Source organism: Marmota monax, unplaced genomic scaffold, assembly GCF_021218885.2.
Source record: "Marmota monax isolate L192 unplaced genomic scaffold, Marmota_monax_Labrador192_F-V1.1 WCK01_AAM20220418_F8-fsc01011, whole genome shotgun sequence".
Taxonomy (NCBI): domain Eukaryota; kingdom Metazoa; phylum Chordata; class Mammalia; order Rodentia; family Sciuridae; genus Marmota; species Marmota monax.
Window position 1 is genome coordinate 1 of NW_026693795.1, and position 72,089 is coordinate 72,089.

General features: G+C 38.6%; 1 protein-coding gene, 1 long non-coding RNA gene and 1 pseudogene across 2 annotated transcripts; 1 reads left to right on the forward strand and 2 right to left on the reverse strand.

Moving 5' to 3' along the window:
* Positions 1–6,059: 6,059 nt before the first annotated feature.
* Positions 6,060–23,412, reverse strand: LOC124105103 (sulfotransferase 1C2-like; annotated as a pseudogene).
* On the forward strand, positions 22,129–38,302 carry LOC124105104 (uncharacterized). Its single transcript, XR_006855633.2, has 4 exons — positions 22,129–22,271; positions 22,522–22,660; positions 23,161–23,233; positions 38,091–38,302. It is a non-coding gene; the product is annotated as an uncharacterized LOC124105104 (long non-coding RNA).
* Positions 38,303–46,281: 7,979 nt separating this feature from the next.
* Positions 46,282–48,433, reverse strand: LOC124105102 (diphosphoinositol polyphosphate phosphohydrolase 2). Its single transcript, XM_046462172.2, has one exon. It carries the CDS (start codon positions 48,041–48,043, stop codon positions 47,501–47,503), a length of 543 nt encoding a protein of 180 aa, XP_046318128.1. The 5' UTR covers positions 48,044–48,433; the 3' UTR covers positions 46,282–47,500.
* Between the last annotated feature and the right edge of the window lie 23,656 nt (positions 48,434–72,089).

The window sequence follows — 72,089 nt, forward strand, 5'->3', positions numbered from 1 at the left end:
CCTGTTCTCTACTACCAAATGTGATTTTCTCTCTTTTCTAGAGCTAGCCGGTTATTTCCCCATCTGGGTCCCTAACTTTGGCCTCCTTGCTAAGCCCTTCTATCTGCTTCTCGCAGTGACCTTTCTGAACCACTCGACCCTTCTCTTCCCATTAACACTCCTTTCCAAAAGCTAAAGCAGGCCCTCTTGAAGTCCCCCACTTTGGACTTCCAGACTCAGAATAACCATTTTTTTTCTCTGTGTCTCCATAGCCCAGATTGTAGCCTTGGGGTTCCTGTCAGATCTTTGAAAATTCCCCCAAGTCAGTGGATTATCTCTCAAAACAGTTAGATGCAGTGATTCAAGGATGGCCCCCTTTTCCAAGGTGCTTGGAGCTGCAGCCCTTTTAGACTCAGAGGACAACAAATTAACTCTATATGAACATATTACTATCTTCTCCTCTCACAACCTAAAGGAACTAAACAGCCATCTCTCTGTCCTACCCCACCCTCACCAATTCAGACTCCAAAAATACATGCTTCCTTTGTAGACAATCCACTGATATCTTTCCAAGACTGTAAACCCATAACCCAGGCACCCTCCTACCACTCCTCTCAGATAACAACTCAGACCCCCTCCCCTCTCACTCATGCCTTGACTTCTAGATACCATGTTCTCTCCCTGTTCCCATAATTTAGACATTCCTTTACTCAATGTCCCTTCATGGTTTACTGATGGAAGTTCCTTCATAAATCTTCATCCTATTACAGGATATGCCACAATATCCAAAGATTAGATTATACAGTCAGGGGCCTTACCTCCCCATACCATCTGCCAATAGGCTGAATTAATAGCTTTAACCAATGAATTCAGTTTTGCTCAGAGACAGCGAGTAAACATATATACTGACTCCAAGTGTACCTTTCACATTCTTGACTCCCATACCTACTTAAGGCTGCAAAATGGATGGCTGTAGCAGTCATCCATTGCAAAGGACACCAAGCATCAACCAATCCCATAGCCAAAGGCAAAGCATTAGCTGATGCAGCAGCAAAGTAGGCTGCTGACAAGACCCTTCCCCCACTGGTCACCTCTGTTCTTACACGAAGCCTAAAGAAGCCCCCATCACACCCCTCCATACTCCTGTTTTCTCTTCCCTACTCCATCTATTCTGCCTCAGAATATAAAGTGTTTCTAACCTGGGACTCCCCTTAAAAATGGCTGGTTTCTAATAGATCACCAAAAAATTGTTCTCCTTCAGTCCCCAACAGAATCTATTTTTTTGGCTTTCAATTCCAAAGTACATTCAGGATATTTGCCCCCTTTAACCTACTTATGGCAGCAAAACTAGACCTAGTTATAAAATGAAATTATAAAATGTTATGGTAAGAAACCAATTCTGGGGGAAGGGGTCAGTTCCCCTCCTCTTCTCTCAGCCTTTCTTCAGGAAACCTAATTCACCATGGGTCCTTACATTTTGGATTGTAAATAACTGTCTCTATATCCCATACTGCCCCCAATCCCCAGGAAAGGTAGAACGCACAAATGCCCTCCTAAAACTGCACCTGAGCAAACTAATACTTAAAACTGAACTTACCTGGACCAAGCTTCTCCCTTGGATCTTCTTCATTTATGAATCCTTCCTGAAAACCCCTCATCTAAGCCCTTTCAAGCTCCTCTATGGCTGTCCCTTTGTGCTCCAGGGTTTTCCTCTTTCTTTGGCCCCTCCTATTCCTGATACTTGGGCAGCCTTACACCTAAGCAGATAGCATGCAGAACAATTCCTTCCTGAACCTATTGACTATTCAGAGACTCCATTAAAACTACAGCCAGGAGACCTGATGCGGAGAACAGACTCTCTTACTCCCCTTAACCCAAAATGGGCAGGTTCATATCAGGTAGTCCCGACACCACCTGCAGCAGCCAAACTGAAATCATTCCCACACTGGACACCCAATTCCAAGCTTAAAAAGGTAGCAGCTCACTCATCCCCCCTGAACAACGCACATCCCCAGCAGCCCTCCTTGTTGTATAAAATACTCTTGCTTTTTTCACAAGCCCCACTCCTATACACTTCCCCCAGATACTCGGAGACCTAAAGGACCGAGATTATGCCTTATAAACTTATGTCTCTTTATTACCCAACTTTTGCCAATTTATTATCCTTACTACCCGGGACATTGCTTGGTATCTATTCCCAGAGCCCCTGAATACTCCAGCTTAAATTTTCAAATCCATGCATCAACCATGGCTTAAAGGAGCTTATTGGGACTTCTCACATCCTCAGCTTTCCTTCTTCTCTTTCTGCCTCCTTTTTGTCTGGCCTTAATACCTCATTACATGCCTGCACTTATTAAAACCTCTGTTGACCTTCTGGTAAATTCCACTAACACATCCAGTTTCCCCTGCTGGATTTGTTTACCCCCATGAGCCCCAACTCTGTAGCCCAGCCAGTTCCTCTGACCACATGCACCGAGAAGACAGAACAGAATTCAGAGAATCAGCCATACGACACATTCCTTTTTGATATATGACTGCCAAATACTTTGCCTCACACATTGCTATCCCCAGGACAGGTCAGATGGGTACCCTTACTTAACCCCCTATTTCTCAGACTCTTCTCTGTGTCCCATGCACAGAAGAGGAAATCCCAGCAGCCTTCCTTTCTCTTTCTTTATGTAATCATACCTTTCCTTTCCCCAATCCCACTGCTGAACACAGTACCTAAAAGGGGCCCACAAGCAAACTTATAAGAGCTTTCATTCCCTGTGCTCTTTGGAGTTTACCTATAACCAAAAGCCAGTTCTTATTCTGCCAAGGTAGAGGTCCACTAACCAGTATGCCTCTAATAAACATAAAACCTAAGCCCTACAATGTAGAACACTGAATGCTCCTTCCTCTACCTGGACAAGTATTCTTAAACCTCCAAACACTAAATTTTAATTGAAAAGTCCCATCTTTTGAACACCAATATTGATCTCCAGCCTCTTGGGGCTGCATACATGGCCACCACCTTTGCCTTTTACCAGGGGTGGATATGGAACCTCAATAGCCTCCAACTAAAACAAGTAGTCTCCTATTACATTTCTGTTGCCTTGACTATCATCAGGGAACCTTCTTCCTATGTGAAAAAAAACCACATCTGTTTACCCACTAACTGTACAGAAACTCGCACCCCAGCCTTTCTCACACCAGTCCTCCTATATTTCACTGAGAAGGGACCCATCCCAATCCCAGTATACACCCTACCCAGACTGAAATGAGCTCTCCCTTTTGCTCCTCTCCTGATATTCGTGGGCATAACTACAGCCGTGGGCACAGGAGTGGCAGGAGTAGGAGTTTCCACCCATCAATTTTGCAGTACTATCTAAAGAAATGGCGGCTAGCCTCAGAGAAATCTCAACCCAACTATTTATGCTTCAGGACCAAAGAGATTTGTTGGCACCAACTGTCCTCCAAAACAGAGGATATCTAGATTTATTAACCACAGACAAAGGAGGTATCTGTTTCTTCCTACAAGAAACCTGCTGCTTTTACACTAACAAGTCTGGTAAGGAATGGCATTAAAATTAAGAGAACAGGCACCAAGTTGATCAGTACTCCTCCTCATGAACTATGAGATGGCTTTCTCCCCTGGCTATGTTCTCTTGGATAGCCCCTTTTGTCTTCCCAATTCTCTGTATAATGATTGACCTTGCTATTGGGCCCTCCCTGTTTCAGCTCTTCATCTCCTTGTCACACAGAACCATCAATGCCACCACTAATCACGTGATCCAGAACAGCCTTCTGCTGAGTAACAAGAGAACTGCTCAATATCAATGCCTACAGGAGTCTTCAATTAATGCCCTCTCTCAGCAGGAAGTACTGTAAGAGACATCACTGACCCTCTCCCTTCACCCCTCCCTTCACTTCTTTTTCATAAAATTTAAAAAAAGGATGGAATGTTAGATAGAACTTGACACAGGCAACACCATTTTGAAATACATCCCCCATCATAGAATAAGAGTCACCTCATTGTTATTCTGACTTAGCCTGACATTAAACCCCAGACAATATTCTATCATTGTACAAAAAAATCTCAAACAATAATTTATCATCACACAGAAAAAGGAAATTTCTGAGATTGGAATTCTGAAAACACCTAGTTCAACATGAAACAGTGATCACCTCAAAGAACACAGGTGATGACCCAAAGGACCCTTCCCTGACAACCCTCCTAGCAATGGCCCAACCACAAAACTTTCCACACTCCCTCCTGCCCTTATATCTACCCCAGGCTGCAAATGGAAGATAGGTCTCAGTCTCTACTGGGCCCCCATCTGCAGGTTTTTACTGAATAAATGTGTGTCAGTGTTGAACTGCTTCTCTTCTCTATTTCCTTCATTTGCTTTTATCCTTACAGGGAGATGGTTTCTATTTCCTGCCATTTTGATTTATTTCTGATGTGTAATTCAGACTTGGTTGTCATTTGATTTTTCTTCTAGTGTAGTGCATCTCTATGCTGGTTTTTATTTTTATTTTTAATTTTTGCTTCATGAAATATTTCATTGTGTATGCTTTGTAGTGCAGGCTTTCTTTCTTGTTATGAATTCTTATAGCTTCTGTTTATTATGGAAGGTTTTACCAGGTGAATCTCTGAATCAATTTGCATACAGAGGTGAATAAGACATAGAACCAAATAACAAAAAAAATATAATCCAGTGAAGATACAGATGATTTTTTAACATAACAAAGATGTTAATTTGAAACTTACATATGTTTAAAGCTATGTGTTTTTAACTGTATGAAATCAATATAAACAACTGTTTAAAAGTTGGGCCAATGGAAGATTCTTTTTTTTTTTTTTCCAGAGCGGGATATTTTACCATTGATATTATTTAGAATTGGCAGTGCATGGTGATTGTGTTAGTCAGCTTTCCATTACTGAAACAATTACCTGATATAATAATTTACTTTGATTCAAACTTTTGAAGTTTTAGTCCATGATTGGTTAAACATATTACTTTTAGGCTTCTGGTATGGAGGCAGCATGGTGAGAATGCATGGCAGAGATAAATTGCTCATCTCATGGCTAAGAAGTAAGACAGGAAGAAGAGCCTGGGTTCCCACTATCCTCCTTGAGGGCATATTTCCAATGACCTGGAGAAGTCCCACTAAGCTTTTCCTCTGGGGGTTCATCACCACACAATAGGGACACACTGGAATCCAAGTCTTTAACACATGGGACTTTGTGGGAAAGTTCAGGTCCAAACTTGAGCAATGATGAAAAGAAATCAGTATTTTATTTGGCTTAGTGCACCCTCTGATTCGGGTCTAAAAGAAAAGGGTCAAAGTTTGGAATTAGTAATTTGAAATGTGCCTTCCTTCCTGTAGTCTATGCTTTCATTCGCTCATGCAACAAGTTTGTATTGGCAAGTGCTGTATGCATTAGGCACTGGGAGTAAAATGGCGACTAAGATATGGAACCAAACCCCAAGGGATTTACAATGTAGTGGGATGTACAGATAAGCAATAGGGGAAAATATGGGAATTGAGTGCAAAGGACACCTAACTTGGTTAGGAAGTATTCCCCAGAATGTATGGCAGTGAAGCTGAGGCTCAGTTGTCTCCATGTTGAGCACCACACCTGGGCTGACATTGCTGACATCAGTCACTTCCCCTACTTTCTGCCTTCACCAGGATCTAACTTGGGCTCCCGAACACCACCCTCCTGCTGTTTCCTATGTGGCCTAGCACCTTGTCCCTCTTAATCATGTTTTAGACTTCTGACATTCACTCTCTGGCCTTTCCTTTCATTCTCTGCTTACAATCAGGGTGCTCAGAATATATTTTTTCAGGTCTGGCAGCACCAGGGTTGTATCCCTTCCCATTATTTCTCTTCCCATTGTGACCAGGAAGAACCTCCGGATTGAGCAGTGTTCCCCAGTGGTCAGATCAGACATCAGAATTTCATGTTGTTAGTATATATTTTATCTAATATTTGTGTATTTGTTCTCAAGATATTGTTATATTGCACCCTAGAAAATGGATACACTTCCCAAAAGAATGGGGATTATAAAAATCCTTGTAGTATTTAAGTCTTATATTTTACCTAGTTTATTAAGATGTCTTATTCTTAGTTTGGAAAAAATAGAGGAGAAAATAGGCATTAGGCATGATCCTTTTTGCAAAGCTGTGACATATTGTTCATAATTACAGAGATGGTTTGCACCACAATCATAAACATTTCCAATGTGCTTTCAGAGATTCATCTGGCTGTGGCTGAGGATTGAAGACAGCGTTTGTGTTCTTGTCTTCCAACTTTTTATTTACTACCTCCTCAGAGTTCCATGCAGAAGTTTATAGTGATTCCTTTCATCTTCTCCCTATATATTTCATCAAACTTTTCATTCTGGGCCACAGTGAAATGGTTTTTCCAATCCCCCACAGTTCCTAGAAGATGGAAACCAGATAGGAGTTGTCATTCTCTTATGGACAGACTGAGTGGACCCAAGTTAATCAGTGGGGCACCCACATTAGGCTTGGCCTGTCAGTAGCCTGACTCACCCAGTTATCCCTCAATGAACTCCATTCCATCTGCAGCTATCTGCTATGGGAAGCAGCCCTCTGAGGCTCAGTGCAGTAGGATGGGCTTCTAAATCTAATCATGACTGGTACCAGGAGCTGGTGACCCAGAATGACCCAGCCCACCTATGGTAGAGTCACACAGTGGCACTACACAGACATAAAAACAAATGCACTATGGAAATACACCACATGAAGAAATCTCAAGATGTTATGTTGACCAAAGGCCCCAGACATAAAAAAGTGTACTGCGTGATTCCATATGTATGACATCCAAGAACAAGTAAAATCAATCTACAGGATAGAGATTAGAATAGCAGTTGTCTCTGCAGGTACATATTGATAAAAACAGGATATGAGAGGGTCCCTTTTGGAGTTATGAAAATGATATCTTGATTGGGGTGCTGGTTGTATGGCTACATATATATCAAAGTATGTTAAACTGTATGCTTAAGATCTGAGCATTTTTGTATTTAGATTATATATCAACATAAAAGAATTTGAAAATAGTTAGAAGGAGATACTATTTTTCACTAAGCAGTGATTAAAATAATTTTATATTAGAAAATGTTCTTTGTTCTACCAATGTCTCTTCTGAAAAATTATGTAACAGAAAAGTATCAGGAAATAAGAACTATGCACAAAAATTTTCATTGTGACATTATTCATAAAGATGGAAACTGAAGGCAATGATAACTTCCCTATCACTAGAAAAACAGATGGGTGAATTACGAATGCTTATTATGCCACTTTGATATAACAGAGGACTCCTAAAATCAGTGAGGGGCTTGGATCTATATGCCTTGCCCTGAAGAGATGTTTCATATTCTGGTGGGCAAATTTGTATAGGATAACTACATATGGTATACATATCTCTGTGTTTGTATGAGAAAAAAGGAAGAGTGTGTATAGAAAGGTAGGTATGTAAGGGCCTAAAGAAGGGCTATTTGCAAAATCACCATCAGCTATTTGAAAAGAAATGGAATCATTTGATTTGTTTCAGAAGCATTGAGTACTCTTTTAGATTGGAAAGGGCAATGAAATAATTTCAGTTGCCTACCAAAAAATAAAAGGAAGAAGAAAAGACATTACAAAATAGTATGTGAACCATAGTTCCACTGTTGTGAAAAATAAAAGTCTATGCTTATAAAACAGAGAGCAGAAGAACTTTGGGGTGGTAGCATTTGGAGGAGATTTTCTTTAAAGAGATAATATTGAATTGATTTAACTTTCTATAATTTTAATGGATTATTTCTTACATAAAAGTGATGAAGTTTTTTTCCCTTGAAAAATATATGCTGGGCCAATTAGAATCCCTCTTTTAAGAATTAGAAGCAAAAAATACCAAGAGGAGGCAGTTCTCAGCAGTAGTTACAGTTGAAAATCATGATGTAGGGCAGGTTTGACATGGTCATGACCGAGGTCTGAGCAGATATTGAGACAGAAGAAACTATAATGTAAGTTAAAGTTACAATGGGCAAAGAGAGAGGAAATGGGTCATGACCGAAGATATGCATAATGTAGACAATAGCTGAGCCTTTTAAGTGGTGGATTCATAGAGCAAAGAGTTGTGACCTCCTGCTGCTTAGGTCCCAGATCATTAGGTAGGTCCAGGAGTCTCTGTGAATTCTTGATCAATAGTTGCTCCTGCCTTTATTCATTGACAAGGTTGCATTTCCTTTGCTATTCACAGAGCTTTGTCTACTACAACAGGTTCAAGTACCTAGCTTTTTTAGAACCAGGTATCATGAATAGTCAATACATTGCTTTGGAATTAGTGAAACCCAGTATCTTTTTGTCAATGTTACCAGGCAGGCTAAGCATTTGTGACAAGCCCCACAAACCTTTTCTCATGAAGGGGGAAATGGACTGGTCCAGGATAGATTTGGGAACTGTAGAACGATTTGTCATGGGATTTTCCTTCATTTTCTCAAATGATGTCTCTTGGACAATTTTATCTAGCACGGTTTCACCCAAGTTCTTTCCCATGAACTGTGCCACTTTCTGAATTTCATGTTTTGGGTCCTGTGTGAGGGTGACATAGGAATGGAATGGATGAGTTTCAGAAAGCCATGATTCTTTCTCAGAAGTACAGCCCTGCATAGCTTCAAGTTTCTCTGGCCCTGGGTCTAAGTGGTTCTTTACTCACCTTCTTTATGTCCTCATAGAAGAGGAAGAGAACCTGATATCTGTCTTTCTTCTGCCACCATCCTTTCACATGGTCAAACCAGGAGCCCCAACCCACTGTAACAGACACAAAGAGCAGTCTACATAGAAATGGCACAGAACCTTCTGAGGGTCAGGATTTTGTTGATTTGAAGTGTAAAGGGGACAAATTCTGCATCAGATACCTCCTAAGAGTCCTAATCTGTTTGATTTTGATGGTCATGTGGACTGGGACAGGCTTGGGGTTATTTGTCCAAACATGTTACCCAAAGTGTCTTCCTGTTGAGGATGCACAAACATGCGTACCCTCACTGAGACAGCAATCCCTTTGGAATGAGGGTGCCTTAACAGAACCTGTGACCCAGAATAAAGACTTTCTAATCAGGTGGAAGATATTTACTGAGGGCTGTGGGTCTATAGTGGAAAAGCAGCCAAGCTGCTCTACCTGGTCCCCATCCACGGCAGGACTTACCTAAAGAGGCACATAAACTTCTAGAGAATCAAATGTTATGTCTGATTCTCTTGAATCAGTCTCACTAGAATGGGAATACAGGTACATGAAGCATTTTCTTTTACCTTTTCCATCAATGAAGGTTTCAAAATATTCTTCCCAGGTTCCAGGGTCAGGTAGCACTTGATTCATCCTTTGGAAATGGTAGTAGGAAACCATACAGTCTTTGGCATTTCAAGCTACATAAAGGAACTTTATGGTAAGGAGACAGATGGATGAAAAATGGTATAGAAATGGATTTTCACAAAGTTCACCTGGGTTGAGTCTTCCTGAGGATATCTACACACACCTGTTTAGCACTTCGGAGCTGGCTGTGTGGCTTTGTAACCTCTCACCACTCTCCTTGTATCTTTGCCAATTATACTCTGTTTCCAACCTGGTCCTATTAAGTCTTTAATTAGCTAACCTGATCCCCACGGGTGGCAGGGAGCTAAATCCTCCTTTAGAAAGTATGACCTGTCGTGTGACTAAAAAATGCCACATGCATGTGGATGAGCCTTCTGACAAACTCATCTTGGTTTCCTAGTGAAACAGGATAGCTTCATGGTTAGGGTCTGGACTGTGGAACAAGAGTTACTATCTTCCTTCTGGCCTCTCCAACTTTATTATTTCTATCTCTAGTCACTTCAGCTCTGCCCCTACAAAGCATCCTTTTATGTGTCACTTTGACCTCAAATTCAAATCTTCCTCTTCCTAACTTTTCATTTAACCAACTTTTGTCTCATTATTATAAAATGAGTGAGGTAGGTAAATTCACATTGATTGTATCAGCCCCCAAAGTGGCCTCTCAACTATCCACCCAGGACCCATGAACAGTAATTTCGGTGCTGTGCTGATTTTCACCGTAAAACAGTGGTTCATAATCAGGGATGATATTTTCCACCAGAAGACATTTATCAATCACCAGAGACATTTTTAGTTGTGACGCTGGGACAGTGATGCTGGCTTCTAGTGAGTAAAGGTCGGGAATGCTGTACATCACTCTACCATACACAGGAGACAAAACTAAGATTTCATGTCATGCCAATCAGAATGGCAGCCATTATGAAGACAAACAACAATAAGTGTTGGTGAGGATGTGGGGAAAATGGTACACTCATACACTGCTGGTGGGACTGCAAACTGGTGCAGCCAATATGGAAAGCAATATGGAGATTCCTTGGAAAATTGGGAATGGAACCACCATTTGACCTAACTATTCCTCTCCTCAGTCTATACCCAAAGGATTTAAAAACAGCATATTACAGGGACACAGCCACATCAATATTTATAGCAGCACAACTCACAATAGCTAAATTGTGGAACCAACCTAGATGCCCTTCAGTAGATGAATGGATGAAAAAAAAAAATGTGGCACTTAGACACCATGGAATTTTCTCAGCAATAAAAGAGAATAAAATCATCGCATTTGCAGGTAAATGGATAGAGTTGGAGGAGATAATGTTAAATCCCCCCAAAACAAATGCTGAATGTTTTCTCTGATATAAGGAGGCTGACTCATAGTGGGGTAGGGAGGGGGAGCATAGGAGGAATAGACGAACTCTAGATAGGGCAGAGGGATGGGAGGGGAAGGGAGGGGGCACAGGGTTAGAAATGATGGTGGAATGTGATGGTCATCATTATCCAAAGTGCAGGTATGAAGACACAAATTGGTTTGAATATACTTTGTATACAACCAGAGATATGAAAAATTGTGCTCTGTATGTGTAATATGAATTGTAATGTGTTCTGCTTTATATATAAATTTTAAAAATTAATAAAAAAATACATAGGAGAGTCCTTCTGCTCCCACCCACATGAAAGAATTATCTGGCTCAAAATATCAGTAGTGCTATATTTATTCATATCAAACCATCTTTTATATTCTCTATTCTGATACTTGGACATTTTGGAACCTTTCTGTTTTTAGAGGGAGTATCCTTTCTAGGAGTGGCTCATTCCAAGGTCTAGTAAATATGCAGCCAACCAATCCAGAGCTCACTGTTCCACCTCCTCCTTTATGAAGCTCTCATACTCTGAACCACTATCCACCTGCCCACTCAACACAGGGCAGGTACCTGACAATTAGACACAGCCCTATGCCCCAGAGTCTGCTGAAATTGTTCAAACCACCCAACTCGAAGCCTGCCTCCTTGCGTCTCCTGTCCCCATCCTGCAGAAACTACAATAATGGCTCTTGTACATATTGTTATCTCATCTCTCTGCATCCCCTCTCCAAGTTCATGAATTTGATATTCATCTGTATTTATACTGCATATTAGCCTATTCTTGGGTTTTAAATTTCAATAACTGACATATATTTCTTTAATAGTTCTGTTTCTAATTATATCTTATACCTGTATTTTAATTTTGATTCAATCTTTCATTTCTTTGTACAACCTATTCTTCCTTCCTTCCTCCTTCCCTTTTTTCTTCTTTCTCTCTTTGTCTCTCTCTCTCTCTTTTTTTCTTTCCAGTGCTGTAAATGAAACGAGAACTTTGTATGCTAGGAAAACACCCTACTACTTCCCAGACCTCTTCTTTTATTTCTATAGGTGATAAATTGTTAAGTAACGTTCTTGAGGTCTAACTCTGCCGCTTGTTATCTGTCTATCTATCTATCATCTCTATCTCAATCTCAGTATCTTGGCTAATTCTGTATTTTGTAATGTGGGGTGGTGAGCTCAGGTGGGTATCTTGTGGGGCCTGGACAGAAACTGTATTCTTCCAGACCATGTATGTGCCTGCCAGGCCTCCTGTGAACACTGACAGTTATTATATGCTGATTTGACTTATTGTATTTTCTTAAACAGCATAAGGAAGGCCAGTTTGAATCTCAAAGTTTTGAGAGAGGAGGACAGTGGGAACACATTCTCAGGGGAGCTAAGAGCAGGCTCAAGACAGGCTCCCTGGGTTCTCCTTCATCTTCTCCACCCACCATTGAGGATTCAACCTTTCAGTATCCCAGTTATTCTCCTTATTCTTCTGGTTCCTTATATCCTTGGCTTTGGCCTTGTGCCTTTGCAGCCATCAAAATTTAAGTTGTTGGGTTATCCAGGTCATCAAATTTCCCCAGACAGATCCAGGCCTAATTTACTTCTCTGAGTTTTATTTCCCTCTTCATTTTTAGAACTTAGGGACTTTCCTTACTTTTAAACCCATCTCAGTTGTACATTTAAAAAGGAAATTCTGCTATGTCCTGCAGCATTCATTGGTGGTATACAAATGTTTTTGTATACAAAACATCATCCTGGAAACAGAAGTTCTCACTCCTTACCCAGATTTTCCAAAAGGAAGCCATTGTATTTGATGTGAGTGCCCCCACCTGCACCCCTGCCATCCTGAAATTGCCTTCTTAGTCATTCCCATCTATTTCCACTGCTGAGAAAACAGTGCCCCATATTCAATTTGTGCTCTTGACTCCCTTTGGTTACACAGTTCTCATCTTTTGTAGATCAGCAGGCATGTTTCACTGCCCTATGTTGTGACAGAAATCTAACAGGCACTGATGTAGATGATAAATAAAGTACCAGAATGAATAAAACAAGGAGCTCAGGCTGTGGCCAAGTGCCTACTCAAGAGCATTCATTGCTCCATCTGTTCATCAACTTTCCCTTTTGAAAAATCTGCAAGGCTTTTATTTTATTCCCCTTTCCCTCTCTCAATGGCCCAGCCTGTGGCCCCCTGTTCTCACTCTTCCTTTCACAGCAAGCCTTGCTCTTCAGAGCAGTGGATCCTCACGCCTCCCCATGTCTTATTCTCTCTAGAAATTCAGTACAGCTTCTGCCTTCACGTCGTGTTAAAACTGTTCACGGGAACATCCTTGTTGAAACTGTTCACTGAACATAGAATCTTGCATTTTCCCTTACTGTTGAGAAGCTGTCAACCCTTCAGAAGTAGAGGAGAGGTAAAGATATGGAGGAGGAAGTTCTGAACCGGGGTCTGGAGGCCTCACTCTGGGTGGGCTTCCTCTCCTCCTGCCACCAGGTGGCTGAACTGATCCTACCTTGCAGTTGTTTTCCCAGAAAGATGGTGGCAATAACTGAGTAGGAAGGTGAGTCCTTAGTATCCGTGGAGCAGGCATCGCATTGGCTTTTTCCACACCTTTAAAATAATTCAAGAGGACACATCTGTATGGTGTAAGCACTGTGTGGGGACTTATGTCTCAGGCTCTGTCCGGAATGTTTCATTATGCACTTATCTCTCTGTTTGTTTCTTGGCTTTCTTTGGGGATCTCACAGTCATATTACTGATATTACTTTCATTCTGAAGAATGACAACACGATGGCTATAAGGGAGCTTCAAGTTAAGCTACTTCATTACTTCAAAGACAAGGAGATGGACGACTGTATCCTGTTGAAATGGAGCCCATCAGGACCAGAGAGCAGGGCTGTCACCTTCCAGCCAGCTAGAGCCAACCCCATGTGACTGGCCTATGCCCATCACTTTTTCCAACTCTAAAACCATAGATATTTCCTGGCATGTAAGTCTTGATTTCTACTCTTTCATTTATACCATTATTGGGTACTTGCTGTATGCAATATTGTGTTGAACTGAGGTTTTGGGGAAAGGACAACAAATAAAGCAAACATCTTCTCTCTAAGGAGTTTCAACTCTAGTGTAGCAATCAGAGGCTCAGGTAAATTGCCAGTGGAGAGCCAAAGGAGTCAGTGCTGAAAATCAAAATTGCTCCAAAGATCTGGAGTGAATTGATGTGCTTAGGTAACACAGTTGAATTTGGACCTCTTGTATATGATGGGTGAAGATCCCTCTCCATGAAGGGTCAAGAATGCTGATTGCTGAGGGAGGCTATTTCTAAAATAAAGAAATAAGAAATGACATAAAATAACATGTTACTTTAAATGTGCAGCAGGGAGTTACACTTAGAAGTGGCTTCCACACAAACTCCCATTTTGCTGGCATGGTGTGAGGGCTGGCAGGGGATCAGGTCTCCTGTTGTAAGCCTGTAATCAAAGTGCCCTCAGCTGACTGAGGAGCTAAGCCCTCTTCTCTCAGTGCCTGTTTTTCAAGGATGGGCCTCATCGGGAAGGAAACTGTGGAGAAGATGCCTCCCTGTGCCTCTTGTCCTTTGTTCTGGGCACACCTGTAAACTATATTTTGCCTTCTAAAAGTGTGGTGCTGGGAGTGTTGTTCTGGATGCCAACTTCCCTCCATTGCTGTCAACCAGGCTCCTGGGCAATCTTTAAGTGTTATGGGAATGGCTGTTCTACTGGCCCTGAGGAGGAGGGAGTCTCTCTGCTAGGTCCCAGGAAAGAGAATGAGAACTGAGCCCTGGAACAGGGAGGGGCCAGGTCTGGAGCTGACATCCGTGTTATGGACAACTTGAAGCATGCAGACCTAGTACTTTCAAATCATGGCTGCTTTTGAGCCACTCCAATTGAGGAACAGTTCTTTTTGGAAGCTTGGCATGATCTCTCATCTCCACAGCTCTTCCACATTTTCTCCCCAAACTTTCACTTTAGCATTAGCATTAACACTAACATTCTGATCATCTCAATTTTATTTATGGGGATCTCCAATTAAGTTTTAAGAAACTGGTATCACAATTTCACATAACAACCATCTTAACCTTTTTGTGTGTGTGCCTTGGACTGAACCCAGGACTCGGGCATGCTAAGCACATGTTCTACCACTAAGCTATACTCCGAACCCCATCTATACCATTTCTAAGTATACATTTCAGTGACTTTAAGTATGTTTGCATTGGTGTATAATTATACATTTCCTGAACTTTTTTATTTTCCCAAACTGAATCTCTGTGCCCTTTAACACTAACTCCACAATTCTTCTCCAAGTCTCTGGCAATCACAATTCTGCTCTCTGTCTCTTTGTATTTGACTACTGTAAGTATTCATATAAGTGGGATCACAGTATGTGTCCTTTTTCGTTTGGCTTATTTCACTTAACACGTCTTCGGTGTTCTTCATGTTACAGCATACATCAGCATTGTGTTCCATTGCATGTATGTACTACGTTTTCTTTGTGCTTGCTTCTCTTGGCTATTGTGACTAGTGCTGCTGTAAACTCTGTCTGAGTCCCTGTTTTCAATTCTTTTGGATATCTGTCTAAAAGTGACATTGTGGATCATGTGGTTCCAACATTATTTTCTTTAAATAAGAGAGCATTCTAGTACCAAAAAGAAAGTTGGAAAGCCACTTTTAGAGGCCATTAAATTCATACTTCTCAGTAAGGATTCTCAAACTTGCCCTGCCTTTCCTCAGCTCCTCTCTGGTCTCCTGCTCAGACTCTGCCCCTGTGTTCACATGGGTCCCACTGCTGCAGGCCCCCTGTGTAGAGGACATGCGTCTTCTCTCTTGCTTGCATCTCTGTTGAGGCTATGGAACCCATTTTCATCTCACTTGCAGGGAGCAGGGGACACATGGAGTCAGTCATTTTTGGCCTTCATCCTCTGCACTGAGGTCCTAGCCCTGGGATTTGAGCCATATACCATGTGTCTTATGAGAGAAATAGTCCAGCTTGCATTGCGGAAATAGCCCCAGGGAGTACAAAGTTAAATAGCTAATAGTTAAATAATTCTTGCCTTCAAGGGGCTTGTGGTCTGGCAGAAGAGAGAGGCAATAGTCAACAAGGACAGTAACAGCTGATCATTCTGGTCCCCTCCAGGAGTGCAGTTTGGCCATGCTCCCCTCATTCTGCCCGTAGCACTCCACGCTAACCTCTGACTCACCCACTGACTGTGACATACATATTGTCTGCATTTTTCTCTTCCATGGAACCATAACTTATTGAGGGCCAGTGAATGCCAGATGTCTTATGAGCAGTCCAGGGCCTGTAGTGAGTGTTGAACTGAGTGGCTTACTCCTAGATTTCACCTATATGTTGTTCGCACACCCACATGCATGAACATTTCCTCAGTCTTTCCAAATGTATTCCTGTTAGACTCTGTGCTTTTGGTGTGAAATGTCTTTGTACCTGGGATTTGGTCAGAGGGTGGAAGGGACCTTAGGAAGGAGACTGACTAGCTCGTTCATTGCCCAGTGGTGCCCATCCACTCCAGAGGTTTTGACCCTTGACTCACATGTGTAAGTCGATGTCATCAGCTACCCTCCTCCTCTCAGGGGCACACCTCACCTCTATGGGCAAAGACTGTCTATCCTGAAATAAAACCACTGCATGGATGAGTCTCCACTGAGTATTCATCTGTCAGTGGCTGGGAAGAAAAGAAAACCTGAGACTGTTTGTTCCTCCTTGGACTCAGGGCACCTTGATTCATAAAGAACCATCTTGGCTTCCATATGACATGCCAAACTGGGTGATTGGTTACCATGCTTCTTAAAAATTCTGCAGCTGCTGGGATGACCTGAGGGAGGCTCTGTCTTGTTTTTTTCTGACTTAGTGATGGGACATTGTGCTCCCCACTGGCAAGAAACCTCATTAGAAATCTTGCTCAGGATTTTCTCTCTCTTTAATCTCCCCAATTGTCAGAGATTAAGCAATGGTGACTGAGGCAGGGTGTAGAAACAAGATCAAAAGTTGGGCTTGGTTGGTCCAAGGACCAGATGGCACCCTGGGGCAAGTGATTTATCCTGGAGAGGTAGCTGGCAATAATACTTTACAATGATACACCCGGACAGGCACTGTTTCAAGCTTTTTATATATATTAACTCAGTTAATCCTCACTACTAATTGAGGTAGGTGCTAAATTCTGTGGTTATTTTGTGGCTGAGTAAATTGTAGAGACAGGTTAAATAACTTGGTAAAAGTCATGGGATAAGTGACATAGCCAGAATTTGAACCCCAGTTGTCTAGATTTACCCTACTGTGGAGTCAGAATCAGAGACAAAGAAAAATGGAAGATCTTGATTGCACATGGAATGAATCCCAGTTAGGCAAACAGAGGTTAGCCTGTATAGGGGGTCAGCACCCCACAGATAATTAAGAGATGGAGAACATCAGGCATTGGATTGCAAAGCCAGTGTCACCTACATAGGAACTTAGATCCAGAAGGACCTCAAGGGTATCCTGGCTTGGAGATACACCTGGACAAGGTTACAAGCTCTTCTGCATATCAATCAGACCAGGAACTTCATTTCTTAAAGCATTTGGAAAGGTTTGTTAGAGCACCATCAACGGTTTTCTGAGAATTCCAGATTTCCATGCTAGAGCTGCATTGCTTCATTCTCATAGCTCTATTTATCTGTGTTCCCGAGTTTCTATTACATGGATCTCTGTAATGCTCAGCTTTGGGAAGCATCTCTCTCTCTCTGTGTGTGTGTGTGTGTGTGTGTGTGTGTGTATCTGTGAACTCTCTGGAGCTCACCAGAGGGACTCACCTGAGGGCTGGGGAGGCCGAGCCCACTCAATGAAAGGGTGGCGGTGTTGGATGATGGCTCGCTGACACTTCTCCACATCTGCATCCTGTTCAATCATGTCCACAATTTCCTGAATCCATGTTGTCCCTGAGGGTCAGAAGAGAAAGACAAGAAGCAGAAAACTATTAGATAATCTTCTTGAAGTTTCCTGAGGAAAAGGATGAAGGGACATGGAGATTGTTATTGGCTTCAAACTCCTCTGGGTCCAGGATCCTGTTTGCCATGAGAGATGGACGTCCATGTGGGACAGACTTTGGGTCTCTATTCTGAGTGGAGCAGCAAAGGAAAAGCTCACAATCACCCAAGAGCAGGGCATGGCTGAGCACAGTAGGTGGGGCCTCCAGCACTGCTATGCTGCGCCCCTTCCGGGAATCCAGGGATGCCAGCCATCCAAGCCTAAGCCCCCTCCTAGAACAGCAAGGAGCACGTCTTCCATCCTGGGGAATTCTGGCTGATGTGGAAATAGCCTTTCTGACTTAGCAGGGTGAGGTCTCTGCTGTTTCCCTGCCCCACAATCACCTGCTTTAGGGTAAGTACAAATGAGAAGATCGTCCGGCTTGGCCTCAAAGTTCTGGATCTGGCTCCAGTTGTCTACAGTGGTACTCTGCAGGGGGATCCCTGCCACCTCTTTCAGTTGTGATTGTTTTTTCAAATCTGAGGTGAGAGCCATAGTATCTTGTGATGGAGAGTCCTTATGGGAAAAGAAAAGAGCTTTCTTAAAAAAAAAAATGGTTTTAAAATACACATAACATGAAATTGAACATTTTAGCCATTTTTAATTATATAATTCAGTAGCATTAGTTACTTTCACATTGTTGTGCCCCCATAACTACTACCCACCTTTAGAACATTTTCTTTTTCTTAAATGGAAACACTGTACCCATTAATCACTAACTCCTCATTCCCCATTCTTCAGCCACTGAAAACCACCATTCTACATTCTGTTTCCACAAACACTAGATGTGTTAATTAACTAAAATCATACACTATTTGCCTTTTTGTGAGTGGTCTGTTTAACTTAGCTTAATAGCTTTATGATTAACCCATATTGTGGAATGTTACAGGACTTTCTTCCTTTTCGAAGCTGAATGACAGTCTTTGCTCATGTGCTGTATTTGTTCATCTATTACTTCATCCAGGGATGCTTGGATTGTTTTCTACCTTTTGATTATTGTGATTGATGCTGCTATGAAGTTGGGTATATAAATATCTCTTTGAGTTCCCACTGTTCATACTTTGGGGTAAATACATAGAAATGAAATTCCCAAAATTAAACATATAATGTTTAATTTTAGGAAAAACTTATTGCACCTTGTTCCATAGTGGTTATATCATTTCAAGTTCTTACTTGCAGTACACAGGGTCCAATTTCTCTATATTCTCACCAACTCATGATGTTTTCTGGGTGTATAAAATAGCTATCCTGATGAGGATGAGGTTTTATCTTATTGTGGTTTTGATTTGATGTTGAACTTATTCTCATGAGCTAATTGTTCACTTCTTTGTAGAAATGTCTTTTCAAAGTCTTTGCACATTTTTACATTTGTTGTTGGTTGTTTTGAAAGAAGTTGTATTGAAAACAAGGGTTTTAAATGCACAAAAGGAGGAAGACAGAAGTAGTGGGCCATGTTACTCTTGGGATTTCAGAAGATATTTATTAATACCACTATGAGTGAAATGATAATGGTCAAACCCAGCACTTATCAAACACTTTAATTTGTCATGTGTTAGGCTAAATGCCTGTATAAATTAGTTCTTAGTTCTTGCATAATATGAGTGACAGAACTTTAGAGATTAAAGGGTCCTTACAGAAAATGTAACAGCAAACGATTGTTGGAAGTTGAATAAAAGAAGCTGGTTCAGTGATCCCATAGAATGGGTGAGGGAACTGGCAGCCCAGCTTGGCCAAACCTAGCTTTCAGATTGCCTTTGCCTCTCACAGAGTCAAACCCCACAGCATGGTTTACATCACGAAATGAAAGACAATTGGACAGTTTATGTCTCTCAGTAGAAAACACATTACCTATGAAGTGGTCCTACCACATACATTGAACCCAAATCAGTAAGCAAATATTGGTTTAAAGGCAATTTATGTTAAAATATATCACAACAATGAAATGAAAATGTAGATCAATATATAAGACCAACAATCAATAAATGGAATTGCGTCAAATTAAAAAAACTTCTGCACAGCAAAAGAAACAATTAAGAACAAAAAGAGAGAAGAAAATCTTTCTAGCTATTCTTCAAATAGGAGTTTATTATGCAGAATATAGATAGAACTCAAAAAACACCAAACCCCAAAATCGAACAACCCAATCAATAGACAAAAATTAATTAAAAATTAATTTAAAAAATTAATTAAAAGACATTTTTTCAAATGAAGAAATGCAAATGGCCAAAAACTATATGAAAAAAAAATGTTCAATATCCTTAGCATTCATGGAAATGCAAATCAAAACTACAGTCCAATTAGAATGATAATCATCAAAAATATAAATAATAATACATGCTGTTGAGGTTGTGAGGAAAAAGGTATAGTCATATATTGTAGGCGGGACTGTGAATGAGTACATCCACTTTGGAAATCAGTATGGAGAATCCTCAAAAGGTTGGGAACAGACTCACTCTATGACCAAGCTGCTCTACTATTTGACTTTTATCCAAAATAATTAAGATCAGCATATTATAGAAATATATCCACACAAATGTTTATAGAAGCACAATTTACAAGCCAAGTTATGGAACCAGTCCAGGTACCTGTCAATAGATGAATGGATAAAGAAAATGTGATCTATCTATCTATCTATCTATCTATCCATCCATCCATCCATCTGTCTATTCACACACACACACATACATAAAAACAATTGAATTTTACTTAACCATAAATGAAAATGAATTATATCATTTGCTGGTAAATGGACAGAACTGGAGAACCTCTAGCTGAGGGAAATAAGCCAGACTCAGAAAGTCAAGGATCAAAAATTTTCTCTTACATGCAAAATCTAGAGAGAAATAAGCAACTAAAGAAGGGAGAATCTCATGAAAATAGAAGGGAGTACAGTGGAATAGAGGAAGGGAAATTAGGAAAGGGGAGTAACAACAGAATAAAATTGACCCAACTATGTCATGTGCACATATGAATGTATCAAAATGAATTTTACTTTTATGTATAATTATAATGCACCAATTAAAATAAATCAATTAAAAATGTAAACTACATGAAAGTCTACAGGACAATAATAAACTTACTTCAAATAAATGACAAGACATTTGAAAAAAAAATAAAGAGGAGTGAATATATTTTTTAAAACCACCTAAAAGGACATATTAAAGAAAAGACATGCACAGGAATGTTCACTTAGGTGATTAGACTTTGAAGAAGTCTAAAGAAGGGGGCAGAGGATGTAGCTCAGTGGTATAGCACTTGCCTAGTATGCAGGAGACCCCAGGTTTAACCTCCAGCACTGCACAAAAGAAAAAAAAGAGTAAAACAATAATAAAAAAGTAAACAAAAAAGAACTTTTAAAAAAGGAAGTGATTATCTTAAGTGTCAAGACAGTGGCCACTTCTAAAAAGTTAGAGGACAGAGCAAATGGGGGCTTCTTTTTAAGCTGGCAAGTTTTTATAATATACTGTCCTGGGTGCCAGATACAAGGATGTTTGCTTTATATTCATGTATTAAACTGTGCATTACTGTATTAGAATAGAAATCTAGATAATATCATGGGAAGGGACTGGCACATTCAGACAGAGAAGCAGGTGAAGGCTGTATTAGTCAGCTTGTGTTTTTATTGTAAACTACCTAAGTTAGGTTACTTATAAAGAGGTTTTCTTAGCTTACAGCTCTGGAGGCTGGAAGTCCAAACAACACTGGACAGGCCCTTGCAAGGGTCCACTCAGGTGTAACATACCATAGGGGAAGTATATGTGTATTTCCTGTGTGGTCTCTCTACCTCTCTGAAATTTGATTGTGGGGACTCCATCTTAAGGACCCTAAACTAATCTGATCACTTCCCAAAGGCCCTGCCTCTAAACACTATAGTAAGATAAAGTTTCCACCTTTTTAATATTATACGTAATAGTTTGGAGATCAAACTCCTGCATGAGTTGGGGGTGGAGGTGAGGGTTAGGGGACACACCACATTCAAACTTTATCAAAGGATCAAAGGAACAAGGAATCAAGGTATCTTCATGTTAAATAATTTCTAGAGCTTAGAGCTTTAGGGTGGGGAGTGTATAGAAATGAGCATGGATGATGTTACAAGGGCCTTTCAGGGTATGCTTTTATTCTAAGGGCAATAGGAGGTCACCAAATAGGGTGAAGCTGGAGACTGCCCAAGGTGACATGTTGCACTTTAGAAAGGTCACACTGGGTGGGGTACTGGAAGGATTGGAATGGAACCCAGTGGGAGAATTCTGCAGCAATTCAGGTGGAGTTGGTGATCATATCTTTGCTTAGTACTGTGGCAGAGGGGACAAGAAGAAGTAAGCAGACTTAAGAGATCTTAATGATTAATGTGAGGTGAAGGGGCGGTGGGGGGAAAGTCAAGCTTGTGAACAGATTTCTGATGGGGTTAGCTGGGGAGTCAGAGAATTTGTTGCGAATGGGAGCATTGGAGGGGAGCAGTTTTTGCATGGCTAGGTTCAATTTGAGGGGGAATCTGAGCTGCCTGTGGGTCCTCTATATCTGGAACCCTTAGGCAGGTGTGAAGGTGGGTCTAGAGCTCTGGCCTGGGGATGGAGATTTGAGAATCATTCAGTCAACACATTGTCTAACCCTGCTGGGAAAATCGTGAGTGAGGCAGGTGCTGAGGGCTGAGGTGTGGGAGGAGAGCGTGAGAGTCAAGAGGCACTTAGTTCTTAACTGCATTAGACTTATGAATTATGACTTTATATGATGAAATAGCCATATGCATTCAGTAGAAATATTACTTTGAATTTTGAATGTGAATCATTTCCCAGGATTACAGTATGTGGTAAAATCCTCTCATGATGCTGGACAATGGCAAAGAGCCGCAAGTCCCAGCCAACCCCATGATCACAAGAGGAATCAGCTGACACTCTACAGTGCGCTGTGTTGCTGAGCTAGGATGGTTTGGAGGTAGGTTTTATCAAAGCATTTTAATCTATTATATTTTCAATTTATGATAGACTTATCAAGATATAACCCCATCATAAGTCAGCATCTGTGTATGGAAGGGCACCTGGAGCTCAACAGGCCACAATATGCAGGGTGCTGACAAACATGGCTGTCTGAGGACTAGGGAAGTTAAAGATGGGGCTGTCTAATGTGCTGTCATCCCCATGGCCTTACTGTGTTGGAGGCAGTCACAGGGCGTGGTGGAACCTGACTGAAGCTCAGGAAAGGGGGTTCAACAGGAGTGTGGAGAAAGCTGAGTAGTGCTGGGGAGCAGAGGGCCATGCCATGGAAGGAATTTCCTGCCCTTTTCACCTTCCCTCAGATCCCTTGCTAGGCTGCAGAAGCACTGTCAGAGGAGAGAATATTTCAGGGAGAAAGTTTAGGGAGTAATTACCTAAATTTCTAGATCAAGCAGTTTGACTGGTATCTATCACACACACCTTTCATGCCATTGTTTTCAGTTTCCTTAGGACCTGGCTTGAGTTAACCTATTTGGTAACACCTACATGGCACAAGATGAAAAAATACAATGAGGTAAGTACAGCATTTCTTTTGAGCCATATTCTTACCTTCAAGCTCCAGTAGAGAGTCAGCAGCCTTAAGACCTGAGCAAGGGTCAGTAGGCACAGGAATTACATTCCAAGGGAAAGGGTGGTGTTCCCTGGCTATGGCAATCACAGAGGCTCAAATTACCTCTGTGCTGCAGCTGAATGACCTTCAGCAGGTAGAGGCACTTGGGGAGGCTCTCCTATTGGTGTGGTACATTACAGTCACTACTGAAAGAGTCTGGCTGTATAGGGAAAAAACTCTGTTGTCACCTGCCTGACAAAGAATCACCTTTGATTGTACAGTGCTCACTTAACTGTGGCCTTGACTACTCTGCAAATTTCAGCTTTCTTGAGCTGAAAACTCCAGGCTGTCTGGAGGAATGTCTGGCAGCAGCACACCCCTCCTTTTTTTCTATGACCTCCCAGTGACGGCACCTGTGGGCGCCCACAGTTCTGCAGCAGAAGCCAGCACTTCATGGCTCTGGCTCCTCCCTCCAGGATTCTCAGAGAGGCAGAGAATCCACAATGGGCAGGGCCTGGAGTGTAGCCAGGCTATGCTTCAGAGAAAACAGGCACATGGCTTCCAGGTCCTCTCCTTTCTGGTCAGGGTCTGTGTGTGCCTGAGCACCCAGCCCTTGTTAATCATTTAAACCAGCAGCCCAAAGTTGATTTATCTGACTCTCTCCTCCCGCTTCAGTGCTGATGCTGCCATGATGTACCGAATCAACAGATTACCAGCCACCTGGTTTTATCATCATTTCCTAACCTGAATCCCCTTCTTTTCCCTTTAGCTAAAGATAAAGGGGGCTTAAAACCTGTGTGAAGAGTGGGTTTACAGGGTGCTAGTCCATTATCTTCAGTTTTGCTAGCTTACCAAGTAAATCTTTTTCCTTGCCCCAACAATTTGTCCTCAATTCATTTGACCCTTTTATAAGTGGTGAGTAAATAGACTTGGGTTCATTAATGGGGGGAAATGAAAGAGCTCCAAATAAGTTCCTGCTCCTTTGGTGATTTCTTTAGCCCAAGGTTCACTTTCTGAATCTATGAAATGTAGGAAATGGGGCTAGGATTGTGGCTGGGCAATGGAGCGCTCGCCTAGCACGGGCGGGACCCGGGTAAGATCCTAAGCACCACATAAAAAATAAAGGCATTGTGTTGTGTCCATCTACACCTAAAAAAATGAAGGAAATGGTGATTGTCTCCAATTGTTGCTTTAAGCTTAAAAACAATAATGAAAACATCTTTCCTAGCCCATACTGCTTACAAATGTTGGTTCTCCTTTTCTTTCTCCTTGAACAGTATTCATCAACACCTATATGCAGAAAAGATACAGCAAAAATCTAGAGTTTAGATATACATTTATTTAACCTTGCCTTATCTTTTAAAAGGCATGCAGTTATGAAGACAGATTATATTTTTGGTGACGTAGGCTACCTGGAAAATCAAACTGGCCATGCATTAAATACTCACTGACTGCTACTCTTCTGTCAACTCCCAACCTTGTTCTGACCTAGTGATTTCTTTCTGGAATTTAAGTGTAACTGAGAGAAGGATTTAGGATTAAAAGAAAGATACACCAAGTCTCAAAGGTACACCGATTCTCACATCTGTGAGCCATTGAAATGCTGAGTGCACTCAGGAATAGTTGTAATTCTTGAACAACATGCCCTTGGCCCTCATCCTTGTAAAATGAGGGAAATTGTCAAGCACAAGAAAAACTTATGCAAAATTATGTGCTTGTTCCCTGGCTCCACCTCTAGTCCAGCCCCTAGCATAGGCCTCCTATAAATATTAATAACCCACTCCAATAGATTGCTTATTTCCCTCTGGATATAGCCTGCAGTCTCTCTTGGATGTGTATTCTTTGCTTTACCTCAAAGACATCTCTCTTGAGATTGCCTCCATTCTCCCTTGAATGTGTATCTATTTTCCTAAATAAACCTCTGTCTATAACTTTATTTGGCATGTGCTGAAATTCTTTTCCATTATGTATGCCACTGGTGCTGAGTCAGGTTCCCCCTTCCCTCTAGAAATCCTTGGACTCTTCCAGAGAATCTATTCTCCTCTGATGTAACTGTGCACCTAGCTGCCTGTCCTGCCAAAGTCTGACATCTTTGACCCTGTACTGACATCAGACATCTCTTTTCCTCTCCTTTTCCAAAGGGGATTTTCTGTGTTTAATTGCAATCTATTTTTTCTTCTACTCTCTTCCCAATTCCCTTATTCCAGTGCTGTCAACACTCAACCTCATTTGATTGACTCAAAAGTTCTTAGGGCTAACTCATGATCTTTCTCTGCAGTTCAAATACCTCGTGTCCAATTGTGTAGATGTCTGCAATTCCAGAGCCACTTGAATGCATGCCACCCCTGTCTTACCTCATTCCCTTGCCCCATTTCCTTTCAGGTCCTGGGGCTGCCATCTTTCACACCTGAAGCATTACCTTGGGTTCCTTGACCTATCTAACAATATCTTTTATCATCACATGTTTATTGAGGACAACTGTAAATAAGAAATAAACCATAAAAAGAACTCAAAATGCTTAACACCAATAAAACCCCACAAATAACCCAATCACTAAATAGACTAAGGAACGGAACACACACTACACAGAAGAAGAAATATAATCGATCAACAAATATATGAAAAAATATTCAACATCTCTAGCAATTACTGAAATGCAAACCAAAACTACATTGAGATTTCATCTCTCTCCAGTGAGAATGGCAATATCAAGGTTATAAGCATCAGTAAAGTTGATGAGGATGTGGGGGAAAAGGTAAACTCATACATTGCTGGTGGGGCTGCAAATTGGTGTAATTTGGGAAAGCAGTATGGAGATTCCTCAGAAAACTTTGAATGGAACCATCATTTGACCCAGCTACCCCACTCCTTGGTTTATACCCAAAGGACTTAAGATCAGAATACTACAGTGATGCAGCCACATCCATGTTTATAGCAGCTCAATTTCCAACAGCTAAACTATTGAACCAACCTAGATGGCCTTCAACAGGTGAATGAATAAAGAAACTGTGGTGTATATACAGAATAGAATATTCCTCTGTCTTAAAGAACAACAAAATTATGGCATTTGCAGATAAATGGATGGAGCTGGAGAATATTATTCTAAGCAAAATAAGCCAATCCCAAAGAACCAAAAGCCAAATATTTTCTCTGATATGTGGATGTTAATTCACAATAAGGGAGGAGGCTCTAGGGGAAAATAGAGCTACTTTGGATTAGACAGATAGAAATGAAAGGAGGGAGGGGGTATGGGTGTAGAAAAGAAAGTAGAATGAATTGGACATTATTACCCTATGTGCATATATGATTACATGACCAGTGCAAATGTGTATCATGTGCAACCAGGAAAATGAGAAGTTAAAACTCCATTTATGTATCATGTGTCAAAATGCATTCTACTGTAATGTATTACTAATTAAAACAAAATTTAAAAATAAAATAAACCCATAGTTTTTAAAATCCCAGAATTTATAGTTTTAAGTAGAGCTCTGGTTGCTCCCTCTGCATTCATATCAGTGAACTGGGATATTGCAAAACCTTCTATCAGCTCTCCTTTTCCCCAGTCTCTTTCCTCTGATTTTTACTGTGTTCATCGTATAAATTAGCTCAGTCCAGAGCAGTTACTTCTCATCCTGTATGGCCCAAAGTCTGGTGCTTCCACCTTAATTCAAGGTCTTCTTTAAGATGACACCATCCGTGGCTGAACTTAGTGTTCCCTGGAGTCATCCTGCAATTTCCTACCTCTTCGCTTCAGTCCTGTTATTCTCCCTATCCAAAATATTCTTAATCAGATTTTATAGAGTCAAATGTATCAGCTTTGAAATCAAATTTTACTTGAAGCCTTTCTCAGATTCTATCTGAAAGTAAACTGTGCTACGAACTAGCTCTTATTTCTTTAAGAAATCACAGTTTTATTGAGGTCTAATTCACATCACCCATTTAAAATAGTTTTAGTTGTAAAACTAAAACTAGTGTAACCATCACTGCAATCAATTTTAGAGCATTTTTGTGCGCACTCGCACACACACACACATACTCACACAAAGTAAGGAGGAGGAGGAGGAGGAAGATAAGGAGGAGAATAAGAAAGGGGAGGAGGAGGAGGAGGAACAGGAGGAGGTGGCACAAACCCTGCACCATTTAATGGTTACCCTTCATTGCCCCTATTCGTCAACCTTAGGTAGCCACTAATTTATTTTGTATGTCAATTGACTCGTTTACTGTGAATATTTTATGCATACAAATATAAGTGGAATCATACAGTATGTAGCCTACATATGCTATTACTTGAATGTGTCCCCCAAAGTTTATGTGTTTGAAATGTAATCCCCAGTGCAACAGTTTTGAGAGGTGCGATCTTTAAGTGATTAAGTCTCAATAAGTTGTTATCACAACACTATTGTGTATTGTGAAAGTAAAGTTCATCCCCTCTTGCTCTCTCACATCATGTGATGCCTTCTGCCATGTTATCCCACCACAGGAAAGTCCTCTCTAGTTGTGAGCCCTCGAACTTGGATTTCCATACCTCCAGAGCCATAAAAATATATCTCTATTCTTTACAAATTGCTAGTCTCAGGTATTCTATAATACTAGCACAAAATAGAATAAGATAGCATGTGTAATTTGCCTTTCTTTAATAGCAGTTCCCTCTTTTATTTTAAAGAGAAAATCAACTAACTGCCCAATGCCCCCAGTTTTTCTTAGCTATGCTATTAAAACTTAGGTTGGACTAGATTTAGGGCCCTCTCTCTCTCTCTCTCTCTCTCTCTCTCTCTCTCTCTCTCTCTCTCTCCCCTCCCTCCCTCCATCCCTCCCTTCCTCCCTCCCTTTCTCTGTTCCCTGACTATCAAGAAACGAGCAGTTTCTTCCACCATACACTCCTGATAAAACGTATTGGCTCACTCCAACCCAATAGATTATGGATTGAAAGCTCTGAAACTGAGGCAATATAGCCTTTTCTCTTTTAAAGTTGATTTATCTCAATTATTTTGTTATAATAATGGGGAAAAAAAAGACTTTCACACTGGGTCCTGTACCTTGAAGCTAGACCTTCAGTCTGTATTTCTGGAGGCAAAAGCACCCGGTACTTTCATATATCACATATATCTTTGAAGCTCTGCAAAAGCCTGAAGGAACTCTGGGCCACATCCTTAAAACATTTATAATTCATCTTTTCCTCTAGGAAAATTATTCTGTTATCCTTGAGGTCTCATATTTTAACTTTTAAGGATAATTTAATTGTTTGGGGTATGGAGTGGTATCATTTGTGTGTGTGTCTATGGTTTCGAGCTTTGAACCCAGGGTCTCATGCATGTAGCCTACGTCTACCACAGAGCTACAATCCCAGCTCATTATCACTTTAAAGGAAAACAATTTTTTTTGTTAAAAAAGGTCATCTGAAATTTATTCAGATTTATCTTTTATGTGACTCACAATCCCACCCACCCACATTTCACAATTAATAGCATATTTTATATTCAATATTTAAGTACATTTTATCTATAGGACTAACTCAAAGAAAAGCTGCAAATACATTCTTCGTCTGACTGTCTCTCTGATTACTTACAGTTGGTGTTTAACAGCAAGCAGTGAATCACTAGGTGAGGAAGTTGGGGTCCAGACCCTGGTTTTTCCGAGAGGGCCCTAAGGAGGGCCCTCCTTCAGGGTAATTGAGTGCCCTGACCCAAGATTAACTGGCAGCATGGGAAATCAATCACCATTTTCCCAATCACCAAGAGTGTGACCGCATCTTGGCAAAGCATGGCTCGTACATTGCTATAGCTTTCTTCCTCAAGAACTGATGTGTTTCGTATGGCCCTATCAGGACTCTGATTAATGAGTTTACTTTTGCCTACACCTAGGTGCAGAGTCAGGGTTAGATTTCTGTCCTGAATTCATTTTCCAAAGTGGGAGGAACTGATTGCATGAGGGCAATGGAAATCAGGCGAGAGTGAGAGGACAGTGTACTCTCTGCACTTCCTGCCAGAGAGTTTATGGGGCCCACTGGGTATGGCTATTAGTTTAGACATTTGTTCCTAGAACCATGTTTCAGTTATGGAAAGCCAGAAGGTAGTGAAAGCAGGTAAGGAAAGGCCAGGGATTCCATAAAAAAGATGAAGATGATCCCAAAAGACTCTCAAAATAAAAGAGAAAAAAAACACAGCATATTGACTATTATCGTTCATTCATTCAGCATTAGTTGATCATCAGGACCATGGTAGGCACTGAAAACACAAAGAAATAAGAATTTTATAAGATCTTTGTATGACTTCTGGAATCTTGGAACCTATAAAATTGTTACTGCTCTCTAAAAATCTTATCACAAAGTGGCCTGTGACCTGTTCAGTCTCAGGGACAGGTAGAAATTCTAAAGTGAAAGGCCGTGTGGAGTCCTGACCAGAGAGAGAATCAGGAGGTATAAGCAGAGGTGACTGCTCTGTAGAAGAGAAAGAGGTAGACAGAGTTGTGAGGGTCCTGTGAGAAGAAGGAATAAGGTACAGGGGCAAGTGTGTGCTTTCTGTTTCTACTTTTTCAAATCTACTTTTCTACTTTTTCTAAGTGGAAATCATAGTTTTCGTTCTAAAAATCTTCAAAGTCTTTGCCCTGTACATAGAAGGGATTTTAGTTCATTTTATGTTTCTATAACAAAATATCCAATACTGGCAATGGATAAATAATAAAATTTTATTCAGCTCACATTTCTGAAGTCTGGAAAGCTCAGGAGCAAGGTGCCAGCATCTGGTGAGGGTCTTCTTGCTGCATTGTAACATGGCAGGGGCATTACATGGTGAGACCCAGCAAGCCTGCAGGATCAGGTCTCTCCCTTTTATAAAGACATTAATGCCATAAGGGGGCACCTCCTTCATAATCTTATCTATTCTCATTCACCTCCCAAAGGCCTCACCTCCAAATCCATTAGCAAATGAATGTTGGGGTTAAATTTCCAGCACAAGAACTTAATGGGGATAAATTCAAACCTTAACAGTAGAGATCAGAATACATTCATTTACGGGACCAAGTAGTAAATACTTTGATTTTCTGATCAGAGGGTGTCAGGTTGCACCTATATAACTCAGTCATTGCAGTGTAAAAACAGCTGTAAGACAATACTACATGGATGAGTGGGCTGTGCTCCAGTAAAAGTTTATTTACAAAAACAAGTGGCAAGCTGCACTCTGGTACATAGAATAAAGAGTAAATTCTTGAACTTTAAACCACTTTTAGTAAACCTGTCTCTACTTTCATCTCTGATTGCCCCCTCCTTCATATTGTCCTGCCCCCTCCTTCATATTTAAGGCTTTAATGTTGCTTTTTTGTTTTCTTTTGTAAATGTTTCATTTAGGTCTAATTTACATACCATGGAATTTATCCATTTAAAATGAACAGTTAATGTGTTGAGAGAAGAAATCCCATGCTTATTAGATACCTCCCCTAGCCCTTCCATCAGCCACATAGCTCTTGCCACAACTAATCTATTTTATGACTGTGTAGATTCACCTATTCTGGATATTTCATATAAATAAAATCACATAATAAGTGGCCTTTTGTGACTAGATTCTTTCATAATAATTTTGGAATTTCAATTTCACTGTCTTTTCAAGATTCATCCAGACTGCAGCCTATATCAGGAATTTATTTCTTTTTATGACTGAATAATAATCAATTGCATAAATATTTCATATTTTGTTAACACATTCACCACTTGATGGAAATTGTTTCCTCTTTATGGTAATGTGAGTAATGCTGCTATATGCATATTTGTGTATGAAGTTTTGTGTGAACATATCCTTTTGGTTGCTTTAAAAAAATTTTTTTGACTCTATACCCAGGAGTGGAATTTCTGGATCATATGGAGCATTAGTCTGTTTTCTATTAATACAACAAAATACCAAGGCTGGATACTTTATAAAGAAATAATGTTCCTGCGTTGTGACCATAGGGCCCAAAGATCATGGAATCAGTCCTCAGGTTGCATGACAACAGAGCAGAGAAATGGACAGGGAACTCTGTGAGTACAGAAGGAGCCAAGCATGTGGGGTAGCCTCACTTTATAACATATATCTTTTGAAAGCTAACTCATTCTGAGAGACCAGCATTAGTTTATTCCAATGACCTAATTAGTTTCCACTAGGGTTTACCACTTAAATGTTCCAACAAATTGTAGAAACCAAGATTCTTGCACATGAACCTTTTGGGTACAAACCATAGCAAATATTTGTTGTTTAACTTTTGGAAGGAGTTTCTTTATGCTATTTGCCCAGTTTAGCTGCATCATCTAACACTACATCCTGACTAACACTTTTAATTACCTCTTTTTTACTAGTGAGTATGAAGTAATATCTTTTTTTGTGTGTGTGTGATGCTGGAAACCCAACCCAGGGCCCTGTACATGCAAGGCGTGCACTCTACTAACTGAGCTATATCCCCAGCCCAATGAAGTGATATCTTATTGTAGTTTGAATCACGTTTTATTAATGTGATACTCAAGACAATGAGAATTGTTTTCAAATACTGATGGTCATTTTTATAAATTTGGAGAAATGTCTATTCAAGTCTTTTGCTCACTTTTTTAAAGACTGTTATTCTTAACAGTTATATAATTGCATCTATGTATAATCCAGATTATTTTACATGGAAATATATTTCTCTCAGAGGCAAGCAAACCTGTGCCATATAGTATATAAATAAAAAGGGTAATACTACACACTCAAATAAGTATTTTAATTTTTTTTATTTGTTCTTTTTAGATATACTTGAGAGTAGAGTGTAATTTAATATATTATACATATATGGAATATAACTTAATACACAACCTGGATATAACTTCCCATTCTTAAGATTGTACATGATGTATAATTTTACTGGTTGTGTATTCATATATGAATATAGGACACATGTCTGAATAAGATAAGTAAATATTTAAAATATTAAAATAAATAAAATATTTTTTTTTAAATTCAAGATTCTGTTAAGAGAGGTTAACACTACAAGCTAAATACACAATTCTGAGTGATTCATATAGTCAGATACTGTTTCTTCTTTCAAAACATTAAGAAATTAACTAAGCCTCAGAAGATATAACTGCCCTCAAGATTTTGATCAAAGTGTTTTTTTTACATTAAAATTCATCATGTGCACAATTAAAATATGTCAAAAAGTGCATCTGCAACTCTAGCTGATGTTCATGCTTAGTATGGGTTTATTTGACTAAATTAGATCATTTTAGGGAAAAAGAAGCCAAAACAAAGCATTTACTTTGAAATATATACTAAATAATATATTTATTAAATATATATAATAATAAATATATACTATTATTTCTAATAAAATAATATTTTATTAGAAATAATAATTTAAGGTGATAAAGGATTATTTATCATGTGAAAAATAAAGAAAAACATTAGAATGAGCAAACATTTTAAAACAACAAATATGGCAAAAGACACTTGCATTCATTTTTATTATAATTATCAATGATTTTTATTATTTCTACTATATTTCATCAGCTTCTGAAACACCTCCTGAATCACTCCAGTTCACGGCAATATGACCAGACAGGATGGGGCAATGTCATCATTGAGCTTCTTGTTTATGCTGCTCTTCTATTTTTGTAGCTGAATGCCTTTTTAAATTGCTTCTGGAAGTGCACTCTTGGCATCACTGATTATAGATAGGGTTGGTCGATAACATTTTGGCTTATTAGCAGGCATAACTTATTTTGGAAGTGATGGAGGTATTAATGGAAACTGGGGACTTGAGGTGGTAGTAGGTGGAATTAGATGGAAGTAGGTGGAATTGGAGTTGGAATTGCCCACAGGTAGCATGATGTCTAAAAGCCTCAGATTTTGTAGAGTTTGGGGTTCTAAGTAATTTTCATTTGCCATCGCTAGCAAAGAGATGATGTCATTAAATTAGGAAACTTGTGATAATAAATATTTCATAGAATTAACTTTTTCAAGTTATTATTGACTTCTTTGTGAGGTTATGTGGTATGTGTGTGTGTGTGTGGTGGGTTGGTGTTGGCAGAAGTTTAGAAAATTGCTAAGATCACATGTGCCCTGCTGTCATGGAACTTGCATTTGTGTGGGTTTATGTTTATATTGCATATGTGTATTGAAGCAAATAGTTATTAGAATTCCTTGACTGTAAGAAACAGGAAATGATCATGGTTAAATAAGGAACAAAAATACTTAATAGGAAGGATACGGTATAGTTCTCAAAATGGAGAAAAGAACCAGGACAGAAAATGAGGAATTTAGGAAACTGTATCTAATGGGACAATCTCTCTTCAAATCACTTCTGTCAAATTGAGTGAGCACCAAATACGTTTTGTCTCTGCTCATAATTGAAATTCTAGAGCAGAGAATCTGGCTGGACTGCTTTGGGTCATGTGTTCACACTTTGGCCAGGAAAGGTGGGATTGTAAATTGATAATACCATGAAATTGTGTACATTTAGGGAGGGGTGTTTCCTCAAAGCAAAATCAAGGTGGTGATAACCAAAGGGGAACTGGTTTTGGAAAGGTAAACACGGTATATATGAACCAGAAAGGAACAAGATAAATGCATAAAGAGCGATAACAGAAGGAGGAATATATAAGCACTATGAAGGAAGCTTTTTAAAATTCTGAGGAAAGACGTGCATGTGCACATGTGTGTGTACACACACACACACACACACATACACACACAGTGATTCATCTTGAAAACTTGCACAAAGGAAATGACATTGTTTTCCTTCTAAGAAGACATATTTTATTTATTTTTTCAAGTTGGTAAGCACTTCAGCATTTTATTAGTTAAGATAATCTTGGGGTTAGGACTCATTTTTTAATTTATTTTTCTCTTTTCCCATATTTTTATGGCTATATTAAAATTCTACCTAATAATGGGATTTGTATGACATGGTTATACATGTATGCAATGTAACAATTTGATTTGGTCAGTGTCATTTTTCAGTACTTCCCCTTTCACTCCTTTCAAAACTCCCTATGGACCATTCCTGTACTCTACAGGTCTCCCTTCTATTTTCATGACATTTGCCCTGTTATGAGTTAGATATGAGGTGTGCCCCCAAAGCTCCTATATTCATGCAGGAATATTCAGAAGTAAAAGAATTGGATTGCAGGAGTAGTAACTTGACCAGTTCACCCAAGTTTGAATGGACAGGGTGGCAACTGTAGGCAGGTGGGACCTGGCTGGAGAAGGTGGGTCAGTAGGGATGTGCCCTAGAAATATAGTTTTATCTTCCCTGTGACCCTTTTCCCCTTTCCTATCTCTCATTCCTAGCTGCCATGAATGTAGCAGTGGTCTCCATGAAATTCTCCTGCCATAATGTTCTGCCTCACTTTGGGCCCAGAGCAATGGACTCAGCTGAACATGGATTAAATCTATGGAACTGTGAACAAAAGTAAACTTTCCCGCTTTTAAGGTCTTTTTGACAGAAAAATGCAAAATTTGTTAACATGAAAATTGGTACTAAGAAGCAGTGGCTAACCTGACTATATGATCCAGAATCCTTTGGAGCTTGTTTGGGGGAGAATTTTCAAAAATCTGGAGCTGCAAGCTAGAAAAGTTTTAGAATGCTGTAAATGGAGCTTACTGGGAAATTCGGGTGGGAGCTCTGAATGCAGAGATAAAAAACTGCTCATGAGGTTTCAGAGGGAAATAAGGATTCCCTTGGACATTTGACTAGAGTCCATTCATGTTACATTGTGTCAAAGAAGTTGTCACATCCTGCCCATGTTCTGAGACTTCAGGTGAGACTCTATATAAAGACAATAGACATCTTCTTGAGGAAATTTCAAGGCAGCAAAGAATTCAATCAGTGGTGTGGATATTGTCCCCAGCTTTTAGCCAGGTTTACTGTGAAAATTTGGGGCCAGAAATCATATCTGAAGAATTTTAGAAACTTCAGTTTGACTAGACAAGTGCATATAAATCTGTGCTCAAGAAAAATGTGATTTTAAAGGAGATTATGACCACTACAGAGATGTTAAGCACTTTGTACAGACACAATAGGAAAGATGGCTGAGGGCATCTCAGGAATTTGCAAGACAGCACACATTGCCTACTGGATAATGTGGAGGAAAAAAACCCTTTGAGAAAAGATCTTGGTGGCACCCTGCTTCCACCAGGGGGCCTAGGAAATTGTTTCACACGGCTCAGCCATGCAGGGCCTAAGATACTGCTGTCATGATTACAGGGGCCCCTGGTACTTCCCCAACTGGTAGCAGACATTAACATCATCTACAGGGTGTCTCTTCTGCTGAAATACAGAATGCTCAAGGTCAGGGCCATGGAAGCTTCCACCAAGATTTCAATGGAATGACTGGGAGGCCAGGCAAAGTGTAGCAGGATCAAAATCCCTATTGGTTGACCATGAAGGGGTGATGCATGAAGTTGTGATCATAACAACAAAGCTGAAATGAAGATCCCAGGAATTAAGAGATGCCTGTAATATGAACTTACCACTGAAAAGATCTTCTGACTGTGCAGAGACTCAGACTATTGAGAACATGTGTGCACTGCAACTAGGAAGACTAAAGAGGCAGGGCTGTCCAAATCTTTTGGAAATCACATCTTACCACCAAGTTTCCCAGATGCCAGAGGTGGAGATATAAGGCTTATTTGTTTGGTTGAGTTTTGGTCGTGTTTTCGTTGTCCCATCACTTTTGTCTCTGTCTGTATTTGTCCATTTTGGAATGGAAGATTTACTCTTTGCTTCTGTACATTGGATATATTTAACCTTTTTACTATTTATTTATTTATCTTTTTAAGGTTATGTAATTTTTAAATTTGTTCTAATTAGTTATACATGACAGTAGAATGTATTTTGGACACATCATATATAAATGGAGTGTAACTTCCTCATGGTTCATGTTGTAGAATCACACTGATTGTATAATCATATATGCACATTCCTACGCCCATACCCTCACCCCTCTTTACTCCCGTCTGCCTAATCAAAAGTACCTAGTCCCCACTTATCGTGAACTAACAATAAATTTGTTTTTGATCTTTACAATGACTCACAGTCAAGAGTTTTCCTTGAGTCTCAGAGAAGACTTTGGACATGGACTTTTGGAACAATGGTAAATTGTTAAGACTATGAGACTCTTGGAGAGTGAATAAACTCATTTTTGTGTGTGTGTTTTGAGAGAGATGTGAGCTTTTGGGGACCAGGGATACAATGTTATGATTTGGACATGAGTTGTCCCTCAAAAGCTCCTGTGCTAATGCAAGAATATTCAAGATAAAATGATTGTATTATGAGAGCTGTAACCTAATTGGTTCATCCTAGTCTGAATGGACTGACTTGGTCGTAACTATAGGCAGGTGTATCATGGTTGGTGGATCACTAGGGCATGCCCTGAAAGGGTTCGTTTTTCCTGTGACCCTTTCAGCTTTTCCTCTCTTTGCCTTCTGAATGCAATGAAGGTAGCTGTGGTCTTCCACCACACCTTTTCTCCATGATATCTACCTCATTTGGGGCCCAAAGCAATTTAGACGTGGAATAAACCTATAAAACTTGAGCCAAAATAACTTTCTCTCCTCTACGTTGTTCTTTTCAGTTATTTTGGTCACAATTAGAAAACATTGACTAACAATTCCCTCACTACTTTTTCCCCTTTTTTGCATTTTTTCTAACTTTCATATATAAGAGAAAACATAAAACTTGACATTCTGATTTAGGATAAATTTACTTAATATATGATCTCAAGTTTCATCCATTTATCTGCAACTTGCATGATTTCATTCAGAGAATGTATCTTCTAAGATAGCATATAGATTGTCAGAAAGGATCAAGACAAAGGAATAAAGTTAAGGGGATGGGAAGGTGGAGATCTATTTGGTTAATGGAGACCATTCTTGTTTGATTTCAATGTAGAGCAGCACTTTCCCAAGTATGCTTTTGAAATACTGGTGATAATTGAAACCCTATCAGGAGTCCCACAAGGTCAAAGTAATGTTCATAATAATAAGTTGGCATTTTTCTTTTCACAGTCATTCTCTCAGGAATGTGCCCTGGGTTCTTCAGAGCTATATTATATGTGATGATGCCATTATTTTGATGATCAATGAAATGATGGAATAAGTAGTATGTGTTCCTGTGTTTTTAAAAAAAAAAGGTCTCATGGAATTTCTAACGGAAAATATATTGATGAACAAAATTTATTTGGACTCCTAAATAATATAATGTCCATAATACTGTGGTAACTTTTCTAATCCTGTTTCAAGGAGCATATGAGTAATCTGATAGCCAATAGGTAACTTTCAAAGTGTTTTGTGTAGCAAAATGGCATATTTGGAGCTTCCTTTAAAGGATAGTATGCTGGAAGACCACCAAATGGGCTGGAGAAACCATTGTGGAGAATGGGAGGGAAATTACAAGGCTGCTATAGGAGCCCAGGCGAGGGATACATGCTACTGAAGCAGGAATGATAATGGGAAAGAGAAAAACAGCAGGCAAAACATTATGGACAGGTGGCCATTACTGGATGTGATGAACATGGGGCTTGCTAGAGAGTGAGATGTTAAGAATGCACAACTTTGATTCTCGCTCCTTATGATGGTCTATTTTTTATATCAACTTGACTGGGTCATGGCATCCCCAAATATTTGGTCAAACATTATTTTATATATTTCCATTAGGACATTTTTGGATGTGATTAACATTTAGACTGAGTAAAATGGTTTGTATTGGACCTTATCTAATTAGTTAATGGCCTAAATACAACAAAAGGCTAAACCTTATCTGATTAGAAGAGTATTCTTCTATTTCACTCCCCTCCCACCACCATTTTTTTTTCTTTTTACAGAGCTGGGCATCAACAGTAGATCTTGTGCATGCTAAGCAAGTTCTCTGCCACTGAACTGCACTACAGCACTCCCTGATGGCCTTGGAAATGGGACTCTTGCAGGCAGTCTTGTGGTCTTTGGACATACTGAGTTGTTAGCTCTGTATATTTTGGACTTGCGGCTTTCATGATTGTGTGAGTTGCTTGGTTATAATATATATTACATTCACATATGTATGTTTGTACCACGAGTTCTATTTCTCTAGAGAGTAGTTCTTGAAGAACAAATCTTGAGTGAATTTTCTGAATTGCTTCTATGTTTTTGAAAACTGACTCTCTAATATATTGACTTAAAAACATTAATGATTCTCTTTTCAGTAGTAAAGAGAGCATGATAATCCATGACATGATCTGAATAAAGAGGTATAAAAAAATCCCCTTTCTAAATTCCTAATCAAGCACAAAAAGCAAGAATCTGGGTGATTACATATATGGTACTTGCAAATATTCTGTTCTAAATTAATGCATATAAAAACATTGCTTCTAATGTTGCTGAACAAAGTGGGGAGAGAAAAAGTTGGGCCCAGGGCTGAGGGCCACACAAATCTATCTGAAAGCTTTTCTGTCCTGAGAGAGATTTTTATCTCCCATAGCTGCAGAGTTTATTTTCATTAAAAATCTCACACACACACACACACACACACACACACACACACACACACACGATGGATGGATGGAAGGAAGGAAGGAAGGAAGGAGGGAAAGAGCAGGGAAGGAGGGAGGAAGAGAGAGAAAGAAAGAAAGAGTTGATATCTCTGCTCCTTCCTGGTTGCCGCTGTTGATTTATTTGCCAACATTCAACTCAGCCCCAATAACAGTTGACATTGCCTTGAACAGCTGCCTTTGCCCAGTGGAAACTCCCTTGTCTGGAGGTTGCAACTTAGAAATTCTGGAAGGCAGTGGAGAGACAGCCCTATGTACCCACACTTTCTTTTTTTTTTTTTAAATCATCCTAGGCTTGCTGAAAAGAACACACACGTGCAGGCACACACACACACACACACACACACACGTGTCCAGGTAATCTTTGGAAAGCAATGATAACCACACATGAAACTGAAATGAAATCTTACAAACACTAACTCATCTCAGAGTCATTCCTTAGAGGATTAAGGAACTGGTTGACCTTGGCTGTGGATGTCTAAGCTGAGACCCAGGTTAGAAATCTCAGGACTGCAGTCCCCCCAGGGAGGCTGGTCATGGTGGGGTTGAGATATTTGGGAGGTGACTGGGAAAAGCCAGGTACAGGGGTCAGGGTGATGAAAGTGGATTTGATTTGTCCTCTGGTGACATTTAGGAGGACAGGTGAGAAAGGCAGCTGCTGACACACAGTCTCCACTGCACCCCTGCCAGGTACACAAGGCCTTCTAAGACCACCTGGGTGAAAAAGATGGGCCCACAGAACACTGCCCTGTGAGCAGTCCCAGACGCTCTTGATGAGTGTCCCCAAGCACAGGTTGAACCCCCTGCCCACTACTCCATTTAAGTAAGCACTTCTTCTGTAACTTTAAATCAAAGGTGGCTCCTATTCAGCATGAGCACCTTTCCTGGCAGCTTGTGCAGTACAGTGAGTGAGCAGCTGCTCACCAGGAGCAGTTTGGACAGGGCATTGCTCATGCATCAGCCCAAGGCAGCAGCGGCCAGGGCACGTGGCTTTGGAGTTATACAGGTTCAGCCACGAGCACCTGCATGTTGCAGGGAGCATCACTCCACATGAGCACATCACTTCCCTCATGGGCATGAGCAGCCTGGGAACACCACCATCCAGAACAAACTGCCAGAAAACCGGCTTCTCATGCCTCAAGTGCACAGGTGTGCCGCTGTGTGTGTCCAAAAGAGCAAACTGCGTCTGACCGGTTAGTCTGTGAACAATCCCAGGTCCAGTGAGAACAAGCAGGCGACCCCCAACCTTCTCACCAGCTTCCCCCCACCCAGGGGACTCTGACACCGTCATTCTCTCCCGCATCCTTCACTCCTGACACTTGAAAAATTTTTTTCAAATCCTGAGCATCTTTATCATTTTAGGATTGTCAATTTCCATTTTGCCTAATTAATAAATATATCAAAACCTGAAAGGAAATGAAAGTTGTAAAGAACTTTTGGCCCTAAGGGGGAAAAAAAACAATGGTGAGCTAAACTTGGAAGGTGGTTCTTTCAATCCTGTTGACTTATTTAGGGAATTATATTTTCCACTCCCCATAAGCCTCTTTATTAATCTTATGCACAAAAATACAAACAAAATGGGAGTTCATAATCCACTTGAATCAAATATATGAAATATGATATGTCAAGAGCTTTGTTATGTTTTGAACAACTAATAATAAAAAAATTAAAAAATAAACTAAAAAAATACAAACAAAGATCTCAAAAGAATGCATCTCCTTCTCAAGGACATCACACACTGCTGATCTAGGAGTCTTTAGACTGGTTTTGACTCTCACCATCATAAACACCCCATTAATATTTAATGAGCACTTACTATGCACCAGGCACACATGCAGCACACCATAGACATAAACTGTATAAACCACATGGTGACCTCATAACGGGGGGGGGGGGGGGGCAAGGTTTGAGTTAGGAAACTAGTGTTGAGAAGTTTAAATAGCTATTCTGAAATGAGACATAAAGAAAATAACAACCTGGATTTGAACCCCAGTCTGACTGACTTCAAGGCCTGGAGGCTAACCCTACAGAGCAAGCAGTACAAAGCCCCGTATCCATCCCCTTGTGCTGCAAATGCCAGCTTGATTTTGCTTTGGCCGTCAACGCGGCTGCCTCCTGAGGTCCTGGACATATTCTTGGCAGAGGTTGGTGGCTCAGAGGCCAGTCACTAATTATGGGGGTTGTGCAGAAACATGTGGGTTCATGAAACCTCCAGATCATGTGCCAGGGTTCATGGAAGGAGGCCACTAAGCCACACGAACAATGCTGCTAGGTGGACACTGCAACCAGCATGTGTAGAGATTCTGAAGGAAAGAGTCAAGGAGAGAGCCCTGGTGCCAGCCCATCCCACGGCTCTCTTCCCAGCTGCTGCAGCCAGGGCTCCACTGAGTCCCCAGGAGATGCATGGTGTATCGTCTGCCACCACAGGGCTCACCCAGGCTTCCAAAGGTGCTGGGGTTGTGTACTAAGTGTGGCTTTGGAGTCAAACACACCTGGCCTCAAATGTCGGCCTCATCTGTGTTTACTGTATGAGCACGTTTCTTAGGAGACCGAAGCCTGTTTCTTTCTTGTCTGGAATATCAGGTCATTGTGTGTCCACCTCCCTATTGAGAGGAAGACCAAATGAGGTCAGGTGCACCAAGGCATTTGGGCCAATGCCCGGCACAGAGTGGGTTTTCTGGAAATGTCAGCACATCTGATGAGGACAGTTTCTGAGAGCAAAGGAGAGGGAAGGAAGGCACAGAGCAACACAGAGGCCCCATTAGTACCCTCAGTGAGGAGTAGAAAAGGCCAACTGTAAATGTGGAGAGCTTCACAGCACATTACTGCTCACCACTGTTGACACAGGAAATCAACACTTAGATCAGGAAACAAACATACAATGAGCCCGAGTTCCTGGACAGCCGTGGATCATCTTCACTCACTCATTGATTCTTTCACCCTTCATTTGAGCCAGGCATCATCCAGCCTGCCATCTACCCATCCTTTCATCCAGCCAGCCTGCCACATAGTCATCCATCCACCCACCCACCTACCCACCCATCCTTCCATCCTGCCCTCCATACTGCCATGCATCCTTCCATCCATCCATCCATCTACACATCCTGCCATATACCCATTCGTCCACTCACCTTCCCTGGGAGGCTGGTCCTACAACAGGTCCTACACATACCCAGGTTCATTGCACCTGAGGGATGCAGGCAAATATTCCACTAATGTCCCCACCAGATTGCATTGCTCTTCTGCTGGAACCACTCTGTGGAATCCCACCACACTTAGAATGGAATCTAGAAGGCTGTCCTCGCTCTGCCCCTGTCTCATCCTTAACACTCTCTTCCGTCTGCACCCATCCAGTTCCAGTGGTCTCAGACAAGCGAGTCCAGTCTGCACTCAGGTCCTGGTATCTACTGCTCTCTCTGCCCTAGATTTTCCTACCAGCTTGGTGGATTGCTAGACTCTCACTTTTTCAGTCCTGACAGAATCACCACTGGAGGAATTCCACTCTTGACTACTCTATTTAAAGGAAAATCTTCCCAGCTCTCTCTCTCTCTCTAAAGCCCAATAATTCTGGTTTACTTTTGTGAAATGCAATTAGCACTTTTCAATAAATATATTTAATCATTGTGGAACTTTTTTGTGCATTAGATTTTTTTAGACTCACAAGAATATCAGCTGTGCCAGGGAGGGGATATTGTTTCTTCTCCCCTCCCCCAATGCTATATCCTCAGCATTGAGAATGATGCCTGGTTCATAGTAGGTGTGCCATCACTGTTTGCTGAATGAAGGAATGAATGCATGAATACATGTTTACATACATGAAAAAACCTTAAAGAAATAAACTTTGTGCATTCATGACAGTAGTTGTCCTGAAAGGTCCATATCCCTCACCCCCTGCACAGGTGTAGACATCACAATAGATGCCAAAAAGGGTCCTTCTTGGTCAATTGCCATGGCCAGTCTAGATAAAAATCACAACAGATGAGCAACTTGGACCTTGGAAAGAGGGAGAGCTGAGTTTCAAACCCAGCTTGATTAAAATGAGTTGTCTTACATGTTATCCACACCCCTGTCAGCAAAACAGGGATTATATCTGCATGTGTGCATAGGAAGGTATAAGGAACAAGACCCAGTGAGGTCTCCCCACCAATGAGAGGTCTCCCCTGACTGCCCACACTTATGTTGTCCCAATTCCTGCTCTCATAATTTTGTTTATATGAAATGATTGTTATCATGATGTATTTTTCTATATGAAAATCATCTTTTTCTTTATACCATTACATGGATATTCTCCTGCTTCCCTCAACTGTAGGGCAAGTCTGCCAGGATCAGAGCCATACTGTCCACTCCCAGACCCAGCTATTAGAATAGGACCTGGCACAGAGTAGGAACTCAAGAAGTAATAGCTATTTAAATGAGTGAAGTCAATGTTAAAGCATTTGGTACAGTACTGATATATCACGAGCACTGTGGTCCCAGCAGGCGTCATTATTTCTATTTTTTAGACTGTTGGGAGCACTGTAATTCCTGTTCCTGAAGAACGTTTTCCTGAGCTGCTGCAGGGCTCCAGACAGCCCAGCATAAGCCCATCTCAGTCCAGAGGCTTCCAAATCTCTCAGCCATTGTATTGCTAATTTTAAAACCCCCAGTGCACCCATGCCTGATTTCCTTCAGTTCCCTGGACTCCTGGGTCTATGATAATTGGTGTGTAGCTCATTTCCCATCTCATATGAAATTTCCAAGGTCTGGCTATTTAGAGTAAAAATGCACTTCCTTTCTCCATTGCATGTTTTTAGCACCTTTGTCTAATATAAGGTAGTTGTAATTTTGTGGATTTGTCTCTGTGTCCTCTATTTTGTACCATTGGTTTACCAGCCTGTTTTGGTGCCAGTACCATGCTGTTTTGTTACTATTGCTCTGTAGTATAGTTTAAAATCTGGAATTGTGATATCACCAGTTTCACTCGTCCTGCTTAGAATTACTTTAACTATTCCAGGTCTCTTATTTTTCCAGATGAATTTTATGATAGATTTTTCTATTTCTGCAAGGAATGCCATTGGGATTTTGATGGGAATTGCATTGAATCTGTAAAGTGCTTTTGGTAATATGGCCATTTTAATAATATTAATTCTACCTATCCGTGAGCAAGGTAAATCCTTCCATCTTCTAAGGTCTTCTATTTCTCTCTTTAGGGTTCTGTAGTTTTCATTGTATAGATCTTTCACCTCTTTTGTTAGGTTGATTCCCAGGTATTTTATATTTTTTTGAGGATATTATGAATGGGGCAGTTGTCCTCATTTCCATTTCAGATAATTTCTCACAGATATACAGGAATGCCTTTGATTTATGGGTATTGATTTTATGTCCTGCCACTTTGCTGAATTCATTTACTAGTTCTAGAAGTTTCTTGGTTGAACTTTTTGGGTCTGCTAGGTATAGGATCATTTCATTGGCAAATAGTGCTAACTTAAGTTCTTCTTTCCCTGTATTTATGCCTTTAATTTCTTTCATCTGTCTAATTGCTCTGGATAGTCTTTCAAGAACTATGTTGAATACAAGTGGTGAGAGAGGGCAACCCTGTCTTGTTCCAGATTTTAGAGGGAATGCCTTCAGTTTTTCTCCATTTAGATTGATGCTGGCTTGAGGCTTAGCGTATATAGCTTTTACCATGTTGAGGTAATTTCCTGTTATCCCTAGTTTTTCTAGTGTTTTGAACATAAAGGGATGCTGTATTTGGTCAAATGCTTTTTCTGTATCTATCAATATGATCATATGGTTCTTATCTTTATGTCTGTTGATGTGGTGAATTATATTTATTGATTTCCATATATTGAACCAGCCTTGCATCCTGGGGATGAATCCCACTTGGTCATGGTGCACAATCTTTTTGATATGTTTTTGTATCCGATTTGCCAGAATTTTATTGAGGATTTTTGCATCTATATTCATTAGGGATGTTGGCCTGAAGTTTTCTTTCTTTGAAGTGTGTTTATCTGGTTTTGGAATCAGAGTGATGTTGGCCTCATAGAATGAATTTGGAAGTTCTCCCCCTTTTTCTATTTCCTGAAATAGATTGAAGAGTATTGGTATTAGTTCTTCTTTAAAGTTCTTGTAAAACTCTGCTGTATATCCATCCGGTCCTGGGCTTTGCTTGGTTGGTAATCTTTTTTTTTTTTTTTTTTGATTGTTTTCATTTTTATTTGATGTTTCCAAATATAAAAAAGTCAAGATTCTTATACCAATTATCTCAAATAAGACCATGCAGAGCAATTCAGTGTTTACAGCAGTTACTTCCCCCTCCAGTTTTTGCTGCTCTTTATACAATAGTGTGATAGACAGGAAATTGGATAGCATGTGCTTGGATGGAAAAATGTCATCTTTACAAAACAACATGCAGGGCAGATTCTACTTTGTCTGCAAATCAAATTTACAGTAACTGCTTTTTCATGAGGAACAAGGAACCGAAAAATTAAGTGCCCAATTTTATTCAACTACCCCACAAATAAGCACAATTAACAGCCTCAACACCTTGCAAACTTTGGAGGGTTGAGATGGTAGACATTTTACTGGTTATCTTTAGTAGTGGATTCCACTATTTAACCTGGAAATGTTGGCTTTTCAAGTAAATTTCCTTGGGGCTTTCCTCTAATTTTGCTAGATCAGGTTCCACAAGAACAGTGAAGAAATTTTAAAAGTGAAACTGTAAGGTACTCTGTAGTATTATACACATTTTTGCTAGTTGCATAGGTGAATGACAGATGTTTTGCTAAATGGCACTGAAGAAAATCCTGACGGCACTACTTAGACCAAAATGTTTCTGACCAAAGAAAATTATACAACAATATTTATAGGCTAACTTTTAAGAGATGGTTGACATTAATACTGTACATTTTTTACATGTCAAATACATAGTCCAAGAGTTTATAAAATAAGTTCATGCATTATTACCTCTAAGAATATCATGTACAAGATAAACCCCCCAAGTACTCTTGACAGCATTTCAGGTGGAAGCAGTCTTATATACAAAAACAATCCAGTTTGTCTGCTGTGTTAAGTGTATAATTTAAACAAATTTCAGAGATTACTGAGAAAAAAAATCTTAAGTCCATTGGTGATTGACACAAATCTGTGGGATTTAAAATGTTTCCTTTTTTAAAAACACTCAGAATACATAACCTCTGTACAAAGAAAAATATAAAAATTCTGATGATCACATTTGATTATACTACATAATTTAGGATAAAATGTCACTGGTTAAGTTTTTCTACTTTACTCCTTCCGTTGACAGCATTAATTTGTGAACTATGTTTATATTTAGTTCAGCTGCCTTTAATGGCACAAGATCTCATTTTCAAAACGGCACCAATTTTCCTGAAATATAAGAGCTCTATTTTTAGCAGCAATTATATTTTTAAAGGTTAGCAGTTATATAGAGAGCAAATATTTTAACTATACCTTTTCTACTTTATACTCACCAGTTACAATATTTACAAAAGTGTTTTTTTTTCCTCTCCCCTTATTTCTGACCTTGTTGGGGGAAGTGCAGGAGTTTCAATCCAGGTACTTATTTGTTTTAGATGGGATGCCTGATTTTTAAAGTGAGTATAAAGGGTAAGATGAAATAATTTTTAGTTCAGGTGTGTTTAGTGCCCCAAAAGTTATGACAAATAGTAATTACTGACAACCTAAAAAAGATGAGGCATTTGAAGGTGCCTTAACAATCTTAAGCCCACAGCAGCTGAACAGCAAGGTGGCCTTTGTATTTCACTGTGGTGCAGCCATCACTGACTTGGCCCTGAAGGTGAGATTCTAATCCTGTGGTTTTTGGTAAATCTAAATTAAAACTGAAAATGTTTTAAGGGCAATTAACATTGAGGGAAATATGGTTCCAAGATATTCTATGTAAGAGATCAATGACAAAGGGAATTGGCAACTGAGCATGCTAAATAAATTCCGTGAATACTGTCTTCATGATAAGATGTATTTACTACATCATGCATTTTGCTAACAGTATTTCCGTAAAAATCACCAACTCACTATAGAGTAATATTTTGTGTTAAATTACTATTGAATTTTAGGGAAAATAGCCATTTCAGGTTGACAGTAACATAATAATACTAATTATGCAAATTTAGAGAAGAGTTGACAAATTTCCCAAATATCAAATTGAAGTCCTTTGCCCGAACAGTTAAGGACCATACAGAGACAGTCCAAATGTGCAATTTATGATTTTAAATTCTTATCCTATGAAACAAGTTCTGGAATGGATGGATTTCTTTAATACTACGAATATTTTCCATTAATTCCCACCACAGAAAGATTTGTTGACTATATTAATGCTGCAAATGAGAAAACAATTTAGGGGGAACATACCCACAAGTAATTTGATCTGATAAAAGACTGATGCCAAATGGACAGATCAAAACAAAAACCCTAAAAAAATGCTGTGGAAAAAAATGACAAAAATAACATGAGGGGGCACAGTTAAGGCATCTAAAAAAATTCCACATGGCTTTGGCTTATTAAAAATATTTTACACTTTTTTTTTTAAAAAGAAGATTTGAAAGCATCTGAAAAACATGCAAATTGTTTGAAATCCCTGCATGGCAAATTCAGACAGTTGCGAGCATCATTCAGATGTTTGCCAAGGAAAGTGAAGAAGCCTCTCCCCAAGAGATCACACATGGTCGGGGAGGCCCTCCCCAAACTCTCTATCTTACACTAGATGGCAACCCCGAGGTCTGTGCGGCAGTCACAAACAAGGCATTATTATCTGGAAGGGAAGGTACTGTGGAATTTCCATTGCTTGGGGAGCAACCCAGCTTTAGCTTTTCCAGATACTCTGCATGTACAGGTTTATGACACTGGAGAACTTTGATTGCATCTTCTACTTTGAACCACTCTCTCTTTCTTCCTATATTAACAGAATCTTCCCAGTCTTCTAATATTTCAGTGACTGTAAGAACATAAACATATGTTCTGTGCTTTCGGTCTTGGTTCTCAAATATACCCAGGAGTCTTCCTAGTTTTCCTTTGACTCCTGCCTCCTCATAAACTTCCCTCACGGCAGCACCGCCGGGCTCCTCCTCAGGCTCCATTCCTCCTCCTGGGACAATCCACTGGTCTGGGTACCGACTGCTACTCACCAACAGCACCTCGTCCTCCTGCTCGCTCCGGAAGCACAGGCACGCCGCCCGCTTCTTGAAGCCCTCGCGGTCATAGGTCCGCGTCTGGTTGGGCTTGAACTTCATCATAGAGGCGGGCTCTTGCTGCCGAGGCTGCTCCGGCCGCCGCCGAGGGGGCCCAGCCGCCGCCACCCCGCCGGGGAGTAGGGGCGAGGGCGAGTCGGTGGCTCGGCGCGCCGGTAGAAAGGCGGCGGCGCGGGGAGTGGCAGCGAGGCCGGTTAGTCCCGGGGCCGACGGCCGCTCCGACGCGGTGCAGGACGCGAGCGCGGGTCACTGGAGCCCGGGTGCCGGGATGGAAGCGCCGCCTCTGCCCCGGCGTCCGCCTTTCTCCATGGAGCCCGCCGCCTCTCGCCTGCGCTCCTCCTGTCGCCGCCGTCAGGGGGAAGAGCGAGGCTCGAGGCTCGAGGCTCGCGCCACGCGGAGACAGTTGCGAGGACTCGCGCGGACAGAGCAGCAGCGCTGCGGCCGGTTGGTAATCTTTTGATGGAATCTTCTATTTCCTCACTTGATATTGGTCTGTTTAGGTTGTTTATATCCTCCTGACTTAATCTGGGTAGCTCATATGTCTTAAGGAATTTATCGATGCCTTCACTATCCTCTATTTTATTAGAGTATACGGTTTCAAAATAATTTCTAATTATCTTCTGTATTTCTGAAGTGTCTGTTGTGATGTTGCCTTTTTCATCCCATAAGCTAGTAATTTGGGTTCGCGCTCTTCTTCTCTTTGTTATCATGGCTAGTGGTCTATCAATCTTATTTATTTTTTCAAAGAACCAACTTTTAGTTTTGTCAATTTTTTTATTGTTTGTTTTGTTTCGATTTCATCTCTGATTTTAATTATTTCTTGCCTTATACTGCATTTGCTACTGATTTGTTCTTCTTTTTCTAGGCCTTTGAGATGTAGTGTGAGGTCATTTATTTGTTGGCTTTTCCTTCTTTTAAGGAATGAACTCCATGAAATGAATTTTCCTCTTAGTACTGCTTTCATAGTGTCCCAGAGATTTTGATATGTTGTGTCTGAGTTTTCATTTACCTCTAAGATTTTTTTAATTTCCTCTTTGATATCTTCTGTAACCCTTTGTTCATTCAGTAGCATATTGTTTATTCTCCATGTGATGTAGGATTTTTTCTTTCTTATTTTATCATTGATCTCCAATTTCATTCCATTATGACCAGATAAAATGCATGGTAGTGTCTCTACCCCTTTGTATTTGCTAAGATTTGCCCTATGACATAATGTATGCTCTATTTTTGAGAAGAATCCATGTGCTGCTGAGAAAAAAGTGTATCCGCTTGATGTTGGGTGGTATATTCTGTATATGTCAATTAAGTCTAAGTTATTAATTGTATAATTGACTCTATAATTTCTTTATTCAACTTTTGTTTGGAAGATCTGTCCAGTGGTGAGAGAGGTGTGTTAAAATCTCCATGATTATTGTGTTGTGGTCTGTTTAACTCTTGAACTTGAGAAGAGTTTGTTTGATGAACGTAGCTATAATATTGTTTGGGGCATATATATTAATGATCGTTAAGTCTTGTTGGTGTATGGCTCCCTTGAGCAGTATGTAGTGTCCTTATTTATCCCTTTTGATTAACTTTGGCTTGAAGTCGATTTTATTTGATATGAGTATGGGCACCCCTACTTGCTTCTGAGGTCCATATGACTGGTATGATTTTTCCCAACCTTTCACCTTCAGTCTGTGTATGTCTTTTCCTATTAGATGATTCTCCTGTAGGCAGCATATTGTTGGATCTTTTTTTTTAAATCCAGTCTACTAGCTTATGTCTTTTGATTGGTGTGTTTAAGCCATTAACATTTAGGGTTACTATTGAGATATGGTTTGTACATCCAGGCATATTTGTTTATTTATGTTACTTAACATGATTTGTTTTTCCTCTTTGATTAGTTTTTCCTTTACTGTACTACCTCCCACTGTTGGTTTTCATTGTTATTTTTCATTTCCTCTTCCTGTAATGTTTTGACAAGGATGTTTTGAAGACCTGGTTTTCTAGCTGCAAATTCTTTTAACTTTTGTTTATTGTGGAAGATTTTTATTTCATCTTCAATCCTGAAGCTTAATTTCACTGGATACACGATTCTTGGTTGGAACCCATTTTCTTTCAGCGTTTGAAATATGTTGTTCCAGGATCTTCTAGCTTTCAGAGTCTGTGTTGAAAGATCAGCAGTTATCCTGATTGGTTTACCCCTAAATGTAATCTGCTTCCTCTCTCTTGTGGCTTTTAGGATTCTCTCCTTATTCTGCATGTTGGGCATCTTCTTTATACTGTGTCTTGGTGTGGATCTCTTATGATTTTGTACATTCAGCATCCTGTAGGCTTCTAGGATTTGGATTTCTGTTTCATTCTTCAAGTCTGGTAAGTTTTCTAGTATTATTTCATTGAAAAGATTGCTCATTCCTTTGGTTTGGACCTCTATACCCTCTTATATCCCAATGTCTCTTTATGTTATCCCATATTTTTTGGATGTTCTGATCATGGTTTCTTAACATTCTTGTTGAGCCATCTATGTTCTTTTCAAGTTGAAATACTTTGTCTTCATTGTTCTATCTTCTAAGTGTTCTACTCTGCTGGTAATACTCTCATTTGAGTTTTTAATTTGATTTATTGTTTCCTTCATACCCAGGATTTCTGTTTGCTTTTTTTATAACCTCTATCTCCCTTTAGAGTTGATCTTTTGCTTCTTGGATTTGTTTATGTAATTCATTGTCAAAGTGATCTTTCATTGTCTGATTTTGCTGTCTAATGTCTTCCTTGAGACTCCAGATCATCTGAACTCTTTATCTGACATTCTATCTGATGCAGATATTACCTCTTCTAATGTTGAATTGACCTGCATTGTTTGTGGTCCTTTCTTTCCTTGTCTTTTCATACTGCTCATGTTTCTTTCCACCTTTGTGAAACTGTTGTGTTAATGATTTTCCCCTTATATATTTATATTGCTCTTTTATAGCTCCCAAATCCCTCTTTTGTGGAGAAAGACAATGTTAACAGTTCCCAATATCAATAGTACATCATCTAAGCACACGTTTTCATTACTAATACATTTATAGTTAGACTCTAAGTCTACAGATATTGGTTTCAATTATTATTTAAAAACAGAGTCATTAGTTTCATAAAAGGCATACCATTTCTGGTGGCATATAGAAAACTGAATTTCAGATGAAGGATGTTGTGCTTAGGGGGAAAGGAGTGAGGGTATGAGGTTAATCTATCTTAGCAACTTTGGAGAACTCTAACCAATAGACTGATAATTAATGGAAGAATGCATAGATTCAACCTCCTATCTGTGTTTAGAAAGTTACCCTATGTATAGTTAGTAAAAGTTAGGGGGTTGAAAGTGGGATAGAGGGAGTAAGAATGAATAAAAAATAACAAGGAAGAAACGAGAAAAAAGAGAGAGGGAAAAAAGAAAATAAGGAAGAAAAAAAGGGGGAGGTTTGGCATATGCAATTCTTCTATATTATATTATATTGGTGATTCAGTTGTTAAAGTCCTATTTCATGCATAGTTCTTGGTTTCACATATGTTGAGGTTGTGAAAGAGAGAGAAGAAAAGAGAGGAAAAAAAGGATAGCAAAAAAAAAAAAAAGGGGGAAAAAAAGTCTCTTAGAACTCTGTTTTCCTTTCTTCCAGTAGGTGGAGTTGTCTACTCCTAGCTTGAGCCTCTGTGTTCAGGGTGGTGGTATAGCCAGAGTGAAAGGACATGAGCTTCCACCTGTATCCTCCCTACTCTGGTCTCTGAGGTGGAAACCAGGTTCCTGTACAGTTTTTGTTTTGTGTTGATAGCTACACCCTCCAAAAGCTTGTGGGAAAAATTTTGAGTTATCGCAGTTAAGGGTGGGGGAGTTGGAAACCGGGTACCTGGATCAGCCACAGAACTGTGCTGGTAGCCACGCCCTGGTATATGTGTTTTAAGGGTTGATGGGCTTCCTTCAGTCTGGTGGGTGGGGGGCCGGGCTGGGCTTCCTCCTCCAGTCTCGACTGCTCACTTTCTAAAATTCTGCAGCTTTCTGGTCCCCACTGAACTATCTCAATGTAGCTTCTTTCTAAGCAGGCTCTGGAGTTGTGCTTATCTTGTAATTTTCTGCTTCACCTGCAACCTATTTGTATTCTTAATGATTACTATTTTAACTGAAGTAAGATGAAATTACAGTGTGGTTTTGATTTGAATTTCCATTTTTTTTTTTGCTAGAAATGTTGAAGAATTTTATATGTTTGTTGATTATTTGTACTTCTTATTTTGATAAATGCCTGTTTATTTCATTTGCCCATTTATTGGTTGTGTTATTTGGGGTTTGGGGAGGTTTTCTTTTCTTTTTTTGGAGGGGAGTGTTTTTTAGAAAAATTCTTTAGGTGTTATGTTTATCAATTCAGACAAGTAGCTGATTTCTCCCATTTTGTAGGCTCTCTCTTTATTCTATTAATTGTTTTGTTCTGCAGAGTTGTTTTTTATTTTTAATTTGACACCAACTTATTTATTAATTCTTGGTATTATTTGCTGAGTTTTAGGAGTCCTACTGAGAAATTTGTTTCCTGTGCCTCTATGTTGGAGTGTTCCCCCTATGTTTTCTTATAGTAGTTGAAATTTATGATCTATTTCCTAGGTTTTTAGTTCATTTTCAGTTGATTTTTATGTAGAGTGCAAGCTAGAGATCTATTTTTCCATACCTATAAATACTAAATTGTAAGTATAAATGTAGTGTTATATCTTTATTGGAGGAGTATGGAACTTATTGAGAAAAGTAATTTCAAACCCATAAAATATTTAAATATTGTTATATATAATATTTTTATATATAATATTTTAAATATTATATAGTGATGTAAATAAAACTCTATTGGTTATTGCAAATGTCTTAACCATCTAGAATTTAAGAAAGAATTTCTCAAGTAATAGATGACTGAGTTTGAAATGTGAATCCTGAATTTTAGGGATAAAAATGACTAAGTCAGATAAGGAAGTGCTGTAGGGAATAATAAGAGCAAAGCACAGAGGAATAAATTATTTTCTGAGCTTTAGAGTTCTACCAAGAAAGTTGTTTCCTGTGCCTTTATCTTGGAGCGCTGCTCCAAGGTTTTCTTATAGTCGTTGAAATTTATGTCATAATTTCTACATCTTTAATGATTCACTATGAGAAAGGAGATGGTCTCACACTAGAAAAGTAATGAAGGGTAGGATTCTGTTGTCTCATTTGATTAATAAAACTTTCAGAAGCCAGGTAGCATGTCTGAAAACAAGAGTTAAAATTGGCTGATTGAATTGATCTTCAAATACCTTGAATAACCATCAGTCTGTAATGAGGGTAGTATTCGTTACCTCATTTTAACCTAATTTGCCAGTGTTTTAATCCAGTGTCAGTTGGTCTATTGTTTCTGGGCTTGTGCTGAGAGTACATCTTGGCAGAGAGTACATGGTGGAGCTAAACCTCTCATCTCACAGTTGGGATGCTTTAAAAAAATGGAAAGGAAGAAAGAGAGTAAAGCAGAGGGAGGGAGGGAGGGAGGGAGGGAGCAAGGGAGAGAGAGAGAGAGAGAAATAGATAGAAAGAGAAACTGAGATGCCACAATCCTCTCCAAGGGTGTACTTCCAATGACCAGAATATACCCATTAGGCCTCTTGTCTTAAACTTCCCATACTTCCCAATGCTGCCAAGCTAGGGATCAAATCTTTAGCACATGGGCCTTTGGGGGACATTTAAGATCCAAATTCTAGTAAAAATCTTGCATCATTTTTCTCAGGAGATAATCTTTTTATAAAAATTTGCAATAAAACTTTATCGAGAGTAATCAATTGTTCTAGGATTTTAAGATTCCCAATGTGTGTTTTTAGAGTTTGTTAATATATTATAGGTGGAGAGTGTGAACTAATGTCTATAAAATTAGAAGTTGGATAAAAATAAAGGGGTTCATTTCCTCTGAAAATATGTTGATGCTTTTAATGTATAAAGATAATAATACATTTCCATGTTCTAATAAGGGAATGAGATATGACTGGAATGAAAGCAGAGCTAAATCATAGTATCCATTACACATCTTAACATCATAGCAAGTAACTGAAGAATTAACTGATGTTTTATGATTGTTTTGTAATCTCATCATGGAGTATTAAAAGATTTATAACACCTTTCCTATAAGTTCTCAATACCATCAGATCTGAGATTTTCAAAACCCAATTTCATGCATTGAAAATAAAGTAATTGCCAAATGATGGTCCAATAAAAAAGCTATTGTTATCAAGGTCTTTACATATGGAGGGAATAAAACTCTTGGAAAGGGAGAGAAAATATAGGCTTTTTATATCAAGGTGAGTTTCTGACCTCAGGGGTAATTTTGAATCTCAGGAATTAGATTATAAAGCCCATCATAACAAACCCTGGTTGAAGCAAATTTAATTTTATTAACTTGCTGCAACAATGGAGAACATATCAGGAAAAACTGCATAGAATCCAAGTAAGGAAAGGGATATGGTTTGCTTAGGCTGCAAGATATTAAGAATGGGTTGGGAGAATCAAAGATCAACTATTGTTATAGATGGCTAGGGTTGTCAAAACAAAGTGCCACAGGCTGGATCATTTAAACAGAAATTTATTTTCTCCCTATTTGGAATCTTGCAGTCCATAGTCAAAGTGTCAGAGGTTTGGGTTTTCATGAAGCATATCTCCTTTGCTTGCAGATGACTGCCTCTTTCTGTGTCCTCAATTGTCTTTTCTCTAGTTGCACATATAGCTTGTATATTTTTAATGTTTTAACCTTCACTCTTATAATGACTCCCATCAGATTGGAATCAGACATGCCTTAATGGAATCATTTCTAGATAGTAATGTCTTTGAAAGTTCTATTTCCAAATACAGTTATATTGTGTGGTTTGTGAGGGTTAAGACTTCAACAAAAATTAAAAAATGAAATTTTTGGAGACATAAGTCAGTTCATATCAATTAGTAGAGCTTAGATAATTGTCCCCCAAATGACTGTATTTTAAAGGATTGGTCTATAGAGAGGCACTGCTGGGAGTTGGTGGGACCATTAAAAGGCTATCAGAGGTCTTTAGATCATTGGGGAATGCCCTTGAAGGGGATTGTGGGATCCCTACTCCATCATTCCTTTTTTGCTTCCTGATCTTAGGTGAGCAGATTTTGATCCAGCAACCACTTATTCCATGAGGTGTGGCCTCGCCACAGGCACAGAGTAACATAGTTAATCAACCATGGACTGGAATCTCAAAAACTTTTAGCTTTTTCTTAACTGGTTTTCAGGTATACATTATAATGACTGAAAATTGACTAATATTAGGTTTTATCCCGAGGAAGGGTTTGGTTGGGTAAGTTCAGCTTCCTGATGGTTTCTGACATAAAACAAGGGAGGCTTAGCAGTTAGTTAAATCAACAATCTAGGGGCTGGGGTTATTACTCAGTTGGTAGAGTGCTTGCCTCGCATGCACAAGGCGCTGAGTTTAATCCCCAATACGCCCCCCACCCCAACACACACACACACACACACACACACAAATAAACAATCTAAACAGAAGCCAGAATGTCAAAATGGACCAGGGAACATAATACTATGGCAAGATAACTCATTTAAAAGCAGTTGACTGTTAACAGCATTCTACTGGGGTTATGTTGGATTGCAGGGGGTGAGGTTGGGGGGGGATCTGTTAACTTTGGAGCTAGTCTGATTATCAGAAGGGTTGATTTTCTTCTTATTGGATGTCACAGGATATGAAGTGTAGAAAGTAAACAATCCCAAGTTAACTCTAAAGTGACATTCTGGTATGCAAGTCCTTTTAGGGGGAAGGGGAAGTTTGCATGGTTACCCATAGATAGATGGCATTAACACATCACTGTGTTTTGGGGAGCCTCCTAAAAGACTCCATGAGCTAAATTGGGTCAGAGGAGGTAGAATTAGGAGAGAGATCTTCAAATCAATTTCAAATGAACTGTATTGACCTGGTAATAAAAATTAAGTGTTTCTCATTCTGCAATGTTCTCATTACCTTCTCATAAGCATCATGCAGACTTCAATTTAGCTTCACTTAAAAATAATTTTAAATTGTAACATGGTTTTTCTTGTATTTTTTACTTTTTGAATATTTTTATTGGTTCTTTTTAGTTATACATGACAACAGAATTTATTTTTAAAACATATTTATTTTTGAGTTGTAGTTGTACACAATACCTTTATTTTATTTATTTATTTTTTTGTGGTACTGAGGATCAAACCCAGGGCCTTGCATATGCTAGGCAAGCACTCTACTGCTGACCCACGACCCCAGCCCCTAGAATTCATTTTCATATAACTATACAAGCATGACATAGATGTTATTCTAATTAGGATTCCATTCTTAGGGATGTACATGATGGTGGGATTCACTATGATATATTCATATAAGTACATAGAAAATTATTTGGCATTTATTCCACTATCATTGCTATTCCTTTCTTCCCTTCATTCTCCTTTGTCTAATCTACTAAGTATCTATTTTTCCACTGATATGTTAGCTTTAACATATCAGTAAAAACATTTGACCTTTGCTTTTTTGGGACTGGCTTATTTCACTTAGCATGATATTTTCCAGTAAATGTCACAAAGTCACTCTTCTTTATGATCAAGTAATACACACACACATAACATTTTCTTTGCCCGTTTATCTTTTAAGGGCATCTAGTTTGGTTCCAACTCTTAGCTATTGTGAATTGAACTTCTGTAAACATTGATGCGGCTGTATCACTGTATTATACTGGTTTTAAATTCTTTGGATATATGCTGAGGAGTGAGATAGCTGGGTCAAATGGTGGTTCTATTTCTAATGTTTTAGGGAATCACCACACTGATTTCCAGAATGCATTTCTAGAGAACCATTTGTAGACTCACTAGCAATGTATGAACATTCCCTTCTTACCCATATCCTCACCAACAAATATTGTCGTAATAATTATTGTTATTTGTATTCTCGATAATTGCCATTCTGACTGGAGTGAGATGAAATCTCAATATAGCTTTAATTTGTATTCCTCTAATTGCTAGAGATGTTGAACATTTTTTATATATTTGTTGACAATTTATATTTCTTCTTCTGATTAGTGTCTGTTCACTTTCTTGCCCATATCTTAAAGTGTCATGAATCAGTTAATTCCAATGATGGAATTTGCTTAACTTGTATTTTACTCTATAAATCAAGAGAACTTTAAGAATAGGAGAAAATTTTACCACATGCACTTCAGATAGACCATTAATCTCCAGGATATATAAAGAACTCAAAAAATTTAACACCAAAAATAAATAAATAAAACGACCAATAAATGGGCTAAGGAACTGAACAGACACTTCACAGAAGAAGAAATACAAATGGTCAAAATATATGAAAAAAAAGGTTTAACATCTCTAGCAATTAGAGAAATGCAAACCAAACTACTCTAGGATTTCATCTCATTCCAAAAGAATGGCAATTATAAAAAATACAACCAAAAATAAATGCTGGCAAGGATTTGGGGGGAAAAGGTACACTAATACTTTGTTGGTGGGACTTCAAATTGGTCCAACCATTATAGTAAGCAGTATGGAGATTTCTCAGAAAACTTTGAATGGAACCATTGTTTAACCCAGCTATCCCATTCCTCAGTTCATACCAAAGAATGTAAATAAATGCTGATACTACAGTGACACAGCCACCTCAATTTTTATAGCAGCTCAATTCACAATAGCTGAACTATGGAACCACCTAGGTGTCCTTCAACAGATGAATGGATAAAGAAAATGTATATATATTTAAGGCTGAATACTACTCAGCCTTAAAGAAGAATTAAATTATGACATTTGCTGGTAAATGGATGGAAGTGGATAATATCATGGTAAATGAAATAAGCCAATTCCAAAAGACCAAAGATCAGGTGTTTTCTTTGATATACAGATGTTAATAAGGTGTGGGAATATAGGGAAGAATATAGGTACTTTTAATATGGCAGAGGGGAGTGAAAGGAGGGAATGAGGTATGGGGGTTGGAAGGATAGTAGAATGAATTCATAATTTTTACCCTATGTGTATATATGACTATACCACTGGTGTGATTCTACATCAAGTACAACCAGAAAAAATGAGAAGTTAGACTCCATTTATGTATGATGTGTCAGAATTAATTTCACTGTTTATGACTAATTAGAACAAATAAAAAGAAATCAAGAGTGACCATTAATAGCAGCAGAACTTTATGGTCAATTTTTCAAGATCCTACTAGTATGACTAATGTCAGACTATATGTGTGCCTCCTTTGATATGAGTTTAAATATATACTAAAGAAGGATATAATATAACACCATAACCACATAATACCTAATTAAACATGTATCATTTAAATTAAGAATGTTAACATATTTGTATGTAAGAATTGTACTACATAACATAAATCTAATGAGAAACCATTATAACTACTACTTATGAAGCATGAAAACATAAATAAAACAACTTTAATTGCTCCATAATTACTTAATATTCCATACACAGTGTATTCAAACATAATTTAAATGTTATGCCAGAATAAATCACTTAAAAACTATTTAAACAAAGGGGCTGGGGTTGTGACTCAGTGATAGAGCACTTTACTAGCATGTTTGAGGCATTGGGTTCAATACCTGGCACCACATAAAAATAAACAAATAAAATAAAGGTATTGTGTCCATCTACAACTAAAGAAATGTTCAAAAAATCTTTAAAAAAACTATTTAGGGATGGGGTTGTGGTTCAGTGATAGAGTATTTGCCTAGCACTTGTGAGACACTGGGTTCATTCCTAAGCACCACATAAAAATGAAATAAATATATTGTGTCCACCTACAACTAAAAAAATAAATATTAAAATAAACTATTTAAATCAAATTGGTAGTATTCTAGCCACATTATTTTTATGATGAAATACTGAATATATTTTGAATGAAAAAAATATGTAGCACTTTTATAAGATTATTATTTGGAAGGATGAATGGTTATTATTTAGATACAGACAGTGAAATTTCTTATAAAAGTCATATCTTGTTTTATTTTCAACCTTTGATTTTATGTGAGATGATGAAACTATAATTTACTATTTTCTTCTCGATTCTTATAACAGATATTAAAACAGTCATATTTTATTTTGAGAAAAAAAACACCTTTAGTTTTAGTTGTGAAAGTTACTTAGGAATGATGTTTTAACATTTATTTATTTTTGTAAGTAAGAATAACATTTGAGACAACATTAAGAAAATGCAAAAGTAACTGTTACACATGCGAATGAAAATTAAAATCCTTGAGAACAAATATTATCCCATTAAAGTACATATTTTTTTCTCTTCTGATACATCAAAGTGAATAAAATTATGCATATGCATAGAGTGATATTCTCATTAAATGTTAAATATAGGCTGTAGACTAAAAAAAAATGTTTTGTGTGGGTTTAAAAGGTGATTGCTTTAAAATTACTTTCTAAAGAGATAAAGCAAATGAATACAAGCTTAATTCAGTCTTAATTTCAGATAGGAAGAATATGCCTTCATAAGGTTTATTAGTTTAGAATTCCAGAGTCATTTTTGAGGAATCTGTGAACTATATTTTAAAGAAGAAATAAGAAGCTCCAAACTATACAATATTCTATTGTTAATAGAATATGTAACTGCAATATACATTTTAAGTAGAAATCTTTCTGCGTTAGTGATTTTATAATTTGTAACATGTTATATTCATTATAAAAATGCAAACATATAAATGTACAAATTAACATAAATTCATATAACCGTATTTCACAGAAATTCAATATGATTTTTAAGTCTTCTTTCTAAATTCTTGGCAGGTTGTTTTAAATTTTGTTGCAGTTAAAATTGTATTCTCATTCTTCACCTAAAATTAATACATTTGACCTCTAGGCAGATGACTTTTATTTTTTAATCCCCATTTTGAATCACTTTTATTACTTATGGGAAAATTTGTTACTTTATCACTTATAGAGAAATAATATCTTTTTTATTGGTTGTTCAAAACATTACAAAGCTCTTGACATATCATATTTCATACATTAGATTCAAGTGGGTTATAAACTCCCATTTTTACCCCAAATACAGATTGCAGAATCACATCGGTTACACATCCACATTTTTACATAATGCCATATTAGTAACTGTTGTATTCTGCTACCTTTCCTATCCTCTACTATCCCCCCTCCCTCCCCTCCCATCTTCTCTCTCTACCCCATCTACTGTAATTCATTTCTCTCCTTGTTTTTTTCTTCCCATTCCCCTCACAACCTCTTATATGTAATTTTGTATAACAATGAGGGTCTCCTTCCATTTCCATGCAATTTCCCTTTTCTCTCCCTTTCCCCCCCACCTCATGTCTCTATTTAATGTTAATCTTTTCCTCCTGCTCTTCTTCCCTGCTCTGTTCTTAGTTGCTCTCATTATATCAAAGAAGACATTTGACATTTGTTTTTTAGGGATTGGCTAGCTTCACTTAATATCATGGGGGTATGCACACAGTCTCAGGAGTTGAACTCCCTGGATTTGAATTGTGGTACCAACATGCACTAGACATGTGTGATTTAGGGATTTACGGCAGGATGCTTTACCTCTCCTACCACGGGATTAGTAGAAGGGCCCATAGGAATGGTCTACCTCCTTGGTATTATTTTGAAGATTAGATATATTGATATTTGTAAATATTAGAGTGCTAACTTACAAACAGCAATATATGCTTATGAACTATTATAATTAATACTATAATTCCATGCATCAGGAATTTCTTGTCTGTGTTTATGTAAAATTTTATAAATTGCCATAAAAACTCTGAGGCTGGGGTTGTGGCTCAGTGGTAGAGTGCTTGCCTAGCATGTGTAAGGCACTGGGTTTAATTTTCAGCACTACATAAAAATGAATAAATAAAATGATGGTACTGTGTCCATCAACAACTAAAAAAAATTTTAAAAAGACAATTACGCTTATTGGAAACTATAAAAAAGTTGAACAGGAGTCTAGGAAAAATGAATACATTAGATATTCTGAATGTTGGTAGATTTTAATATTTTAAAAGCAAACAAACTAATACAGAATATACACAAATACACAAAGTGTTGCATAGGATCTTCTCTACTATTTTATTTATTGTTCCCAAATCAAAATCATTCTTTGTCCATATAAAATTTGACATTAAGATACAGACTGTGAGTCTCACAGAGACAATAAATAAAAGCAAAATTGTAATGCTCTAAGAATACATAGTTTGTGATGAAAAAAATAGGAAAACTATTTTTATACCTGAATTTAAAACATGATATTTTATGTACTGTAAGTGGCCAAATCTATATTCTTATTGTAAATTTTAAATGAAAGCTTAAGAATTTCTGTTAAATTATTAAAAGCTGTGTATAAAAATATCCTGCAAACTCACACAATATATTCCAAATTATCACTCCAGTGGCTTTTTTTTTTTTTTAAGATACTGGGAATTGAACCCAGGGCACTTAACCACTGAGTCACATCTCCAGCCAGCAATCTCCCCCCCGCAAACTTTTTGTTCAGACAGGGTTTTGCTAAGTTACTTAGGGCTTTACTAAGTTGATGAGGGTGGATTTAAACTTGAAATTCTCCTGCTTCAGCCAAGCTGGGATTACAGGTGTGCCCCAATATGCCTGGCTCTTATTTGGGATGCACAGGGCTCTTTATAAAAACATAGTAGTTTAGGTTGTGGAAGGAAGAATATGGATACTTTTGTCTTTGAGGTGAAAATAGTTTATGATCCCAAGTGCTTAAATTTTGGAACATTTTGGCATTTCAAATAGTAACTGCCAACCATATGTCTCAATTCCAGTTCAGGCAACCTGAGGCAGTAAACATTCCTGACTTTTCTTGCCTGTGCCAGAGTGGACAATAGGACTGTGTCTTAGAGAGCTTGAGAGGTTGGGGTTGTGTTTTAATAATGCTTGTTTGTTTGTCAATACAGAGAACACCACAAATGTCTTTCCAGGCAGCATTTACAACACATTCTTGTATGTCAGATTCATTCTTATGCCTAAAACCAGACAAAGATGCCAAAACAAAAACAAAAACAAAACAAAACAGATCTCCAAATGAATATCCCTTATAAATAGATGTGGAAATCTATGAAAACTAGCAAACCAAATCCAAAAGTATGTAAAAATGATTGCACACCATTGACTAAATGGGATTTACCTAGAAATGCTAGGGAAGTATAAGTTTGTGAGGTTTGCCATAAGACCATACCAGATTGAATGATTTCAGCAGCAAAATTTTATTTTCCCACAATTGTGGAGGATAAAAATCTAAGATAAAAGTAATATGCATGATGGATTTCTTCTGAAGGTTGTCTATGTCACTTGCAGTCGTTGTCCTCTTAATTCCTTCATGTATAGTCATCTTTCTATACACACCCAACCTTGGTTTTCTCTGTGTATCCTAATGGTCTCTTCTCATATGGATACCATTTAAATTAAAGTGGGACCCACTTTAACAATCTTATCAGTTCAATTCTAACAACTAGAGTCACTCTTAAAAACTTCAACAACCTCTTTAAAGATACTATCTCTAAAGTGAGGTTATATTTTGATGTACTGAGGAGGGTTAGGACTTAAACACTTAATTATTTTTTAGTACTGTGGACCAAACCCAGTGGCGCTTTACCACTGAGCTGCATCTAAGTACTTTTAAATTTGAGACTATGTCTTGCTAAGTTGCTTAGGGACTCATAAAATAGCTGAGACCAGGCTTGAACTTGGGATCCTCCTGGCTTAGCTTCCTAAGTTGCATCATATAAATGTGGAGAGGGCATTCTTTAATAATTCATTAAATAACAGGTAACTAATAATAGGAAAATAAATCAATGTAATATACACCATTTAATAGAATTAAGGAAAAACAACTGTACACACAGTTGTACATCTCAATAAATAGGGAGAAAGCACTTGATAGAATTCAGAATACTTTTATGAAAAAATACGTGGCAAACTAAGATGAGACTGAACTTTCTTAAGATAATAATGGGCATTTATGAAAATTCCATTTAATATCATACTCTTCAATCAAAGACAAAAGCTTTTCTGCTAATATCAGAAATAAGACAAAATCGCCCACTTTCACTACTGCTATTCAATATTATACTGAAAGATCTACATAGAACACTTAGAAAAGAAAGATAAATAAAAGGCATGTAAATAGAAAATAACAAAACTTTTCTCAATTTGCAAATGATTTGATTCTATATATGTAAAATTCCAAAGAATGTGAACAAACATTTGTGAAATAAATCAACAAATTTACATAGTTGTAGGACAAAATATTAACACAGAGAAATTAGTTATATTTCTATAAACCAGAAATGAAGACTCCACAAAGGAAATAGAACTCTTCCATTTGTGATAGTATTACTAAACTATCTGAAAAAAAATTTTTTCAGGGAGTTGAAAAACTTGTACATGAAAGTATATAAAACATTGTTAGAGAAATTAAAGAAGACCTAAGAAAATGAAAAGTCATAAATTATGATTGGAAAGTTTTCATATTGTTGAGGTTGCAAAAGTGCTCAAACTACTCAGCGGATTTAGTGCAATTCTATCTAAATTCAAATTACCTTTTTTCAGAAAATTCTTCAAATTTATATGGAATGTCTACATCCCATTAATAGCCAAAAAAAAAATACAATGTTGTAACCAGTTTGCTGTACAAAACTACAGCAATCATAAATGTGATACGGATAGTAGAGGATAGGAAAGGTAGCAGAATACAACAGTTACTAATATGGCATTATGTAAAAATGTGGATGTGTAATCGATGTGATTCTGCAATCTGTATTTGGGGTAAAAATGGGAGCTCATAACCCACTTGAAACGAATGTATGAAATATGATATGTCTAGAGTTTTGTAATGTTTTGAATAACCAATAATATATATATATATATATATATATATATATATATATATACACAAATAAAGTATTTTTATTTAAAAAAAATAAATGTGATACTGGCCTACAGAAAGGCATACAACCCAACATATAGAATTAAATTCCAGAATTTATGCTTATACATCTATGGATAATTAACTTTAAGCAAGTATGCTAAGGTCATTCAATGGGTGAAAGAATTATCTTAATGGTTCTGGAATAAATGGAAAGGAAAACATGGAAGAATGTTTTTAGACCCCTAACTCACTACTATATATATATATATATATATATATATATATATATATATATATAGACTCAAAATGAGTCAATGAGCTGTATCTTTAAAGTTATTAAAATAAAATATAGGAGCCTATATTTATGACCTTGAATTTCACAGTGTACTTTTCAATTGGACACAAAAAAGCATGAATGACAAAATAAAAAGAGAGTTAATTTAGACTTTGTAAAAGTGAAGGAAATACAAAACCCCATCCAAAGACATTATCAAAAGAGAGAATAGGGGAGTGGTTCCATCAAAATAGAAGCAAAATCTGTGGAGTAGACACGTGAATGCTTGGGTGGGGGTAGGACAGGATAAGGGAAGAACAGTGGAATGAATCTGATCTAACTTTCCTATATGTTTATGTGAATATATTGCAATGAATCTCACCATCATGTATATCTATAAGGCACTAAAAAAACCCATAAGTATATAGCAAAAAGATCCCCAGAGTAGAGGTAAGGTAACATGGGGAGAGAGAATGAGAGGGGAAAGGAAATATTGGGGACTGAATGAGTGCAAAGTATGTTTCATCATTATATTTCATAATTATGTCAAAATAAATTCTAATATTGTATATGAATAAAAAGAACCAAGAAAATTAAAATTCACAGCCGACAGAGAAAAAGGTTTTTAAAGCCTACAGAAAAGAAAAAAAATTTTGAAAATCATATATTTGATAAAATTTTTTATCTAGAATATATAGAGAACTTTCATAACTCAATAATAAAGGCCAAACAACTTAAAAAATACATGGAGAAAGGATTTGAATAGACATTTATCCCTACCCTAATAGCAAATGGCTAGCAAGCATGTGAAAATATGTTTAGATCATTTACTTTTTAAAAATTCAATTTAAAATTACAATGACATACCATTTCACACCTGTTGTAATTGCTATTATCAAAAACTAGAAAATAAGTGTTGGCAAGCATGTAGAGAAACAGGAACCCTACTGCATTGCTGATAAGTGGCACAGACATTGTAAAAATGTTTTCTTGTTCCTCAAAAAGTTTTTCATGGAATTGCCATCTGCCCCAGAAAATCCATTCCCATGACTATAATCCCAAGGATTGAAAACAGGTACTCAAATAAGCACTTTTTTTTATAAGTGTCCATCGCAGCACCATTCACAATAGCCAAAAAGTATACACAATCCAAATGTTCACCAAAATGGAGGAGATAAAGGAATTGCAGTATTTAATTACAATTGGCGTATTATTGCGCTATACAAGCATATGAGATACTGATACATTACAACTTAAATGAGTCTTGATAAAACATTATGGTAAGTGAAATAATAAAGACAAAATGATAATCTATGAAATGATTCCTTTTATATGAAATACTAAGAAGAAGTTTTATACATGTAGAAATATTAGTGATTGCCAGGAGATGAAGGGAAGAGGGGGATGAAGAATGACTGCTTATGAATACGATGTTGTTCTGGGCTCATAAAAAGTCTGAAGCTGCAGAGAATGGTGGTAGTGCAGATTGTAAGTGCACTAAATGCACTGAATTGTACACTTCTAAATGGTAAATCATATGATATGTGAATTATATCTCAGTTAAAATGAAAAAGCACTATTAGAATAGTGCTGACAAATAAAACTGTAAAGCAAGCTAAAGTGTTTTTTTTCAGATTTTCTAGAAGCCAGGTAAAAAATGTAACAGAGATGAGATTAAATATGCAAAATATTTTACTTAAATCAATGTATCCAAAAATATTTAAATATATAATTACTATTATGAGTGTTACTTCTATATAGTTTTTGTATTATCTATAAATTCAAGCATGTATTTTATACTCATAGCACATTCAACTCAAACCAGCCAAATTTCAAATACTCCATGTTCATATGTGGCTTCTGCCTGCTTTCCTGGAACATGTTGTCTTAGAAACTGAAAGCACTCTCTATAAAATTGGACAAAAATCACCTTCTCATGAAGAAAGGAAAGTAGTTTATTCTCACAGAATTTATTCTGTTAGAGTTTATTATACATGGAAAATGAAAAATCAGTTCTTCATTTGTTGGAAAGTAAAGAGAAGTTTCTTAAGCGAATATTTTTTTCTACTAAAAATAGTTATTCCCTCTTTCCATAATCTTACCTTTTAAAACACTACAGTGCTTTTTGGTATGAACAAAGTATGATTGGCTTTCTGTAGTGACATAAACACTCCCCAACAAAACCTAGTACTGCATAAAATAAGGTAGTTCATGATTTCAAGTAATTTGTTTATTCTGGAATTAACTAACCATAGTAAGGCCAATACATTTGGTAAAAAACAGGACTAGAAAAAGTCAACTACTATTTGCAAACGATGTGATTGCATATCTAGAGAGCCCAAATATCTCAACTTGAAAGCACTATAATAAAAAGACGATTGGTTCCAAGAGGAACATACAAGCAATATTATTTTTAATTCTAACAATCGACATTAGAAAACACCATGAAAGGATGGCATTTATTGAATTAAGAGTATAATTAAATATTTTGTATTAACTTATTCATAAAAATGTATCAATTATAGGAGAAAAATTCACAATTTATAGGAATATAAGAGTATTTGTATAAATTAGAAACCATAACATACCTTTGAAAGATGAATTCAAATTCAACTGGCTATAATCTCTTTACCAGTCTTTCCTAAAAGAGATTTAGCCTATTTTTTTCCCAATTGAGTAGGGATAGTTCTGTGACTAGATCTGATCATTATAATGTTCCTTAACATCTTTTCTTCACCATCAACTTTGTTTTCAGGATTATATATTTTGTCTTAATAACCTGAAACGCTATCTTCCAAGTGATCTAGTGTGTTGGTGATGTTTTCAATTGAAGTTTTAATTTGTTTTGTCAATTCCTTCATTTCAAGGATTTCTAGTTGATTTTTTTTTCAGAAATTCTATCCTTTATTGAAGTGATCCTTTCACTTTATTTTCTCTCTGATTTTACTCCTTATATTGTCCTTTACCTCAGAGATCAGTTAAACTATGTGCATTCTAAAATTTTTTTCTGACATTTCTTCCCCTGTGGTGTCAGTGGAGTTATTGGAGTATCTTGGTTTGTAACAATCTGTTCCCTTGCTTTTTCACGTTGTTTGTGTTTTTACCCATCAAAACACCTTTCCCACCTGGTCTTTCATGAATGATGTTTGCCATCAGCATTCACCAAATAAACCTGTTTTTCTTTTAAAAGAGAGAGAAGATTGAGAGAGAGAACTTTTTTAATATTTATTTTTCAGTTTTCGGGGGACACAACATCTTTATTTTATTTGTATGTGGTGCTGAGGATCGAACCCAGCGCCCCGCACATACCAGGAGAGCGTGTTACCACTTGAGCCACATCCCCAGCCCAAAACCTGTTTTTTTTCCCACAAAAAAGAGGAAAACCCTGGAGCACAAAGGGATAGCCATAGAGGAGCTTGAAAGGGCTTAGATGAGGGATTTTCAGGGAAAATTCATAAATAAAGAAGATCCAAGGGAGAAGCTTGGTCCAGGTAAGTTCAGTTTCAAGCATTCGTTTGCTCAGGTGCAGTTTTAGGAGGGCTTTTGAGCGATCTACCTTTCATGGGGATTGTGGGTAGTATAGGATATAGAGACAGTTATCTACAATCCAAAATGTAAGGACCCATGGTGAATTAGGTTTCCTGAAGAAAGACTGAGAGAAGAGGAGGGGAACTGATCCTTTTCCTCAGAATTGGTTTCTTACCATAACATTTTTATAATTTCATTTTATAATGAGGTCTGGTTTTGCCACCACAAGTAGGTAAAAGGGTGGCAAATATCCTGAGTGAAACTAGGAATTGAAAGCCAAAAAAAAAAAAAAATAGATTCTGTTGGAGACTGAGGGAGAACAATTTTTTTGGTGATCTATTAGAAACCAGCCATTTTTCAGGGGAGTCCCAGGTTAGAAACACTTTATATTCTGAGGCAGAATAGATGGAGTAGGGAAGAGAAAATAGGAGTATGGAGGGGTGTGATGGGGACTTCTTTAGGCTTCGTGTAAGAACAGAGGTGACCAGTGGGGGAAGGGTCTTGTCAGCAGCCTACTTTGCTGCTGCATCAGCTAATGCATTGCCTTTGGCTATGGGATTGGTTGATGCTTGGTGTCCTTTGCAATGGATGACTGCTACAGCCATCCATTTTGCAGCCTTAAGTAGGTATGGGAGTCAAGAATGTGAAAAGTACACTTGGAGTCAGTATATATGTTTACTCGCTGTCTCTGAGCAAAAGTGAATTCATTGGTTAAAGCTATTAATTCAGCCTATTGGCAGATGGTATGGGGAGGTAAGGCCCCTGACTGTATAATCTAATCTTTGGATATTGTGGCATATCCTGTAATAGGATGAAGATTTATGAAGGAACTTCCATCAGTAAACCATGAAGGGACATTGAGTAAAGGAATGTCTAAATTATGGGGAAAGGGAGAGAACATGGTATCTAGAAGTCAAGGCATGAGCAAGAGGGAAGGGGGTCTGAGTTGTTATCTGAGAGAAGTGGTAGGAATGTGACTGGGTTATGGGTTTACAGTCTTGGAAAGATATCAGTGGATTGTCTACAAAGGAAGTTTATACTTTTTGGAGTCTGAATTGGTAGTGGGGAGGGTAGGACAGAGAGATGGCTGTTTAATTCCTTTAGGTTGTGAGGGGGGGAGATAGTAATATGTTGAGATAGAGTTAATTTGTTAGCCTCTGAGTCTAAAAGGGCTGCAGCTCCAAGCATCTTGGACAAGGGGGCGAGCCTTGAATGTGTCTAATTGTTTTGAGAGATAATCCACTGACTTGGGGGAGTTTCCAAAGATCTGACAGGAACCCCAAGATTATGTTTGGTGCTGTTGAGTCATGGAGAAAAAAAATGGTCATTGTGGATCTGGAAGACCCAAAGTGGGGGACTTCAAGAGGGCCTGCTTTAGCTTTTAGAAGGGGGTGTTAATGGGAAGAGAAGGCTTGAGAGGTTCAGAAAGGTCACTGCGAGAAGCAGATAGAAGGGCTTAGCAAGGAGGCCAAAGTTAGGGACCCAGATGGGGAAATAACCAGCTAGCTCTAGAAAAGAGAGAAAATCACATTTGGTAGTAGAGAACAGGAGGTCCTGAGTGAGTTGTTTACAGGCAGTGGGAATGGTGCAAAACTGAGGAGTGAGTCCTAAATAGGTAACTTGGGTTTGAGTCCCTCTGGCCTTGTGAGGGGAGGTGAAGTAACAAAATTTATTTAGAAAATTTGAAAGGAGGGTAGTGTGTTTAACAGAAAGATTGTGGGAGGGACTACAGAAAAGTAGATCATCTATATACTGCAGAAGGAGACTAGAAGAGAGTTTCAGATTAAGATTAATTAGGTCATGAGATTAGGCTTGGCTGCACAAGTGGGAACTGCCTCTAAAGCCCTGAGGAAGGTCATCCAGGTCAGCTGGGTAGAGAAGTCAGTATCAGGGTCCATCCACATAAAAGCACATAGATCCTGAGAAGAGTGATCTAATGGGAGAGTGAAACAGGCATCTTGAAGATCAAGGACTGAGAAGTGAGTTGTAGTTGAGGGAATATGAGAGAGTGGAGCACAAGGTTAGGGATTACAGGATGATTTGGGACAACTGCCTGATTAATCAGATCCTGGACTAGTTAGAAAGTACCCTGGAATTTTAGACAGCCAGAATTGGGGTGTTATGAGGAGAGCTGGTGGGTCAAAGACTGTTAGCTTTGTGAAGGCAAGAAATGATGGGTTTAAAGCCTCAAAGTCCTTGGGGTCTGAGGTGATATGGGATTATCAAAGGGAGGAGATAGTTTCTTATAGAGAACTCTTAACAGGAGTGTGATGGGTGGCCACAGTGGGTTTGGAGGAACATTGACGGAGATGTTAGAGAGGAATCTGGAAGAACATCTGGTCAGCATCAGAGTGGAAAGGAGGCAGAGGAGTATAGGGAGTTACGGTGGTTTTTGTTGGAAATTAAAATGAATGGGAGCATTGAATTTGATTAGGATGTCCCTACCAAAGTTAGGAGCTAGGGATTGGGGTAAAATTAGGAAAAAGTGAGAGAGAGAAGTGTCAAATAGGTTACAGAATAAAAGACCTGTTTGTCTAAGGGTGCTGTGTTTTCTGCCAATGCTAACAATAGAGGTAGAGGAATATTAGAGGGGACCAGAAAGTTCTGGTAGCACTGAAAGATATGCCCCCATGTTTAATAAAAAAGAGATGGGCTCACCAGATACTGACAGCATTACCCAGAGTATGGATTCAGTGATGGTTGTCAGGGTGATAAGTCCAGCAGCCATCAGTGTTCTGTTGATAGTCTGTCCACTATCAGGTAAAGGATGTTTGCCAACCTGAGGTTTGTGTCTGTGGACCTGTGGGAATTGGAAGTGATCATATGAGAGAGAAGAGTCTCACTGAGTGCATTCCAATTTCCAGTGTCCCCTTTGGTGACAGAGAGGGCATGGCCCAGGCAGAGGTTTAGACTTAGGGCATGCATTTGCCCAGTGTCCCTGTTGGTCATATTTGAATCATGGCGCACAGGACCTTTGTTTATAAGGTCTGAGTGCATCTGGCAGCATTGAGTACTTAACTTGATCTTATTTGAGTTTTTGTGTTTTTAATTCCTCTTCTCTATTGTGTATACCTTAAAGTCCAGCTTTACAAGTTCACGTTGAAGGGTCTGTGGTTCAGTCTCCAGCTTGTGTAGCTTTTTTTTCTGATACCTGGAGCAGACTGGAGATAAAATTTAAATGAAGACAGAGTCTGCCATCTTCTGAGTCAGGTTCTTTCTGAATTGGGAGAGAAAGAGGGCAAGGTGTTCATCATTGCCTTGAGTTACTTCATTAATCTTTTCCTAGGTGACTGCCTTAGGACAGCCTTTCCATGCCTGCCAGGATGTAGGTAATTGGATGACCTAACTTCAAGCTTTCAGCAGAATTGTTCTGATAGCTAGGGTTTGTGCTGTGAACTTATGTGGTACTAATGGGGTTATTGACAGAATTTGGGCAGTGTCGGGTGTCTGCAGGGGCCCCAGCTGCTGACAAGATGTAATCCTTATCCTCAGAGGAAAGAATAACACAAATGTCATGCCATGTGACAGAGGTCATAGGACTGGGTAATGTGTAGGAATTCCTTTCAAAATATGGTGGGATCTGAAGCAAAAAAGCCTAAATTCTTCTATCTATTGTCCATCTAATAGGACATGGACACATATAATGCCTTGTACTCCTACTATCTCTTGAAGGGGAAGGACCTTGAAGGGAGTAGAAGTTTCCATTGGGATAAGCCCACGGTAGTGATTGTGTTGCAGGGAATGAAGCAGTAACGTGGGTGAGAATGGGAATAAGAGAGAGTTGATTCTGAGGCTGAGAGGGAGGCGGTTCATCTGCAGAGTCAAAATCAGTGGCTGAGGGAGAGGCAGAGGGAGCAGAGGGAGGGGATGAAGGGGAAGAAGGGGCGTTATGGATAATGGAAGGGGTGTTTCATTTAGAAGAAGAAAGTGAAAGGCAGCGTAGTTTGGGCAGAGAGAAGGTCTGGAAAAGTCCCAGAAGACTTGAATATAGGTTACCTTGGACCATTTGCCATTGTGGTGAAGAAAGTTTTCAAGATCTCTTAGAATTTGGAATTCAAATGTACCATTTTCAAGCCAGTGACAATTATTAGCCATCTTATATTGGGGACAGGCAGTATTGCAGAAGAATATGAGTTTTTTAGGTTTGACTGTGTCTTTGAGACCTAGGGTCTGGATATGTGTAAGAAGGCACCCCAAGTGAGTGTCTCATGAAGGTTTTGATGTGGTCTGGCCCATGATGGACAAGATAGATTGAAGAGGGCATTGAGTAAAGTGTAGCAGGATCCAAGATCAGTGTACATAAATCAATCACTTTCCTATACTTCAATAACAAACCTCCTGAAAATTAAATTAGGATAACTA

Excerpts from the sequence above, each read along its gene's own strand:
- LOC124105102 (XM_046462172.2), bottom strand. The coding sequence starts at position 48,043 with ATGATGAAGTTCAAGCCCAACCAGACGCGGACCTATGACCGCGAGGGC.